The sequence below is a fragment of the Artemia sp. Qi Xiang Cuo genome, chromosome 18 (assembly GCF_049724085.1).
Source record: "Artemia sp. Qi Xiang Cuo chromosome 18, ASM4972408v1, whole genome shotgun sequence".
Lineage (NCBI taxonomy): Eukaryota > Metazoa > Arthropoda > Branchiopoda > Anostraca > Artemiidae > Artemia > Artemia sp. Qi Xiang Cuo.
The window spans coordinates 59,848,881-59,920,969 of NC_142811.1; the positions used below are offsets into that span (position 1 = coordinate 59,848,881).

The 72,089-nt window shown below is 36.6% G+C and overlaps 2 protein-coding genes across 3 annotated transcripts; both read right to left on the reverse strand.

The window, feature by feature from the left end:
* Nucleotides 1-813: 813 nt before the first annotated feature.
* On the reverse strand, nucleotides 814-28,956 carry Bka (FCF1 rRNA-processing protein Bka). Of its 2 annotated transcripts, XM_089103932.1 has the most exons (3): nucleotides 28,853-28,879; nucleotides 9,744-9,857; nucleotides 814-1,424 (listed from the first exon to the last, which is right to left on the reverse strand). In XM_089103932.1, the coding sequence occupies exons 2-3, from the start codon at nucleotides 9,797-9,799 to the stop codon at nucleotides 830-832; spliced, it is 651 nt and encodes a 216-aa protein (XP_088960058.1). In that variant the 5' UTR covers nucleotides 9,800-9,857; nucleotides 28,853-28,879; the 3' UTR covers nucleotides 814-829. The 2 variants fall into 2 exon arrangements, with proteins under 2 accessions (XP_088960058.1, XP_088960059.1); XM_089103933.1 differs by lacking the exon at nucleotides 9,744-9,857 and having other exon boundaries at nucleotides 28,853-28,956.
* Nucleotides 28,957-53,939: 24,983 nt separating this feature from the next.
* On the reverse strand, nucleotides 53,940-55,513 carry LOC148941715 (uncharacterized). The gene is made up of 2 exons (XM_089104236.1): nucleotides 54,955-55,513; nucleotides 53,940-54,583 (listed from the first exon to the last, which is right to left on the reverse strand). The coding sequence occupies exons 1-2, from the start codon at nucleotides 55,511-55,513 to the stop codon at nucleotides 53,940-53,942; spliced, it is 1,203 nt and encodes a 400-aa protein (XP_088960362.1).
* Between the last annotated feature and the right edge of the window lie 16,576 nt (nucleotides 55,514-72,089).

A 72,089-nucleotide genomic window follows, 5' to 3' on the forward strand; every position in this document is an offset into this window, starting at 1 on the left:
GGATGAAAAGCGGGTAAATAATTCAGATTGCTTACTTACCTTTACAGATAGCAAACTTAGCTTTACAATCAGAATTGCATCCTGAATCCAGAAATGACATTCGTTCCTGTTTCGAACTCTTCTCAGAAATACTTTTAATTTTCATGTTATTGATTCGCTGGTTTCGTTTTGCCATTTTGTTGAGCCGCCAATTAATATGTCAGGAAATACTTCGATCGCCGCTCAACAAAATGGCGCTTCTGTAAAACAAAACAAGAGAATTAAAAGTATTTCTGAAAAGAATTTGCGACGGACACGAATTTCATATTTGGATTCAGGATGAAATTCTGATATTAGTTTGTTATCTGAATTGTCTGTTAATATAAACATTTACCGAAAAGCGTTGTCGAACTTAACTTATAAAATTTGCTTATTTACTCATTCAACGTGGTAACACTGACAAAATGGGATATTACCCCTAAAACCGAAATTCAGAAAATCACAGTTTTCATGTGTGAGTAGGCCAAACCTAAATCCTTGATGCCCTTGCAACTACAAGGTTTAAACAAAACAAAAAAGAAAGTTAAATGTTGATCAATTTTTTTGAGGGGGGAGAGGAACAATAAATAAAAAATATTTGAATAATAAGTGCCCAGAAGTTTTGAATATTCAGGATTTTAGGAAATCTCGCCGCTACTCCCACTGTACGTCCTTGATTCCAAAGTTTGCATTTACCTTTTTATTTTAAATATAACTAAACTTAGTTTTTGTATATGAGTAAACCTAAATGCTTGATATCCTTGGAACTATAAGGTCTAAATAAAACAAAGAAAGTTAAAAGTTAACTAATTTATTGTTTAGGATCTCCATAAGCATCAGGCATTCTTTCAACAGTATAACGACGCTGTGAAATGCACATAATAGGAACACCCGGTATCTTCCTTATCCTGAGTTTTAAATCCTTGTCACATGTCGCCACAATAAAACACTTATGCTGATTCACCCTTTGCACAATGCAGTCATCAGCATATGTCCCCTTGTGAAGACAGGGAAGCCGCTCAAACCTTGGATCCTTCACTATCTTCAATGCCACTCGGTATTTAGCTCCCAGTTTCTCCAATTCAGCCAAAACACAATCAGTCAAATATGGAATGCATTTGGCATAGAGACAGTCCATCATTGTTTTGACAATGTCAAGCTTGTTTTTTATGGAGAAATTGATGAAATTTGTATCTATGATAATGTGATAAGGGGGTCCAAGTTGAGTGTTGTACTGGAAAAAGAGGGCAGATGATCCTTGTGGTGTCTCATTGATTTGCAGTTCATTCGGTTTGACCTTTTTCTTTGGAGCCACTCCCTGATTTTCTTTTAGACGAGCATCTTTATTGCTGATCATGCGCTTCATGCTCGCAAACTTCCTAGCTTTCTTTGCACGTGACATTTTTCTAGAAAGAAAGTACAAATTGATCATTCTATGTAGACAAAACATTTGCTTATTATTTATACAGTAAATAATTTACTTATTATTTGTTAATAATGTTTCACATAATAATACCAAATCGAGAATATTTTTAAATGCTTGCTAAGTCATCACCACACGGAATTTGACTCATTGAAAAGCTGACCTTCTCCTCTGTCTCTTAAATTTACTCCCCCAAGCATTTTAACGTGTAAAAATGCTAAGCGTTTAACGTTTAAGTTAAACTTAAACGTTTAAGTTAAATTTACTGATTTCATGGTCAGTAAAAAAAAAAAATGAGAGCCTTATAAATTAGGTTTCTGTTTTCTGCAGGCTACCTAAGGCTCTTCTGCTCCTAATCCTGTTTAGTTTTCAGTAAAACGCTAATGACTAGGATATATCTTATGCCGTTTATGATTTAGGTGTCTGAGTCATGATAATTATTAGTCTAAGGGTAAAAATTTGGTTGTTACACCCTCTCCTCTTCCTAAATCCACACTACTATTTTTTCAAAACTTTATCTACAGCATCTTCAAGTCTAAATCATAATAAGTAATTTACTTCTTACAGAAACCAGGCTAATGCTTCTGTAATCACCACACTCAGTCTTATGACCTTTCTTATAGAGGTATTTGATTAAAGTTTTCCTAAAATCGTCAGGTGCTTCCCCCTTTTTTAAAAACGAACTCATAATATCCAATAATTTTTCCCTAGCTTAACAACCACCATAGTTAAAAAACTCATTTACCATAGCCTACTATCAGCACCTTGGGTCTTTTTTTTTATCCTTTCAAGTACTGTCTCTAATTCTTCCTCACGAAATAAATCTTCCTTCCCTTCCAAAGTTCCTTCCCTTCCATAATTCTTCCTTCCTTCCCTTCCCTTCGCAAACTTGTTCATTCTTTTCTACTTAATTTCCTGTAACTTTTTCTGGTTTAGTATATTCTCGAAATGTTCTGCCCATTTGTCTGTAACTCTTTCCTAAAAACTTATTGTGGCCCCATTCCTATGTTTAGCTGGGACAAGTGCAGATTGAATATTCCTCCTAATTTTTTCTTTTCTTTTTTTTCTATTATGCCATCTGGCTGAAACTTCCAAATGTCACACCTTCTTAATTCATATTTAGTATTTACTCTGCTTTCTTTACACTTCTCTTATTTCAGCATAATCTATAATTCAAATACTATTTGTGCAAACCCCTCCTCTTCTCTCCTTTACACAAATATTCCTAGCTGCATTATTAGCTTTCCTCCATAAGACACCATCTGCTACTTCACAAACTATTTATAGCATATACATACTCTAAATGATCCCTCAGCAAATGCTTGGTCTGGGGACAAGTATGCCCCCTTGCCACTTCCTTCTCCTCCCTACACCTCTGAAAAAGATGGCCTCAAGCTGAAACAATAGTTAATAATGTAGCATATGTGATTGGTATTTCGCCTTTCTTCTCTCTGTAGGCTTTCTTCTTCTTTGGTTTGTCATTTCCATTTTGAAGGGATCAATGTATGGGAAACTGATAGAAGAGGGAACTGAAGTTAATCTTCAAGAAAAACAACTAACTCCATCTAGCAGTGCCAAACAAAACCATAAAATCAATTACAAATAACTAAAACAAAATTCTAGTTGTAGGCTATTCATTTTTTTTACCCTCTCTTTTATACTGGACTGAAGATAAAGAAATTCTTTTAACAAGTGCAATGGTTATAATGACATTAGTTTTATAAATAATCTACATTCTGCTTACATACAAATCCCTAACTATTTTACAATCAATAAAAGAAAGTTTTAAAATAAAACAATCTGCCTAACGTTATAAATTTTTAGATTGAATCCAAATAAGTCCATTAACTGACAATCAGATTTTAGCAAATTAAAATTAACCTAGTTTCGAATTTTTTTTTTTTTCAGTATTGAGTGATGCTACATTTTCTGAGTTAACATGGACAGTGTTGCCACATTTAACAAAGCCACAGAATGCCATTTTAATTCCTACTAAATCAATGCAAGAGACATTTTTTCTCTCTTACCACTCTTATTGTACTTTCTATCCAGCTATGTTGATAAACATGATCTCTTCAGATTTTTGACAATGAGGTTCAGTGTTGCTAAATTTTTCTAACACCGTCATTTTTCAACCCCAACAGATAAATTTACTCTGAGGTCTTAAATAAGTAATATTGCAGACAGATATATATCCAGGAACTAAAAATAAAGCAGTATTTTCCTCCAGAGTCTGGTACACTTTTTAAATCATTCAAAAATGTATACATAATGTTTTTCCTCTATATTTATGATTGAAAATAATTATTTGATAATTGACCTATATTATCTAAAAATTATTGGAAAACTTAAAGACCATTAGTCTCCCTCCTATTGTCTTTTAATGTTCAGTATGAGTCTAGTTAGGCACTCTCTTGATTCATCTATTCTGTCATAGGCCTACATAGCACACACACAAAAACAAAATGCATCTTTTTTCAATTTTATAAGTACAAAGCCACATTGATCAATCCCCCCTTTCTCTGAATAGAAAGCCAAACATCACTTGAAATGGTGAACAAGTGATCAGTAAGAGCAGCAGAATTGGGCCTCCTCCCTGTTGTTTGTATAGTTAAATTTTATGCAATTTTTACTTATGTTTACAAGTAATTTGTCAAGCAGAAACAGGGTCATCAGAATTCTCTGTCAAGCCAACAAATATATTTAGCAAAATAAATAATAAGCAATAAGCAAAACAGAAAAATCTAAAGGAATCTGCTGTCACAACTTCCTGAAATTAGCATTCCTAGACTTACTGCAATCTTCATTTAACAAAATAAATGGTAGTTTTAAGGCATTCGTTCACTTGAAAAGTCACTGAGCAAGGAGGATGAAACTTTCAGTGAAAGGGATGCCAATTTACAAATAAGTACAAGAGGATCAGGATATTTCTTTTATTTATTTTTTTCATGAAGATTCAAAAGAAGGTTTTTTTTCAAAATCTAAAGGGTGATGATTTTTTTTATGAAAATCCAAAAAAGAAAGCATTCTCTAAACCTACGGCGAATTCTCTGATTCTACCTCCCTCCATTTGGAATACCTGTTCAGGGAAGGATTTACAATCAAAACAGGGCCTAAGAAGATATTTTTGAACATCAATTTCTATCCTTTTCCTTTCCAGGAAACATTTAAAAAAAATGGAGAAAATGTTGTGCTGCATGAAGACAACTTCTATAAATGTACTTATTGCTAAAATAAAGGTCTATAGAGGAAGGGTATCTATCTTACTCCCACCCCCCCCCTCACTCTTTTCCTACTTCTGGAGTTTGAATGATTCTAGGGAAATTGCGCAAAACTTTGAACAAAATCCAAATTTGGCTAAGAACCAGGACCAAATCCTGAGACCTATTTTGCCAAGGCCTATTGGCTAGCTCAAGAAAAACAGACTCTTAAGCCAAACTCAAAAAAAAAAAAAAAAATTTTTATTTACGATAGGCATAATCTTTCTTCACAGAACTATTAAGCCTTCATTGTTAGTGAGGTGGAAGCTTTAATATACTTTCCTCTCCCCTAATTTGGGTAAAATTACAGTTTGAAAGCTTTTCACCTGCACAAAAAGCTTTAATCTAGACAAATACCGCTTTCTAGAATGGGTCTACAACTCAAACCACAGCTAGGAAGGTTTTATTAAGCACCTTTCTCATCCCTCCCTCTATCTAGGACACATTTTCATACTACTACTACTACTAACAACTCACCACAGCACCAAGCCACCTGAGGTCAACGAGCTATGCACACTCCTCCTCCATCCCAATCTATTCAAAGCCTCCCTTTTTATACCGTTCCAGGAAGTTCTCATTTCCTTTAAATCTCTCTTTACGACATTCTCCCAACCCAACCGCGGACGACCTGCTTTCTGTTTAGCCCTAGACGGTTGGCCGAAAAGGACAATCTTTGGCAATCTGTCACCCTTCATCCGCACAAAATGCCCTAGCTACCTCAACCTTATTTTCATTGTAGCCCTAGAGAGCGGTAATGAACCAAACTTTTCGTACAACCTGTTGTTTGAAATACGGTCAGTCAGCTGGGTACCCATCTGACAGTAAAACATCTAGCAAATCTTTATTCGCTTTTCGCAGCGCCCATGCTACAGAGCTATATTTGAGCACTATCATCACTGTAGCTTCTAATATTCTAATCTTAGTTTGCAGACTTATCTTCCTATTCTTCCAAGCTTTTTTTTTAACTGTGAAAAAACACCATGAGCCTTGGCTATTCTATTTTTAACATCTTCACTGCTCCCACCATCTTTACTAAAAAATACTACCAAGGTAAGTGAAGCTGTCCATCTGATCAATCTTTTCGTTACCCAACGTCACCTTTTCATCTTCACTTATTCCTAGCCTTAGTGACTTAGTCTTCTTAACATTAATTTTCAAACCTATTCTAGCACCCTGCACTGGCAAAACCTCTAGAAGTTCATTCATTTTGATCACATTTTCATCTAGGATGCCTAAATCATGAGCATAATCTAAGTCCAGGAGACTTTTTTCCTCCCCATTTGATTCCATGGTCTCCCACTGCCATGGGCGCCGGCAAGAGGGGGGGGGGAGGGGGGTCATGCCCCCCTGCAAAATTTGGGACTATAAAGAGATCATAAGGAAACCAAAGGAAAGAGAGCAGAATTGGGAAAAACCATGGAAAACGTTTGTTGCCCCCTTGTTGGCTGCCTGCCAATAGATTTTGACCCATAATAAGGAAAATATAAGTTCTAATTTGTGAATGAGTAACCCTTTCACAAACATTTTTCTACACGATTTGGTTGGAGCAAAAAAAAAAAAAAAAAAAAAAAAAAAAAAAAAAATCAAATTCTTCATAGTTATGAATGGTAAGTAAATAACGATCCTTGTCAATAACGAAAGTATAAGAGCCTAACTATTGATAACATTCAGCTTTTTATGGTGAGCCTAAATTTATATCTGTTTCTTAGTAATTAGTGCAGTTATTAGAACACGAGAAAGTTCGTATATTTATAGAAAACACAAGGAAAACAACTTAATAAGGGATAATTTCGGCAAAAATTTGCCGTCAACTTTTGTTTGCATTGCAAGAGTACCCATGAGCTGATATATGAAGCCACTATAATCAGAAATATTTCCCTTGAACGGAATTTCGGCAATTTCTGTATTTTCGTCCTTAACGGATACGTTTTTTGTGTTTTATTACCATTTTTTTTCCAGGAGTGATTGTATCGACAGGAGTGATAGGAGTGATTGTACCTAGTTGTCACTTTGAAAATGATTTAATTTTTTACAGTTATGAAGTATAAAGGTGTCAAATATACTAGCTTTTGGTATTCAAAACTATATTGAAAATATTGAATTAAAAATTTTTATTTGATTTTCTTTATCTTAGTTTTAATGTTTTACTTTGAACAAACTACTTTGATAATGCGTAGCTTTTATGAACACTGCATCTAAAGGCATTAAATATTTTGGTGTTTGATAACCAAGTTCAAAATTGTCAATATTGTTAAAAAATTTCCATCCAACACTTTGGCATTGCTCAACAGAACTAAATGCTGGGAGTTTATATCTTAGTTTTTGTAAATAGGCTATTGTTTTGTGTGATTTTTTTTTGTGATATGTTTTGTGGGAGTTTATATCTTAGTTTTTGTATGTGTTTTATCATCATTTGGTTATTTTTTTTTCCGGGAGTTTTACAGTTATGAAGTATAAAGGTGTCAAATATATTGATTTTTAGTATTCAAAATTAAATTAAAAACATTTAATAACAGATGTTTATTCGATTTTCATAATCGTAGTTTTAATGTTTTGTTTTGAACAAACTACTTTCATAATGCGCTACTTTTTATAAACACTGAGTCTCAAGGCATTAAATATTTTGGTGTTTGATAACCAAGCTCAAAAATGTCAATATTCTGATCCAATACTTCAGCATTGCTCAACAGAACTGAATGCTGGGAGTTTATATTTTAGTTTTTGTAAGTAGGCTATTGTTTTGATTATTTTTTGTAATTACTTACTTTTTTCATTTTTATATACTTTTACTTTAGTTGACATACTTTTTCCATTGCCTTTAGAAAATTCTTGTCTCTAAGCTTCATTAAATAATGAATAAAAAATTAAGTTTTTTCAACTGAAAGCCAGGAGCAGCATTAAAACTTAAAACAAACAGAAATTATTACGTATATGACGGGGGCTGCCCCCCCCCCTTCTCAGCAGCTCAATCATCACGCTACAGTTTATTGGCACTTTAAAAAAAAAGTTACTTATTCTTCCAATTAAACGACCTTGTGTTTCAGGAGTCGTTTTTAAAATATTGGGACAAAATTTAAACTTTAGCTTAAAGAGAGAGAGATGTTGAGGAGGGGCAACCCCCTCATATACGCAATAATTTCTGTTTGTTTAAAGTATTAATGTTGTTCTTTACTATCAGTTGACAAAACTTGTTTTTTCTTTTTCTTGTTTTTTCGTTTTTTCACTAAAGTCAGGATATCTGGCTCTACCTCCGCGGAAAAATGTCCTTTCCTTCAGAAATACATTTTGGACAACCCAGTCCTGGCGGAAATTTATTTTGGAAAGTTACCCTTGACAAACCCATACGTAAAATTAAACTGGTTAACAGAAAGCAAGACATATAAAGAAATTTTGTATATGAATTCTGGCAAATTCACCCAGTGTAAAATTTCCTCTGAAAGTTTCACCACCTGGAAACTATCCTCTTCACTGAAAATTCTCCCAGCAGAAAATTTGTCCTCCACTCCCCACCCGAAAAATGTATGCATACTTCTCAATAAGAAATAAAACAATGGGCGAATTTTATAACCTTTCCCCAGGGGCTGTAGGGGGTCATTTTATCTCCAAAGACATAGCCTTTCAACTATGCTGAACAAAAAAGCTGTCTCAAAATTTGGACAGGACGATTTTGGGAAAAAGTGGCATGGGAGGGGGCCTAGATTCCCTCCAAGTTTTGTGGTCACTTAAAAAGGGTACTTGAACTTTTCATTTCCGTCAGAATGAGCCGTTTCCCGACGTTCTAGGCCCACTGGGTCTATGCGATCACCCCTAGGGGAAAAAACACAAACTGTTTGATTACCCATCAAAATCCAAACAGAGATCATTGAAATATTGACCGTTTTTACTGCGTTACCAAAATTATTGTATTCATAAAACTTTATAGTTTCGCAAAATGTACCATAATTAAACAAACAGAAAAGGTTTTTCAACTAAAGTAAGGAGCAAGTTTAAAAGTTAAAACAAATATAAATTACTCTGTATATAAGGGGGATTGCCCTTCTCGACACCTTGCTCATTCAAAAAGGATTTTTTAGTGCTTTGAATTTTTTTTCCAATTTTCTTAAAAACTAGGAAAAGCCAAACTTCACAGTAAAGAGTAAAGAGCTAAGGAGGAGACCATACAAAGAATAAATCTGTCATACAAAGAATAATCCCTTCATACAAATAATAATCTGTTCAAATAGGTTTCAAATCTTTTCCTTGCTTTCAGTTGAAAAGCTTTTTTATTTAATTTCTGATTGTTTTCCCAATAATACCCAGTAAATAAATCATACCAAATCATACCCAGTAATAAATCAATAATTATACGTTCATTAGTATCGTCCTACGTTTAAATTTGTAATTTAATTTTGGATAAAATTTGAATATACTTAAAAAATTGGTGATGAACCGTAATTTTGGTGAAAAGTCCTTGCTAATATTACTACTAAAGAATTTTGGTTGGATGAAAAGGAGTATTATTGTTTGTATGAATGGACATTTTGTGAAACTTTTGATGTTCTACGTAAGTGAAGCCATCACAACATCTACAATGGGATTTTCTTATCAATAAATACATTACATACATTTCTTTTAAATACATTGAGGTACTTCATATAAATAGAAAAAGAAGAATATCATCATTCAAAATTGCTGAAAACTAAGTTCATAGCAGTATTTGTCACCCCAAAGAAATTTGAAGGCGGGGCTGATGATGACCTGCCTTGCCCTTCCACCTCTGTGCTGGTAGATATGGGAATGTAACATTTTAGCTGTATAGCGAAACATTTTAATTAATTCCTACTCCCCAACGTTTCCTTTCAACGTTTATCTGAAGCCTCGTGAAGAGTAAGCAAATTGTCCATTAAAATGTACTTTTGTAGGAATCTACCCTACCCCCACCTAAAAAACGTGTCACCCCAACCCCTCATTATAGCTGATACGCAATTACAGATCACCAAACATAGCCTAGTTTCATTAAAAATAAAGAGAATCAACTTGGCTGAATCACAAAGTCATTCAACCTTTCTACAGTCAAATCACAAAGATGATCAATCAGTCTTCCTGGCCATTCAATCATCAAGCATTTAATACTTCGCTACCACTGAGTAGCATAACTTCTTTTGCAACTGGGAAACCTAAAATATAGTTATAGTTAATTTAAATTCTCAGGATTTTAAATTGATTGCAATTTCGTCCTCTTTGGGGTAAAGTTGTAGTTTGGTGCCCTAAACCACATAAACTCTCATCCAACCACCACTGCTATTTCGGCGTCTGCCCCCCTGGAAAACTTTCTGCCGGCACCCTTCCCTTTGCCATTTACCTCTGCACCCGGCATGTTTGTAAGGTTTGAAATAATCTAGGACAGTTGATTATATCTTTCAATAAAACTCAAGTTTGGCTTAGACCAAAACTCAAGCTCAGGGAGTTGTTTGCCAAGACCTACAATACAAGCAAATCAAATAGGGTAAGCTAGACATCTGAAAAAAGATTCTTTCAAAATTAAACCAGGCATAACAACCTGTCTTCACAAAATCTTTAAAGCCCTACAAAGGAGAACTGACAGAGATAAGATCTTCAAAACCCCTTCCCATGTCTTTATTTGGGCTATAGATAAACTACTGATGGTTTAATTACAGGTAAATTGTGACTTTAAGACACAGCCACATTCTGCTGCAGATGCAACCACTTTGGAATGTTGGTAAAATTGACCTAAAGCAGCATTGGTAAAATGATCTAACTACATTTGGGATCCTTCCGAATATCCCTAAGACTTGGTGAGGTCCCAGAGAAATGGAAGAGGACTAGCATTATTCCTATGCAAAGAAAGAAGAAAAGGTGACCCTTTTAAATATAGTAAACATATAAAGCAGCATGGTAACTTATGGAACAAATAGTCAATAACTCTACCCTTGCCCACTTTGAGTGCGATAAAGTTAAAATGATATGGCACAAGCAAGGGATATGGCACAAAGGATATGGCAAAGGGATAGGGCTAATCGATATGGCACAAGCAAGGGAGGATCTGCTAACCCCAGCTTGATATCTACAGATCTACAGTCAAATCACAAAGATGATCAATCAGTCTTCCTGGCCTTTCAATAATCAAGCATTTAATATTTCTAACTGGCCTTCCAAATATACTTTTTTATAATATTTATATATCTGAAAAATGGTTACCACATAACCAGATGAGTCAAGTTAGCACTATAGTCAAAATGCACAGACAAAAAAAGCTAGCTAATATAAGTAAAAAAAAAAAAAATAATCTAAAAGGTCGGAAAAAATGTCAAAAGCAATTAAAACTCACAGATTTACCTCAAAAGCAGTTTCACATTGTATGGTTAAATTGTTTGATTCAATATTCAAGTTTCAACATTCTATTATCAAGTAAATTTTTTAAATGTTTGAAATTGTTTTATTTCTTCCTGCTTTTTTATTTCATCAAATATCAAACATTGCAAAGACCATTTCAAACATTATATCTGGCTCTGATCTATAAATATAGAGGGCTAAATTCATATCTGCCTATATAAGGTGTTTTTTTTTCAAGAAACAAAAACAAATAGTCACTGCTCTTGCAATTTTCGAAAAGCTACCCCCCCCCCCAGCATGCTGAGAACAGATATAGCCAAGGCTATATTCAAGAATTAGCTGATTTTGTGGATTGGCATCAATTTGTTGCTTGTTTCTCTTCAACAGTTGGTTCACAATGTCAAACAAACCCAATTAAAAAAAATAAGAAAATTTTATATTTTGCCTCAGGCTATATCTGGTCTATTGGGAGAGAAGGATGGGATGCAATAGCAAAAATGGTGGTTATTACATTAAAAAAAAATTATTGAATGGGAAAACAGCGACTTTTATCCTATTCAGTAAGTTTACCCATAAATTTACCTTTGTTGCTTAAAAGTAATGTGCAATTTGATACACTTTCATGGAGGCATATTTAACTCTTTTTTTTAATGTTCTTGCTTTAAAGCTATGCATAATCTAGCCCATTTTCTATGAATTTATCAAATAAAAGCAGTTCATCATTCTCCTTATTTGCCCTTAAGTCCCACCTCTGAACTATTGATAATGTTCAAAAATGACAAAACTAAAAGATTTATACAACTACTACTACTAACAACTTACTATAGCACCAAATAGCCTGAGGCCAACACAGCTACACATGCTTCTCCTCTATCCCAATCTTCTCAAAGCCTCCCTCTCTGCACCCTTCCATTAAATTCACATTTCCCAAAATCCTCCCACCCTAACCATGGACAAACAGCTTTCTGTTTAGCCCTAAACAGTTGGCCAAAAACAACAATCTTTGGCAATCTGACATCCTTCATCTGTGAAATATGCCCTAACCATCTCAACCTTTGTCTTATTATAGCCCTAGAAAGTGGGATTGAGCCACAGTTTTCATAGAGCCTATTGTTTGGAAAATGGTCAGTCAGTTGGGTATCAAAAACAATCTGTAGGCGATTTCTCTGGAAAAAATCCAGAAAAATTTCCACCGATTTTTGGAGCACCTGTGCTTCAGGACCATATTTGACCAATGCTCTCAAGCTCTGATTGAGTAGTAGTTCAGGTGTCTTTACCGCTTGCCCTGAGGAATGGAGTGAAATGCAAATATTTGATTAGTTGAATTTTGCAAACGCTACAGAGTATTCCTGAAAGTTGGTTGTGATTCCTGAGGTAGCTTTGGTATTCAAATGCTGTTGGAAGTCGTCGGTGCAGGAGACAGGGGTGTTAGCCGTGCCCAAATTAACGGTGGCTTAGCAAACTGCACGTCCGCATCGACGTGAATAAATAATAGGTGCCAGAATAGGTAAAAGAGATTACATATTTTATTTTATTTGCACTTGCCATGGGGCGAAAAAGGAAGATTGCTAAAACTGTCCAAGTAGGATCCCAGTCTGTTGAGAACAGTTTGTTGAATTCGACCGTTTCATCTGAAGGGAATAACGATGTCGCTTCACTGAAGACCCTGGCGGATGATTTTGATAAGATGCTAACAATACTTACTGAAAATGGTAGAAAACTAGACTCTATAAACGATAGTATAAAAATGTTAGAAAATCGTATGGTATCAGTGGAGAATACACAGTCTGAGCTAAAATCAGAAGTTAATACTACGAGTTCGCGTGTTACACAGCTTGAATCTGATGTTCTAAACTTAAGAAATCAAATGTCAATTATCGCTAGTGCAACGAAAAAGTATGAAACCGGGAATGCAGATCTGTCTCGTCGGCTTATGGCATCTGAATATCGACATACAGAGACGAATATTATCGTTTGGAATGCTCCCTGCGAAAATACCACCCAAGCCAAAACGTTTTTTGGCCAGTTATGGTTGGAGGGTCTAGGTCTGTCCATGGTCCCGAGGTTTCGAGTTGTTGGTAATGTCCGTAAGGAGCAACCGTATTTTAAAGTTGATGTTGGTTCTCGAGATGCGAAGGTCAGTGTGCTTAAGAACGGAAAGAAATTAAAAGGTAAAGTTATTGGACACCATAGAAATGTATCTGTTAGCGATGATGCACCAATATCAGTTCGCGAAGCTCGAAGGAAGTTGAAGGTAAAGAAATCTAGATTAAATGCTATAGGAGTTTCATCATGGGTTTCCAATACAGTTCCACCATATATAGAGATCGACCGTGGTGGTGTGGCGGCAAAATTTGGTTACGATGAGCCTATCCCTGAGTTATGTGACCAATAGATGGTTATATCATTAATGGTTAATTAAGATTTTTTTAATTTTTTTTTTTTTGTTTTGTTATTTTTTTTTTGTTTTTGTGTTTTTTGAAAAAAAATTAAAAGTTTTTATTTTTTGCTCATTTATTTAGTTTTTGTTAGAATTTAGAATGGGTAAGTGGTAGACACAGGTAGAACATTGTGTTTTCTTCAATTATAATTTTCTGGAATTCAGTAATGGAAACAGTAAGCCTGTATTGTGACAGGCTAGTGTTAGTGTCAATTTTTCACTTTTTTTGTATTCGTTTGTTTATTTATACTATTTTGTTAATATGTTTCTTATTATTTTTAGGTTATATTGTGTTTTTTCTGGAGCTTCGATTACGTTGGAAACGGGACCACCGACCCTCCGAGTTATAGTAAGTTATTCAGTTGGTTAGGTTTGGTTGCAACTACCCTCCTTTTCTTTTATATATATATATATATATATTTATAAAAAATGGTAATTTTTCGTAATGATCGTTTGGATTGGCTTGAGAATAATCCATTGAGTGTTTCGGATTTAGGATTAGGGATACTTCACAGGGATTTTGATATGGGGGTAGATGATGTTTTTCCGAAGGTTAATTATAAGTGCCCAGTTGATTTACATACTAGACTGGCACCGGATAAACTTGGCATTTTTCATTTGAATTGTCAGGGGTTAAATAGTACATTGGATTATTTGTCGGAGCTGTGTATGCTATCTGATTTTCATATTCTTGCACTTACTGAAACATGGTTAATGAATAAAAATTCTGGACTATTTGATATTTTAAATTATAATATGTATGTTAAGAACCGTACTCACCATCAGCATGGAGGACTTGCCCTGTATATTAGAACTGATTTGAATGTGAAGGTTAGGGATGATTTGTATGTTAATAAAGAGATGATTTTTGAGTGTTTTGTTACGGAGGTTGATAAGAATGGTGACCCATTTTTTATTGCTGTTTGTTACCGCCCCCTTCAGCTAGTGTAGATTGTTTTTTAGAATTATTAGAGCAACAAATGGACCTTCTAACTCGTAAGAACATGCCGTGTTTTGTGTGTGGAGATTTTAACATTGATTTGAAATTTTTAGCATCTAATTTAAAAGACCGGAATTTTTTGAATTTAATGTTAGGTTATGGGATGCATCCTGCTGTAAATAATATTTGTACTAGAGTGACGGATTCATCTTCATCTCTAATTGATAATGTATTTTTGAATGTTCCCCATGATTCGTCGAGTGTTGTGTTAAATGATGTTTCGGATCACTTTGGTTTGGCTATATTAGTTCCGGGTATATTTAAGAATATTAATATTAATTGTGATGCTCGCCCTAAGCCTAAGAAATTAATAGTTGATTCAAATACTATTTCAAGATTTAAGCTTAGGATAGAACAGTTAGACTTTAAATTTTTACAAGAAGAAGTAGATTTAAATTTGAAGTTTGAGCTTTGGTATGGTAAGATTAAGGATACGTTTTTGGAATGTTGTGAAGTGTCAGGAATACAGAAGAGAAGGGTGTCTCCGAATAAACGTTGGATTACAAAGAGTTTGTTACAGTCAGTTAATAGAAGACGTTTTTTATATAAGTTGTCAACAAGGAGCAATGATCCTCATGATAAAGTAATATATAGAGTTTACAATAGTAGGTTAAATGCTGCACTCCGACTGGCTAAGGTAGAATATTATAAGGTTAAATTTAAAAAAGTTGAGGGTAACCCGAGTAAGACTTGGAAATTAATTAAGTCCGTGACTTGCCCTGGTAGCGTCTTGATCCGTCCAGATAATATGGGAATGAACAATAATGTTGCAGATGAGATGTGTAATCACTTCGCTACTATTGGGCAGCGTGTGTCATCATCGGTGCCAGTATTTGATCAAGATGGAGATTTTCGTCAGTTCCTACCTGAAGATTGTGATGTGTCTGCGTATCTTAAATCTGTAACTATTGATGAGTTATTTGATGTTATAAATAATATGAAAAATGGTGCATCAGGAGGTGATTTTATTTCGTTGAAGGCTTTGAAGTCGATTTTACCTGTTATGTCTAGTAATTTTTTATGACTGATAAATAATTGTTTAAAAGCTGGAATATTTCCTGATTGTCTAAAGTGCGCGAATGTTATCCCGATATTTAAAGGAGGGGATAAGAATTGTTTTAGTGATTATAGACTGATTATAGACCGATTTCTTTACTGCTATTTATTTCTAGAGTGTTTGAAAAGTTGATTCATGGTAGGATGGTAAGTTTTTTCGAAAACAGACAATTTTTTAGTTCTAGTCAGTTTGGGTTTAGGAGTCATCATTCTACAGAGCATGGAGTTTTGTTTTTAACAACTTTTATTAATGATACTTTAGACAAGGGTCTGAAGATAGCTTCGATATATTTGGATATTACTAAAGCAGTTGACTCTGTTGATCATGATATACTAGTTCAAAAGCTATATAGTAGTGGTATACGTGGTGATTTTTTAAATGTGATAGTTAGTTTTCTTAGTGGAAGGACTCAGTGTGTCGTGATGGATGGAGTTACATCTAAAATCGAATATATTTCGATTGGAGTACCCCAGGGTTCCGTTTTGGGCCCTTTGTTGTTTTTGGTTTATATTAATGACCTTTGTAGAGCTTCAAGTAATGTGTCTTGTTCTTTAGACCTTGATACTTACGGTACTAAAGGAATTCTACCATGTTTTGCTGATGATGCCCATTTCACCGTAGCTGCTAGAACTGAAAATGAGTTGATGACTATATTGAAACAAGGTATTTCTTCGATTGAAAAGTGGATGCGAGTAAATAAATTGAAACTGAATCATAATAAGTCGAATTTTTTGATTTATGGTAGAACTACTGGACATTATCCATGGATTAATAGTATAGAAGTAGGGCACCATACTATTGTAAGATCTACTAGTACTAGATACCTTGGTGTTATAATTTATGAAAGCCTTAGTTTTAAAGACCATATTGCATCTGTTAACAGCAAATTGTCTCGTAATATTGGTATTATCCGTAAACTTAGGTATCTTTTTCCGTGTGAAATTCTGAGAATGTTGTATTTTTCTATGGTTCAACCATATCTCATTTACTGTTGTATGGTTTGGTCGAAAACATTCGTAACTCACCTCCATCCATTCTGTGTAACGCAAAACATGGCAATTAGAGTTCTGTATAGTAATCAAATTGACATATCTGTATCGGTGAGGCATCTTTACCGCGAGTATAAAATTCAACCGTTGGCAGGAATATGTGTATTCTATAATGCTCTGTTTATGTTTAAATATTTAGCTTCGGAGTTACCATCATGTTTTTCAGGAATGTTTAGTCTTGCGTCTACTACTCACGATCATTTGACACGATCTTCTCAGTTGGTGCGAAGACCAGCTATGGTCACGTCTAGGTCTAGGTTTTCAATTCGCCATGTTGTTCCGTTAGTTTGGGAGAGTTTGCCTGAGGATTTGAGGAATGTTGGGGGTTTGCAGGATTTTCATAAGTCGCTAAAGAACCATTGTTTTGATGTGTATATTTTGAATGGATTATTCCACGCCACTTAAGTTTTGTTTTTGAGGAGGGTTTAGTTGCAGCTGAATATGATTATAATTATTATAATTTTGTTGGGTGTTGTTTGGAGGTTCGTTGGTTTTCGAGTCCGGTAAGTTGAGCTCTAATTATGCTTTTTTTTTTTTTTTATATTTCTTTTTTTTTTTTTTTTTTTTTTTTTTTTTGGTTTCTTGGTTTTTTGATTTATTAGGTGGGTTTTCTCCCGCACAAGCATTGCTTCAGGGAATCGATGATGTATATATTTTTTTTTTTTTTAAATAAACCCATTGTTACTTGAAAAAAAATGTCATCACTGTAGCTTCAAATATTCAAATCTTGGTTCAAAAACTTATTTTCCTATTCTGCCAAAACTTTTTTAACTGTGAAATATAAAATTATGAATTCTATTTTTGTTTTATCAAAATACATATTCAATTGTAATAAATGACTGGTAATATCAACTTAGCATTGGATTCTGATATAACGTAATGTTTTTATCTTATCTCCAAGCAAAAAAGGAAGAGTCCCTTCAATGTCCTGTAGGAGCTCAAAACCTATCTTATGATGGTACCAATTAGTATATTTAGAAAGAATATTGAAAGATACATCAATTGTGTGTTCATCTTTTAGCTGACAAATTAATAGAAACATCCCTAAATTTACCAAACATGCTAAGCTTACAGCAGTTTCTGTGGGTGCATTGATGACATCTAGGGTAAAATACCTAATACTTGGACAGCTAATCCTCATCCTGACAAATTCAATCATTTAAAAATTGTATTATATCCCTTAGAGATTTGATTTCACTATCATTGGATTTTTATTAACTATTTTAATAAATATGTCACACATTTGAATATTTTTAGACATATATAATGCTAACTATTTTAAATGCAATAATACCTAATACTGAAGCCTAAACAGAAAGGCAAATTTCTAACTTGAGCCTACTCTAGGAAAATACTACCCAGTCTTGTAAATACCACTACTACTACTAATAAAGTTTGAAGTTGTCCTAAGCTTGAAGTTGGAATGCCTCTTGCCTCCCCATATTTTAAAAAAGACATAAAAGTTCTTGAAGATCTGCAGAGACATGCCACGAAAATGATAACTGGCCTGCGGGAGCTTTCCTACCCTGTAAGACCATCAAAGCTGAATCTCCCTACACTTGTTTACAGGAGAAATGGAGGGGATGCCATTTTAGCCTACAAGTTATTGAGGGTTAATACTCTCCCAGCATTATTCCCTACTGTTAGTACCAACTAAAGAACTAGAGATGATAACCTGAAACTTGACAAGCAGTCTACAATATTTAGAGGTACTCAAATCTTTTAATTACAAATTGTCAATAGTTGGAACAAACTATCTAATGAAACAGTTAATGCTGAATCCATTGATGTTTTTAAAAAAAGGTTGGATGCTGAGTGGTCCTCTAGAGAGCATAACTCAATTGGGATGTTACTGATTATGGGACAGCACCTGGTCACTAAAGAACTTTGTCAGTCATCATTCTGGAGCTCTACAAGTAGAAATCCTTAGATTGCTCCTAGCTGCAATTTAAGGTAATAACTACTCACTGCAGCACCAAGCTGCCTAAGCACAAAACAGCTATATGCACTCCTCATCCATTCCAATCTATTTAAAGCCCCACTCTTTAAACCTCCCAATCCCAATCTATTTAAAATTTCACTCTTTAAACCTCCCAAGAAATTTCCATTTGCTTTAAATCTTTCCTTACAACATCCTCCCACCCTATTCAGGGTTAACCTGCTTTTTGTTTGTGTGACAAGGATGATTTTTGGCAGCCTGTCATCTGCAGAATGTGTCTTAGCCATCTCAACCTTAGTCTCATTGTAGCCTTAGAAATCAGGATTAAAAGACATTTTTGTAAAGCTTACTATTTGAGATACAATCAGTCAGTTGGGTACCCAAAATAATCCGTTGGGAATTTCTCTGGAAAACATCTAGCAAATCCTCCTCTGCCTTTGGAATGTTAAACTTAATCAATGTCATCATTGTAGCTTTCAATATTCTAATATTGGTATGCAGACTTATCTTCCTGTTCTTTTAAACTTTTTTTTCAACTTTGAAAAAAATACCCTTGACCTTGGCAATTCTACTGTTAACATCTTCACTGTATCCACAAACTTTACTAATAATACTACCTTGGTAAGTGAAGCTGTCTACTTGATCAATCTGCTTGTTACCCAATATCTCCTATTCATCTTCACTTATTCCCAGTCTTAGCAACTTAGTCTTCTTAAAATTGACTTTCAAATCTATTCTTGTGGCTTGAACTCTCAAAACCTCAAAAAATTCATTCATTTTGTAGGCTAAACATTTTCACCTAGGATGTTCAAATCATCTGGAGAATGTAAGTCTGGGAGAGTTGAGAGTTTTACTCCCCCAATTTAATATGTTCTCTCATTGCTTTTGCGATGCTCCTTAGGACAAAGTCCATCAACATGATCCATATAAATGGGGACAGATTGCAACCCTGCTTAACTCCCAATTTAATATGAAGCCAGCAGCTAACTTTATTCCTTACATTAGCCACAGCAGTGTCAGTCTTGTATATAACACTAATGACTTTAATGTAGGGCAAAGGCACCAATGATTTGACAAAGTGCAATTTTGGAACCACTGTCAAAATTTTCCATCAAAATAGGATAACTCTGCTTAGTGGTGACTTGGAACACCATCTCTTGAAGCCTTTATTATATTTAGACAATGCGAAACATGGACACTATATCCAATACATCCAGATACGAAAAGAATATTCAATTCAATCAGTTTCCTGTTTTTGACACGAAATGAGCTCCTGACAATTTTTTAGCTATGCAATGTTCAAACTGTCAGTACTTGATTATTTTTTGGCAAAAAAAAGTCAGGATCAGCACCAATCTCCATCAAGATACATCTGATCTTCCCTAAAATGCAGCCATATTGGCTTTTTCTTGATAAAATTAAGTTAAATGGTAGCTAATATTATATTGACAAAGTTATGTTCCAAGTATCAAAAATTCTTGTCTGATTTAATTGAATACCAGACCAACTAAAAATGTTCCTTTAGCCAAATTCAAATGCAGATATTGGCTTCTATTATGAGATTCATTTCTTTTGAGATTATCTTGTAGTAACCTTGTCAAAATTTTTACGGACAGCAACAGGCCCTGTCAAAATATTGGTAACTCTGTCAAAACTTCACTGGACATGTAAAACAGATGAGAAACAATTGGTGTTGAATTTAAGGGCACTTTCTCAACAACATTAATTTTTTTCAATTTTAATTTTACTGATTTGATGCTAGATTTTTCCATCATCTGAGGAACTGCTGCTTGGCCTCATGCCATGTTCATATTTTTAAGCATTTGACTTCGTTGATCACAACACCCTAATTCATTTATCACTGAATAAATTTGAAGTACACCCTCTCTTAGTAAATTTTATACATCTTTCAAATAGATCCAAAGCTGTGAAATACAAAATATTCTCTATGAATCCCTCTCTAATTAGCATAGAATTCATACCCCACCCAAAATGCTAATGAAACATGTTAAACTCCTTGGTGTCACAAACTTCTAATAATATTAAGTAGGGCATGCATATTTCAAGAATTCTGGACTTTCCAGACAAAGGATAGTCAAAAGTAAAATTTTTAAAATGGATTAAACTGGTAGATTAACTTTGAAATGGTCAAATGTTGACAACACTTTAACTGTGAACAACAAAGAAATCTTTGCTGGACCATTAAAGATGAGACAAAGTGGCCCATTCAAGGTAGCATTTATAAAGAGACCTATGTCACGCTATTATATCACACAATATGTTATAGAGATCTAGGTCACACAATTACACTCCATATGATTATCCAATTTTGTCCCTATACTTGAGGCAATTTTTTAGTTTTTTGCTTCCACTATCTGAATAGTATTTTATACATTTACCCATTTAAAAAGTTGAAGAGAAACAGCAAAATAAAGTAAAAAGAATAGGCATGTTCAATCCACCAGGATACACCCACAAGTATTCCCCAAGTATTTTGACACATGTCAAACAGGGTTCTGACTTGCATCAAAAACAGGTAACTTTTTTGTTCTGTTGAATAACTTTGGAATAGTTTACGATAACGATAACGATTTTATTTTCAAACACCTTAAAAACAATCATGCCAATCAGCAGCAGTTTTTGTCATAATAAGACACTAAACATATAAAACATTAGAAAATCACAGCCACAGCCATCATCATGCAAAAATATATATTGATTCAAAATATCACAAATTCAAACTAAACAGAGTCAAACAGAGTCAAGTTTAATGACTTGTGATAATGAACTAAAGAAAATAAAATATACAATTATTGACAAGTGGGTTCAGAATTAAAATCTTGACAAACAAGGGAACAAAACTACTTGCATACCGCATATGCTGTGCTGGTACCATCTGAATTTTTGGTGCTGGTTGAGCTACATTTTGCAGGAGCCTTTGGCGTGAAGGGAGCTGCTCAGGGGGGAGGATTCCACAAAGCTGCAGATTTTCCAAAATACTGACACCATATTTAAAACACAATTCATCATGGCATGTTGATGGTTTTAAGCAAAAATTGTTTCAAAAGGGAGCAATAGGGGACTTTGGGAGATTTTGACACTACCAGAAGAGCTTGGTACTGGATCCTTTTCAGGCAGTCCTTCTGGTCCAAAGTCAGGCAATAATGCCAAACAGGACAAGCATATTCTACCAACAGTCTGACAAATGTAAGAAAAATATGCAATAGGTGGGGGGGGGGGGGGGTTGGAACGCCATGCTGAGCAAGGAGTTTTAAAGAAAGGATACCCAGGTTTGCCCATTTGATCATCTTCTGTGTCTGTTTTTCCCACTTCAGGTCATGTGTGAGATATATTCCCAAGAGTTTGATATCCATGATGCCTGAAACATTCTGTGAAGCAGGGGATAAATTGTCCCTTAGAAAAGAGAAAGTTAATATGAGCAATTTTTCACTATCAATGATCATTTTGCCCTCCTCAGCTTGACATGATAAACTTGCCATTATTTTGTCTGCTTCACTTGAAACACTCTTCCCCCAGCTCCAGTACAGATAGATCACCAACAAATTTAAAGTGATCCAACTCATCATTTGCCAACTCATTTACCATAACCAAAAAAAGTAGAGGGCCTAAAACTGTTCCCTTGGGAGCTCCACAGTAAATTGACTGGGGATCAGAATAGGTTGATTTATACTTAGTTTTTTGGCTTCTACCTGAAAGAAAATTTGCAACTATTCTTATCAAATATACATCAACATTAAAATTTGTCAATAGCTTGAGGATAAGGGTTCTGTGGCAGATCAGGTCAATTGCCTTCTTTAGGTCAGTTGTAATGAGGTTGACCCAGTGTTCTGGTTCATCTAGATGCTTTAAAATCTTATCAAGCAAACTAACTAAGTAATGGCTTGCTGAACTCTTGGGAATATTACCGAATTGCTGAAAATAAAAGTTTTCAGCCACTCAGCAATGAAACTTTCATAAATCTTGCTAAAAATCAATGTCATTGTAATAGGCCAAACACCAGCAAAATCACAAGGGGGCTCCTATTTTAGGGATAGGGGTTATGAATCCACTTTTCCAAATTCGCAGATACTGGCCTGACATTGTAATCTTGTTAAATATTAAAGTTAAAAGAGCACTTAAAAATTTAGGAAAAGCCTTAATGAGGTCAACAGGAATATTGAGTGGTGTAATGCTGGTCCTCTTCAGTTTCATAAATTTGAGGCGAACTTGAAATTCTGTGATGATTGGAAAATCCATAAGATTTGGAGATAGATGCAGAAAATCCTCCAAGTTTAGTGGTGGAAGTGACTGAACAATGGCTGCCAGGTGAGTGTTTAGGCAATCTGCAGTTTCTTTTTCCAGCTCATCATAGCCAAAATCCAATCCAGTCTGCATTTTACCTGTCATTTGCTTTTTCCTTTTGTACCACTGTCCAGGCTTAGAATCCAATAAATGAGACACTTCCTTTTGGTAGTAAACCACTGCTGCTTGGCAGGTCATTCCTCTGATTTTATTCTTCAGGTTAGTAGCTTCTTTATGTTTTTTTTTGTTCCTGAAAAGTTGTCTCATTTTCGTGCTTTAATTTCTTTTGTAACGTATGAATGATCTGCTAAAAAACGTTTGCTAACTTTTTCAGGAAAATAGAAATGGTACTTGCCAAGAAGTTTTTCTTGAAAAGTAGTGGCCATTTCATCAGTATTAGCCATAGAAAAAAAACTGTCCCATTTTTCAGTCGTAAGCCAATTACCAAAACCAAACAATCTGCTGTTTGTGATTGGCTGACTTGTAGTTGTTTCTGTAGTGTACATGACCTGGACTTCGCTTATGGGGTGTAGCTCAAGGGTGAAGTGGTATCCTTCCTCCTATTGGGGGGCCTGGGGAGGGTTTCCTGTAGAATTGAGACATGTTAGTAGCTATGCAGTCCAGAGCTGTGCCATGTTTTGTTGTTGGGCAATTAACTAACTGTTTTAGACCTAATCTTGAATCAGTTTAGCTGATACCATAGTTTCTGCACAGACAGTGCAAACATTTAAGAGTGCTCTCTTTGAAACTGAGTTCTATGAAAAACAGCTTCAGTAATATAGTTAGTTATATAATTGTTTCACTGAAGAATATATTTTGTTTTGTGTTTTGCAGTGTTGCTGTTGAGTTGTTATTTTTTGTATTTGTACTGCAACAAGCCTATGGTTTTTTCCTGTGTTGAATAAAATAAATAATAAATAAATACAAGGATAGGGCCTTCACTAAAGATATTTTATCAGCTATCAAATGCTTGCTCATAATTTATAAAACTGAGAAGTAAAGGTATTTAATGACTCAGGTATTTCTTAATTTATTAATCTAAGAGTGAAAGTTGGGTTGATGCTTCCTCTACCCTTCCCAAAGCCACTGTTCTTTTGTTAAAACTTTATCTACAGCCTCTCTAAGTCTTAAAAGTATCATTATGCTAAGTACTTTGTTTCCAAGAAAAACAAAGCTAATGTCTCTATTACTACAACAGACACTCTTGTCACCTTTCTTACAGAGGGTTTTAATTAAAGTTTCCCTATAATTAGCAGGTACTACCCTTTTTCAAAAATCATTTTCATAATCTATAGCAATTTATCTTTAACTTCATAACCAGCATATATAAAAAGTTCATTACCACACTATCAGTGCCTGGGGCCTTATGATTTTTCAACCCTTTTAGTAGGCTACTGTTACTAATTTTCAACACAAAATAAATGTCACTAATTCTTCTTCAACAAATATGCATAGGCTATGCTATCAATAATGCCAAATAAAGCTAATTAAAAAAAAACTAAATTAGCTTAATTTTTTTGCACAACATTGGGCTATATCTAGCCCCATTAGAAGAGGAGGCTAAAGAAAATTCAGGAGTGTAATTTGCTATGGGGCAGGGGGCAACTGCCCCCTCCAGACCCAAGTTTACCCCCCCCCCATACCTCAGCTTGCCCCCCTCCCACCTGAAATTTAGTTTCTGCAAAAAATCTTGTCCAAACTAAGATAAGCTGGATTCAATGTCAGTTTTCTTTAGTATATCTTTACCTTTATGGTAATAGATGACTCATTTAGAGTTGTCACTACCATTTTCGATTGATTTGGGAAAATTGGCTCTAACTTTGCCCCCCCCCCCCGGGATTTTGAAAAAATTATGGCACTGCATATTTGTAAGGGTAAGCTAGCTATTAATTTATTTAGTACCAGCATTAAAAAGCTTGGTAAAGGTAAAAAATAGCAGATCTTCAGAAGGAGACATACCCAGAACAAAAAGAGACATTTCAGATTGTTAATTTTATGCTCATTTTCATTGTTTTGTTCATGTTTTGAGCAATCAATCCCTAGCCCTTGTCTAATGATCTCAAATAGCCTCAGGCTATGTAGAAAAACTAGGCTAATAAATGATGAAAACTGATCCAAAAAGTGGAAAAAAGCAAGAGAATATGATTTACTGATTCTTGCTGCATATTTCAAAGAAAGTATGTGATCATTTTTTGGTTAGTTTGTTTATAGTCTTGGGCTCAATGCAGCCATAAGAGGAGGGCTGTGAATGGATAGTCAGCAATGTAAACAAAGCTATAGAAATAAGAATAAAATTATGGTAAATTTGCAGGTGGCACAATAATTTAGCTAGGATGAAAGAGAATACATCATTTGATGCCTTTTTTTATGCTCTTTCATAATTCCATGATTACTTCTGTTGCAAATTGCATCTTGAGCCCCTAAAAGGACCCCAAAGGTGTTTTATATAAATAATGAAAGAGCATAAAAAAAGCATCAAATGATGTTTTCACTTTCATCACAGCTAAATTATAGAGTCCACTACAAATTTACCATGAAATTTTCCCACCCCCACCACCCCCATGTGCAAATATATACCCTGAACTGGAATATACCCTGAACTGTTGACAGCAAAGTTTCTAATTGCAAAATTCAGTGCTATTTTTGTTGACAGCATTTGAAAATCTTGAAACATAGGAAAACAGTTTATATTTGTGTTGCTTAATTAATGAGGTTTGAATTGTTATAAATAAGTATTTTTTGAATATATTACTCTTGAAAAACTTATTTATAAATTAGTGATTTTTTTTAACAACTTTTCAATAACTTAACCACTGTTGATAACTTCTTTGGGTGGTTACAAAAATGAATACCCTTGGGGCTCCTTCAAGGGCTCAAGATGAAATTTGCAACAGAAGTGATTATTGAATTATGAAAGAGCATAAAAAAAGACAACATGATGCATTCACTTTCATCCTAGTTAAATTATTGTGCCACCTGCAAATTTACAGTAAATTTGGTATATTCGAGATAAAGATATTTATTTTGAAAAATTACTTTCACAAGCCCTGAAGGGCTGAATTTGAATTTCAAAGTCCATATAAAAAAAAAAAAAAAAAAAAAAAATCATAACAAAAGCACAGCAACAAAAAAATTGGCAACCAATGCAAAAAAATAAATAAATAAATAAATATTGGAATACTATATGATTCCTTTGTCACTTATATTAAAAACTGCAAAATGACAACTAGTTAAAAAGATAAAAACTGATAAAACTAAAAAAAACAACAAAAAAACACATTAACAAATGTTTAAAAAACAACATAAAAAGGGGATAAGGAGCAAAAACAAAAAAAATGAGTAAAAAGAAAAACAAGCTGTTTCTTTTGTCATGTAAGAGAAAAGATAAGATTTATGTACAAATTAACAACTTTTTATTATATCAGTAAAAAAAGGGATAAAAGATTTCTTATACCACAAGGTACAAAGAATGAAAGACAAGGTGAGGGTAGGCTGGGACACAGTTTGTGGAGGAGAATTTCTATCAGGTACATGGTATTCAGGGAAAAGGTTTGCAGTATGGGGGTTCGAAAGTGCCAACTTACCAAAATGGAGACACAAATTATTTCTTTGTCTCTTGAGGGTCTCTAGTTTTCAAATATTTAACAAATGCAAATATGGTATCTTGCCCTCTTTAAAAATAATTCTTAGAGCTCTCTTTTAGACATTTTCAATCTTTTGTGTTGCGTCAATTGAGAGGTCAGGGTGTCACAGAGGACAAGCATACTCTAATATGGGATGCACAAAAGAAATGTATACCTGTATTAAATGTGATTTAGGACAACTGAATTTATTTAAAAGTTTAAGAAGGGACAGCAAAGAGTTTACTTGTCGTAGTATATTATTTATATGGACATCCCATTTCAAATTAGAAGAAATTGTAGCGCCAAGGAGTTCAAGAGATGTGACAGAGGTTTCAGGAGGAATAGGAGGAAGAAAAAGGGGAGGGGATTTAAGGAAACTTACTGAGATTATTGCGGATTTAGAAGGGTTAACTATTGCGGATTAACTGTCAAGTCAAGAGAAGAGGCCTCACAGGCAATATCTCGGAGTATGCCCATTGGGTTTCTAAACATGTTTTTATGACATATCTCTAAAACTGTCAAGTCATTGACAAATTTCTACCTATTGTCATAAAGGGTTGAAAGGCTGTTAATCATCAGAGAAAAAAGGAGAGGGCCTAGAATAGTCCGCTGAGGAATGCCATTAAAAATAGGGAGACAATCTGAGAAACAATTTAGATATTTAACTGCTTCAGATCTATTAGAGCAAAAAGAGGCAATGAGCTTAACAAGGAAAGTACTACTGACCTACAAGTAAGGTGAATATACCACTTGATACTTTTTTATGCTCTTTCAAATTATAATAATTGCTTTACACAAGAATTTTATTATAAGCTATTTACAGATCCTCAAAGATGATAACTTTTTCCCTTATTTAAGATACTGCTTAAATACTGTTGTATTTACTTGTTTAAACTGGTTAACTGAATCAACTGTGATGAAATCAAGAACCAAAGAACACATGAGAAATATATAACTTTGACTATATACTTTTAAATAAGGGGGACGGGGTAAGGTACAGTGAAGCTGCAGTTGAAATGTGCTAGCCTACCTAAATTATTTTGCATAGCCTATAATGAGGTAAAAATTGTCATAAAAAAGTGAAAAACAAGAGAAAAAAATAATAGTAAAGAATAGGGTAAATTTTTTGCAGTTCATATTATTGAATTACAAATAAAGTAAACATACCACTTGATGCTTTTTTATGCTCTTTTCAAATATAATAATCATTTTGTTGGAAATGAATTTTACCCCCACCCCTATATATGCCAATTCAGGGTGTATGTTTGCCCATCAGGGGGGGGGGGGGTCGTTTAAACCTGCCTCTCATTTACATCATAAATAAATTTATCCTCACCTTCCCTAATGTGCAAATATATACCCTGAATTGTTATACATAAGGGTGGGGGTAAAATTCATTTCTGATAAAAATGATTAGGCCTATTATATTTGGGAAGAGCATAAAAAAGGCATCAAGTGGTTTGTTTTCTTTATTTGTAAGTCAATTTACCAAGAATAGACCCTTAAAGTCTAAACTGGTGGTGCTGATCTCTCTCTCAAGGCCTTTAAGCCAGAAAGTGTAATGGGGGGATGAAAGCCAACCATCCAGAGTTTTTGCACACCCTCACTGTATACTTTCCCCAGATTTCTCTAGGTACTCATTTTGGTAAATTTTTACCAAATCATATTATTGACTTACAAATAAAGTTAATATACCACTTGATGCCTTTTTTATGCACTTTAAAATTATAATAATCATTCTTGTTGCAAATGAATTTTAGTCCCAAACCCTATACATACCAATTCACGGTATATATTTGCACATTAGGGGGGTGGGGGGAAAGTTTAATCTTACCTCTCATTTATATTGGAAATAAAATTTACCCCCACCCCCTAATGTGCAAATATATACCCTGAATTGGTATAAATAGGGGTGGTGGTAAAATTCATTTCCAACAAAAATTATTGTTATATTTGTAAAGAGCATAAAAAAGGCATCAAGTGGTATAGGCCTATTCACTTTATTTGTAAGTCAATAATATTATTTGGTAGAAATTTACCCCCATTTTCAGCTGGGTCAACTCTGGCTCAACTTACAGAGTCATGTCATTGACCTCATCCCAAACCAAACAATTGGATATTTGGATTTGAACCCTTGCCCTTTAAACAAAGGATTCCAAATCCAGCACACCAACCACTTGGCTAGGACAAAAAAAGGTAGGTATCATCTTTGAGGATCTGTATTGGAATTAAATTTCTAAGTAAAATTATAATATTTGGAATAAGGTCTTAGGTCGGTTTAGTCTCTTTTATTCTAGGCTATGATGTCTCCTTCTGAAGAGCTGCTATTCTCAACCTATACCAAAGGCTCATCAAGTAGTAGTATTGTCTTTTATACAGTCAACTAACAAAGAAAACTTGATATCTACCTAATTTGGGTACGAGAAGAGCTTATTAATGTAGACAATGAACTTGACAAACAATAATAATTTTTTGCTATTTCTTTCACAGAAGATATTGCCACCCAGAACAGGGTTGCCAACTGCAAACCTGAAAAAAGAGTGCAAATTAAGGCCAAAAAAGAGTGCAAGTTGTTAAAAGCGTGTGCAATTCCAAAACTTGCGCGCGCGCGGCTGCCGCCGCGGGCGCAGCCCCTTTCACTGTTCTCACCATTCTTACGCCATAAAAACATATTTACCAGTTATCCTTCAATCGATAAACGTATTATCTTTAAATTTGTATAATTTTATTCAAAATAAAGTTAGGAAGTCAACCTCTAAAAAATAAGTTAGATAGTGATTATCATTCTTTTTTTTAGCTTTAAAGGTAATGCTCTGCTTGAAGTTTGCAGGTGTTCATTTCGATTGCTTAGATCTTTCACTGAACTATAGTTGAATGCATCCAATGTCTAGTTAAAGTTTTATTTACATTTTATCTAAAAGTTTTGAAAGGAATATAAGAGGTTCAAGTAACTAGTCGTGAACTATAGCTGACTTCATTCTAGTCAAGTACCGTACCTTAATACAGCGAAAAAAAATGAAAGCAGAAACAAAACGGAGTTATCATCCTTCAAAACACCACACAAAATTGCGTTTTTATTGCATTTTTATTTGCATTTTTTCAAGTTGTGCCTCAGTGTCACCCATCCAATTCGGAAACCGTTGAAGAAGAGGCACAAGAGTGTCCACATCTCCAGATAAGGCAAAATTTGGACTTAAGCATTTGATATTTACCAACGTTAGGTCATTGTCATCAATCCGTTTGCTCATTTGTGAGCACAATTTCAAAAAAAAATCAGACAGCTCATCTGGATACAGGAATCCTGCTGAGCATTCAATAGGCCAGTGTTTTGCAGCTTCTCGTGAGGCACAGTGCATTTGGTCCCAACTTTATACAATCAAGTGCAAGAAAATGAGCTGGGCTCAACCGAACTTCAAATGGATCTCGTACGCGCCCTATTGCTTCCTATTTGACAAAGCACTTGAGAAGCAACAGATACGTCTGTCGCGAACTTTCCAAAAGCCTGTGAATCCATGCTCCCTCAGCTTGAGACTCTTTGTTTAGTGCATTAATCTTTTGTAAGACAAATGGAAGAAAATACTAAATAACTTTCACAGATGAATCACGCATAAAAGCAAGAATTTTATTAGCCTTTTCTTTGTCTCCTCTATCTCCAACGGAGTCACCTTCTCCATGGTTGGTAAAAAATAAAAGGAGTGGGTCCACTGCTCAAGGATTCGTTCAATGGAAGCTTCAAGAGTGGCTACGACTTAATTTTGGGAAAGCTTAAGGGTTACATGTGTCAGAAATTTTGTTAGATCTTTAGTTCATCATTTATTTTTGGGCTTTATTCCACATACACGAATATGTAACATTCAAAAATCCCAGTTCCATTTGGCAACTTCTTAGCTACTTATGTAGAACAAAGACCAAGGTAACGGCTGGTGCAGCCTCGCACAGGCAAATCTGGCACATATTCTTTTAACAGCGTACCAAGACCTTTTTGATGTCCAGTGTTAACACTGGTTTTGTCAAAGCCAATCGCCATCAAATTTTGCAAAGATATTCCTAGGCTTTCAAAGTGTCCAAGTATTAGACACTTCTGGCAAAAGCACCAGAATATCTTCTTGCACTATATCTTTGGAAGCTCTGTACTTCGCTATAAGGACCAAGACCTTCTGCCAAGATTTATTGGTAGATTCGTCAACTATTAAAGAGATAAATGAGCTTTCTTCAGTTCGCAAGAAAGCATATCTCTTTCTACAGGGGCAATGACGTGTCTAATTATCCCACTAGTTGTAGTTATGCCCTGATTGAAACTTTTACAAAGTTCCGGTTTCCAAAAGCATTTTTCAGGACTGGAATTAAAGTGTCAATTTTTGCAATGGGAGTGTCTTCCAAGACGACACACGACGTAAGCTTCAAGCTGACTTCAATTAAAGACTCAGCATGTTATTTTTGGGAAGGTATTCGTACTGCAGCATTGATGTCCAATGGTTCTAAACTCTGCTCTTGTGAAGCTTTGTTCTAAGATGGCGCGTCACGTTTGCCACACATCCGGTTATGTCTTTATAACACACTTTACAGTAAACTGAGTCCTGGCATCATTCAAAAAACAATCAGAAATTAAATAAAAAAACAAATTTTCTCAACTGAAAGTAAGGAGCAACGTTAAAACTTCAACCAAACAAAAATTACAACGTATATGAAGGGGTGTTGCCTTCTCCTCAACACCTCACTCTTTACGCCAAAGTTTGAATATTGTCCCAATTCTTTAAAAAGACTGCTGAAACACAAGGGTCGTTTAAGTAGACCAATAAGAAGCTTTTTAAAAATACTAAAAAACTTTAGCGTGAAGAGCTAGGTGTTTGGGCGGGGGACCCTCTTCAAATACGTGTTAATTTATTTTCGTTTAAAGTTTTGATGTTGCTCCTTACTTTCAGTTGAAAAAAACTTCCTGTTTTTTTTTAATAGTGTTAAAAACCATGGCTGAAATAGGAAAAAGGGTTGGACAGATAAACTAGGCACCTATTTTCTCCCTGTGCAAGATTACTCTTGTACAAGACTACTTGCTTACTGCATGAGCTCTGGGGAATGTAAAAGGGGTGATTAGCCTATTCTACAATTAGCTTTGCTTAAAATTGAGAATATAAGCACTTCGTAGTTCTGCCAAGCTTTGTTCATAAGCAAAGCTTGTCAAAAACAAAGATGTTTTAAACTCAGTCCTACTTAAAATTCAGCACGCGAAATAGACGTGGATGATTTTAATACCCGGCCAAAGCTTGCCCCATCCCCCAACTAAACTTTAGAGTCTTCAAAAATCTTATCAAACCTATATAGGCCCGCATAATTATAGCATCCACAGAAAAGGATTATTTTTTTTAGTATACCTGTCTTTTTGGTTCTATATTGCTCATTCTTTGGTAAATATTGATCAGTTTATATTATTGACCTATGAATAAAGTGAACATACCACTCGATGACTTTTATTATGTTCGTTCCAAATATACTATTTGCTTTTTCCGTAGATTTACTTTACTCCCAGCCCCTATGGTATATATTTACTCATTAGGGGAGAGGGGCTTGTAAAGTTCATTTCTGACGCAAAGGAATATTAAATTTTGATTCAGGATGCAATTCTGACTATAGAGGTAAGTTTGAATTTTACCCCCATCCCCACCCCAATGTGCAAGTATATACCCTGAATTGGTATATTTGGGTGGGGTGATGTGAATTTGCGCCAAAAACGATTATTATATTCGGAAAAAGCATAAGAAAAGGCATCGAGTGGTGTGTTTACTTTATTCATAGGTCAAAAACGAGAACTGCTCAATATTTGTCAATTTTTCATTGTCATTTTCAATTGGCTCGAATATTTTTGGCCCTGGATTCATTTCCGTGCCGTTTCTGGTGGTGCCGTTTTTTGTGCTATTTGGATGTTAGAAATGGCAAAACTGATTTAAATCACGTATATATGAGCAATAGCTTTCAAATCAGCCATTAAACATCTCTCTAAGAAGCTTCGGAAGCCCACTAGCCCCTAGCTTTTCCACTTGGGACATGGCATCAATAGTGTCATTTTTAGTGTCATTTGGCAGTTGAAGTTGATGGAATTTATGAATAAATCGTAAATATGACAGAATAGCTTTAATGTGAGCTATTAAACATCTGTCTACGATGTTTTTGTAGCCCGCTAGCCCCACCCCTCGAGATATAGCACATAATGTGCCATTTTTTCCGCCATATGGCACTTTCAGATGGTGGAATTTATAAAAAGCACAAATATGTGAGAAACAGCTTTCTAATGAACCATTAAACATCTCTCTATGATATTCTGGTAAACCGCTAGCCCAGGTGGAAAAAAGAACAGAAAAAAAACGGGAGACAGATCAGTGCTACCCATACAAAAAAGTGATTTTTCTTGTTTTTCAAGGTTGGTGACTGTAATTTCCTTGAATTAGGTTTTCGACTATGATGATTTCAATGGTACATTTTTCATTTTGATCCAACACCATTCGCGAGGCGTTTCAGTCTTTTATTTAAATAACCATAAATTTCTCTTCCCAATAAACGTTTATTTTTAATACGAACTGAAACGATAGTTACCATTCCTGAATAAGTGTTAGATGAAAATTTGTTCTAAGTTTTTTTCAAAACGCGTTTTTTAACTTTTGGTTACTATGGGCCGTGGTTCACTCTTTATTAGGTTGCAGCTGCAGCTACAACCATGATAGTAGAATGGGGGGTACCAGCCCCATTGCCCACCCGTGCTGCCACATACAACTTTTTTGCACCCCAAATATGGGCATAGAGTCCCTAGGGAGAAAGATTGCGTAATCGGTCAATGACCTCTTTTTCCAAGGTCGATTTATTTGATGTTTCTATGTGTAATAACTCCGGAACGAAGGTTGCACATGCGCATTGAATTCTAACGGGAACAATGTTATTGATCTAGGACTCGAGGGGAAGTGAATTTCCGAGAACTTGATTGCGTAATCAAAGTGTGTCAACAACAACAACATCGACCTTGACATTCGCTGAGAGCGTGCACTTACAACAACAACAACATCGACCTTGGAACACCTGTGCTGTCGACCTCAATTCACCTATCGTGAATCAATAATTCCCCTTAGAAACAACAAATTAATTCCCCTTTCTTGACAGATCAATCAACCAATGACATCATCTGTCAGACTTTAAAAATTTTCGCCTAGAAACGATTCTGCAGGAATAGATCCAAGTCATTAATGTCTTTGCCTCGGAAACAACTCTTTTGGTCGAACTCCAAAGGATATTAATAGCCAAAGGCCATGGAAACAATTCCCTAAGAAACATCTTAGCGATGAATTGTCTTAGCGCGGGAATCAGGTTTCTTATTAATTTGAAATGCATTAGCGCAGAGATGCCAAAAACAAAAGGAACACGCTGAATTACGTTTAGGGATTATTTGGGCGAAACTGTTTTAGACAGGTTATGGAACTATTTCGGCGAAACAGTTAGAGACATTTTAAAAGATGATTTTTGAAGAGATTTTAGAAGAGAATTTAATGGTGAAACTCTGTGGTCGTTATAATACACAAGTTTCATTTGAACAGTGTTGTGAGGTCCTCTAACCCAACCCCAAAGGGTTCCAATCCTCCTACCCCAACCCGAAGGAAGCCCCTGGTCCTCAAAGGCCCCCCAAGCTCCCAAAGGGCCACCGGCGCCCCCAAAGGCCCACCCAGCCCCCCCCAGCCCCTCCCCGGGCCCCCCCCAGGCCCAGCGCGCACCCAAAGGACCCACGGGGTCCCAAAGCCCCTCCACCGGTCCACAAATGTTCCCCCGGACCCCAACTGCCCCCCCCCCCCGGACCCCCAAAGGTCCTCCCTGTGCCCCAAAGGCCCTCTCCCGGTCCCCAAAGGTCCCCGGACCTCCAAACGCCCTCCCTGGGCCCCAAAGGCCCTCCTCCGGTCCCCAAAAGTCCCCCAGGCCCCCAACTGCCCCCCGGACCTCCAAAGGCCCTCCCTGAGCCCCAAACGCCCTCCTCAGACCCCCAAAGGCCCTCCCCTGGTCCTCAAAGGTCCCCCGGGCTCCCAAAGGCACTCCCCCGGTCCCCAAAGGTCCCCGGACCCCCAAACGCCCTCCCTGGTCCCCCAAAGGCCCTCCCCCGGTCCCCATACATGCACACAAAAACTTACACACAAAAAAAAACTTACACAAACACACATAAAACTTACACACACACACATGAAAACTTACACACACACACACACTAAAAAAAAAACACACACCCCAAAAAAAACACACACACACACACACAAAAACTAACACACACACACACACACAAAAACTTACACATGCACAATAAAAATTACATGAACACAAAAACTTACATTCACACAAAAACTAACAAACAAACACACAAAAAAATAACACAAACACACAAACACACACGAAAAAAAACACACACACGCCAAAACTCACACACACACAAAAACTCACACACACACAAAAACTTACACACACACACAAAAACTAACACACACAAAAAAAATTACACACACACACACATGAAAACTTACACACACACGCCAAAACTTACACACAACCACAAAAACTTACACACACACAAACACACACACACAAACTTACACAGGCACACGAAAACTTACATGCACGCACAAACTTATACACACACACAAACACAAAAAACTAACACACACAAAAACTTACACACACACACACACACAAACTTACACACACACACACACAAAACTTATAACCACACACAAAAGATTAGACACACAAAAACTTACACACACAAAAACTTAGACCCACAATCAAAAACTTACATTCACACAAAAACTTACATTGACACAAAAACTTACGCACACACAAAAACTTACAAACATTCACACGCCAAAACTTACACATACACGCAAAAACTTACACACAAACACGCATGAAAACTTACACACACACGCCAAAACTTACACACACACACGCCAAAACTTACACACACACACACACACACAAAAACTTACACACACACACACAAAAACTTACACATGCACACGAAAACTTACATGCACACAAAAACTTACACACACACACACACATACATGCACACGAAAACTTACATGCACACAAAAACTTACATGCACACAAAAACTTACACACACACACACATACAAAACTAACACACACACAAACACGAAAACTCACACACACACTCCAAAACTTACACACACACACACAAACAAACACACACACACCCACACTCGCACACACAAACTAACACAAACACACACACGCACAAAAACTAACACTCACACACAACAAAACTAACACACACACGCCAAAACTTACACACACACACACACACACACAAACTTACACACACACACACAAAACTTACACCCACACATAAAAGCTTAGACACACAAAAACTTACACGCACACACACACACAAAAAACTTACACCCACACAAAAAAGCTTAGACACACAAAAACTTACACGCACACACAAAAACTTACACCCACACGCAAAAACTTACATGCACACAAAAACTTACATACACGCAAAAACTTACACATACGCACAAAAACTTACACACACAAAAAAACTTACACACACACACACAAAAACTTACACACACACACAAAAACTTACACACACACACACACACACACACAAAACTTACACATGCACACGAAAACTTACATGCACACAAAAACTTACACACACACACACACACACAAAAGTTAGAACAAATACAAAATGTTCCTTTATTACCTCTGCAATACGGCTAAAAATTAATAATTCATACACATTTTCAACTTGCTAAAGGGTAAATTTTTTAAATATGAGCCATTCTATTGCGAAAACACACGAAATTTAGAAAAAAAGCAAAATATTCATTTATTAACTCTGCAATACGGCTAAAATGAAGAATTCATACACATTTTCAACTAGCTAAAGGGTGAATGTTTTAAATATGAGCCATTCTATTGCGAAAACACACAAAATTTAGAAAAAATACAAAATGTTCCTTTATTACCTCTGCAAAACGGATAAAAATGAAGAATTCATACACATTTCAGACAGCATTATTGGGGGGAGGAGGGAGGGGGCAATCTTGAATCTTATATTGTGTGGGGGGGGGGGCAAAACAAATTTTCGTTAGTCCTTAAAAAAAGTATAAAGAGTACTGCGGTTTTGTATTCAAGTCCTCCAAATAGCTTCGCTGCAAGTTAACGTAAGATCAGCAACAAAATTTCATGTTATGAAATCTGTGACAGTTACAGATTTGAGGGTAGAGATTGAACGAGAATACACACAGATGCCAAACGACATACTTCAGTTGGATATCATTAGATTGTGCCAATCAGTTTAGTCAGTGCTATAGCCATTTTGTTCAGAGTAGTTGATTTCCAGATAGAAAATATGTTTTTGAGGAGGTCAGGTTGAGGATGACAACCCCCCCCCCCCAGAGCCCTCAGGGCAAGGGTTGTAAGTTATGTCCTTGGGGCATATAAGGTTTTTATAAAACGCGTTGTCTTAGAAACTTCAAAAAGGGCTCATTCAATTGGAAATCGAAATGGCTAGTGCCCTCTTTAATAGTCGAAAGTGATTGGAAGGCAACTAACACCCCTTCCATGCCCACCATTTCCCCGAAATCATTCAATCAAAATTTTGAGATAGCCTTTTTGTTCCACGCAGTTTAAAGTTCAGGAAATTATACCTTTGAGCAGGACAATCCCCCCACAGTCTTCAGGGCAAGGGTTATAAGTTATACCCAGGGAGCATATAAGTTTTTATTGAAATCTTTGTCCTAGAAACTTGAAAAAGGGCTCATTCGATTGGAAATTCAAATGTCTAGTGCCCTTTTTAATCGTCGAAAGTAATTTGAGGGCAACTAACCCCACCTCTCACGCCCACCTTATCCCCAAACACATCCAATCAAAATTTCTAGGTAGCCATTTTGTTCAGCGTCGTTGATTTCTGGATAGAAATTATAATCTTTAGGAGGACACTCCCCCACAGCCCTTGGGGCAAGGGTTGTAAGTTATACCATGAGGGCATTTAAGGTTTTTATAGAAAGCATTATCGTAGAAACTTCAAAAGCCTCATTCGACAGGAAATTCAAAGGGCTAGTCCCCTTTTTAATAGTCAAAAGCGATTGGAGGGCAATTGACCCCCCTCTCTTGCCCACCTTTCCCCCAAACACATCCAATCAAAATTTTTAAATAGCAATTTTGTTCAACATAGTTGAAAGCTCTGGAAATTACGTCTTTGAGGATGACAATCCTCCCACGGTCCTCAAAGAAAGGGTTGTAAATTATGCCCATAGGGCATATAAGGTTTCTATAGAAACTTCAAAAAGGGCTCATCCGAATGGAAATTGAAATGGCTATTGCCCTTTTTAATAGTCGAAAATGATTGGAAGGCAACTAACACCCCTTCCACGCCCACCATTTCCCCATAAACATCCAATCGCAATTTTGAGATAGCCATTTTTCCACGCAGTTTCAAGTTCAGGAAACTACACCTTTGATTAGAACACACCCCCCACAGTCTTAAGGGCAAGGGTTATAAGTTATGCCCTTGGGGCATATAAGTTTTTATTGAAATATTTGTCGTAGAAACTTGAAGAAGGGCTTGTTTGGGAAAGTTATTTTCGAACCATTATATCTACCAAAGGTTCAATACCTGAGTAAAACTAAGAGGTTTCAATTTCAGGAAAAAATTACATTTTGACAACATTTGACAATTTACCAAATTTAAAGTTTTGTTTAGTTTCAAAATGTTTTCTGTCACTCATCTTCTTTTAATCATTCACAAACAATACTAGAGAAAACCACTTCCCACGGTTTATTGATTTTAAATTATTAAGAAGGCTATTATTTCATTGAAATATACATTTTACATTTTTAATTTTCATGCATTTGATAAGTAACTTGTCCTTTTAGTGTAAATTGCTGCTGAAGGCTTATCGCAAAATCACTGTTTCAAGTTTTTTCATAATTAAAGGATACGAATTAGAACCAGGGGAACATAATTTCATCATATTTTGCTTATTTTCGTTGGAAAACACACTGAAAAGACATATTATTGAACTCACATCAAACATTGCCGGGCTTCCATTATTTTCTATCTTGTCATCTATTTCAGCATATACTGACTTTTAAAGCTTTTCAAAGCTCTTAAATATACTAACCTACAGGGTTATTTATTTACGAAATTGTGCAAACTGTTGATTTAGAAACTAAAATGTTTTCTGTCACTCGTCTTCTTTTAATCATTCACAAACAATACTAAAGAAAACCACTTCCCACGGTTTATTGATTTTAAATTATTAAGAAGGCTATTATTTCATTGAAATATACATTTTACATTTTTAATTTTCATGCTTTTGATAAGTATCTTGTCCTTTTGGTGTAAATTGCAGCTGAAGGCTTATCGCAAAATCACTGTTTCAAGTTTTTTCATAATTAAAGGATACGAACTAGAACCAGGGGAACATAATTTCATCATATTTTGCTTATTTTTGTTGGAAAACACACTGAAAAGACTTATTATTGAACTCACATCAAACATTGCCTGGATTGCATTTGAAGAACCTTCCATTATTTTCTATCTTGTCCTCTATTTCAGCATATACTGACTTTTAAAGCTTTTCAAAGCTCTTAAATATACTAAACTAACGGTTATTTATTTACGAAATTGTGCAAACTGTTGATTTAGAACAATAATTACCTTTCTATATATCAATTAACACTCACTAGAATTGCCACTTTTCACTCGCGGAGAATGGTTTCAAAACAATACTTCTTACATTGCATAGACTAAATGTGTCAAACGAGACATCTTCAATGCAGATTAATTAATTGTTACGTTCGATTTTGTTTTGGACATAGGAGTGCATCAATGGGAAGTGAGAATTTCTGTAAAACTATCAAAGATTGATCAGACAAAAAGTTAGGTGTATGGATAGGCTAGATTAGATTATGTTAGGTTAGGTTAATTTAGAGTAGACTAGCTTAGCCTACGTACGAGAAAGAAAAGTTCTTAGGTGTGGAGCTCCCCCACCGCCTCAACCATCGCTCTTGAAATCCCTTGAATTAGGTTAGAGACAGACAAAAAGTTAGGTGTATGGTTAGGTTAGGTTAGATTATGTTAGGTTAGGTTAATTTAGGTTAGACTAGCTTAGCCTACGTAGCCCCCCTCCCCCACCGCCTCAACCATCGCTCTTGAAATCCCTTGAATTAGGTTAGAGACAGACAAAAAGTTAGGTGTATGGTTAGGTTAGATTAGATTATGTTAGGTTAGGTTAATTTAGGGTAGACTAGCTTAGCCTACATACGAGAAAGAAAAGTTCTTAGGTGTGGAGCTCCCCCACCGCCTCAACCATCGCTCTTGAAATCCCTCGAATTAGGTTAGAGACAGACAAAAAGTTAGGTGTATGGTTAGGTTAGGTTAGATTATGTTAGGTTAGGTTAATTTAGGTTAGACTAGCTTAGCCTACATAGCCCCCCCCTCCCCCACCGCCTCAACCATCGCACTTGAAATCCCTTGAATTAGGTTAGAGACAGACAAAAAGTTAGGTTTATGGTTAGGGTAGGTTAGATTATGTTAGGTTAGTTTAATTAACGGCAGCCACTTTTGTTAAGGTTTTTATTTAATTGTGGGGGGGGGGCTCCCGCCCCCCTCAACAAAAAGTTAGGGGTATGGTTAGGTTAGGTTAGATTATGTTAGGTTAGGTTAATTTAGGTTAGACTAGCTTAGCCTACGTACGGCCCCCCCCCACACCCGGGTGCCACGGGGACTGAAAGCCTACCACGGGTGGAACCCCCACCACCAAGGTTAGGTTACCTAACATTTCAAGGTGACCCCCCAACCCTGGGGCCACGGGACCGAAAGCCTGACACGGGTAGGACCCTCACCACCAAGGTCAGGTTAGGTTAGATTAGGTTAGTTACCTAACATTTCTAGGTTAACTTACATCAGGTTAAGTGGCGCGCCACTTAACCTGATGTAAGTTAACCTAGAAATGTTAGGTAACTTAACCTAATCTAACCTAACCTGACCTTGGTGGTGAGGGTCCTACCCGTGTCAGGCTTTCGGTCCCGTGGCCCCTGGTTGGGGGGGGGGGGTCACCTTGAAATGTTAGGTAACCTAACCTTGGTGTGGGGGGGCCCACCCGTGGTAGGCTTTCAGTCCCCGGGGCCCCCGGGGGTGGGGGCGTACGTAGGCTAAGCTAGTCTAACCTAAATTAACCTAACCTAACATAATCTAACCTAACCTAACCATACACCTAACTTTTTGTTGAGGGGGGCGGGAGCCCCCCCCCCCAAATAAAAAACCTTAACAAAAGATGCTGCCGTTAATTAACCTAACCTAACATAATCTAACCTAACCATACACCTAACTTTTTGTCTGTCTCTAACCTAATTCAAGGGATTTCAAGAGCGATGGTTGAGGCGGTGGGGGAGGCGCGGGGGCTACGTAGGCTAAGCTAGTCTAACCTAAATTAACCTAACCTAACATAATCTAACCTACCCTAACCATACACCTAACTTTTTGTCTGTCTCTAACCTCATTCGAGGGATTTCAAGAGCGATGGTTGAGGCGGTGGGGGAGCTCTACACCTAAGAACTTTTCTTTCTCGTACGTAGGCTAAGCTAGTCTACCCTAAATTAACCTAACCTAACATAATCTAACCTAACCTAACCATACACCTAACTTTGTGTCGGTCTCTCCCCTATTGCACGGGATTTCACGAGCGATTGGTGAGGCGGTGGGGGCGGGGGGGCTACGTAGGCTAAGCTAGTCTAACCTAAATTAACCTAACCTAACATAATCTAACCTAACCTAACCATACACCTAACTTTTTGTCTGTCTCTAACCTATTTCAAGGGATTTCAAGAGCGATGGTTGAGGCGGTGGGGGAGCTCCACACCTAAGAACTTTTCTTTCTCGTACGTAGGCTAAGCTAGTCTACCCTAAATTAGCCTAACATAATCTAATCTAGCCTATCCATACACCTAACTTTTTGTCTGATCAATCTTTGATAGTTTTACAGAAATTCTCACTTCCCATTTATGCTCTACTATGTCCAAAGTAAAATCGAACGTAACAATTAATTAATCTTCATTGAAGATGTCTCGTTTGACACATTTAGTCTATGCAATGTAAGAAGTATTGTTTTGAAACCATTCTCCGCGAGTGAAAAGTGGAAATTCTAGTGAGTGTTAATTGATATATAGAAAGGTAATTATTGTTCTAAATCAACAGTTTGCACAATTTCGTAAATAAATAACCGTTAGGTTAGTATATTTAAGAGCTTTGAAAAGCTTTAAAAGTCAGTATATGCTGAAATAGAGGGAAAGATAGAAAATAATGGAAGGTTCTTCAAATGCAATCCCGGCAATGTTTGATGTGAGTTCAATAATATGTCTTTTCAGTGTGTTTTCCAACAAAAATAAGCAAAATATGATGAAATTATGTTCCCCTGGTTCTAATTCGTATCCTTTAATTATGAAAAAACTTGAAACAGTGATTTTGCGATAAGCCTTCAGCTGCAATTTACACCAAAAGGACAAGATACTTATCAAATGCATGAAAATTAAAAATGTAAAATGTATATTTCAATGAAATAATAGCCTTCTTAATAATTTAAAATCAATAAACCGTGGGAAGTGGTTTTCTTTAGTATTGTTTGTGAATGATTAAAAGAAGATGAGTGACAGAAAACATTTTAGTTTCTAAATCAACAGTTTGCACAATTTCGTAAATAAATAACCGTTAGGTTAGTATATTTAAGAGCTTTGAAAACCTATAAAAGTCAGTATATGCTGAAATAGATGACAAGATAGAAAATAATGGAAGCCCGGCAATGTTTGATGTGAGTTCAATAATATGTCTTTTCAGTGTGGTTTCCAACGAAAATAAGCAAAATATGATGAAATTACGTTCCCATGGTTCTAATTTGTATCCTTTAATTATGAAAAAACTTGAAACAGTGATTTTGCGATAAGCCTTCAGCTGCAATTTACACCAAAAGGACAAGATACTTATCAAATGCATGAAAATTAAAAATGTAAAATGTATATTTCAATGAAATAATAGCCTTCTTAATAATTTAAAATCAATAAACCGTGGGAAGTGGTTTTCTCTAGTATTGTTTGTGAATGATTAAAAGAAGATGAGTGACAGAAAACATTTTGAAACTAAACAAAACTTTAAATTTGGTAAATTGTCAAATGTTGTCAACATGTAATTTTTTCCTGAAATTGAAACCTCTTAGTTTGACTCAGGTATTGAATCTTTGGTAGATATAATGGTTCGAAAATAACTTTACCAAACAAGCCCTTCTTCAAGTTTCTACGACAAAGATTTCAATAAAAACTTATATGCCCCAAGGGCATAACTTATAACCCTTGCCCTTAAGACTGTGGGGGGTGTGTTCTAATCAAAGGTGTAGTTTCCTGAACTTGAAACTGCGTGGAAAAATGGCTATCTCAAAATTGCGATTGGATGTTTATGGGGAAATGATGGGCGTGGAAGGGGTGTTAGTTGCCTTCCAATCATTTTCGACTATTAAAAAGGGCAATAGCCATTTCAATTTCCAATCGGATGAGCCCTTTTTGAAGTTTCTACGACAACGCATTCTATAGAAACCTTATATGCCCTATGGGCATAATTTACAACCCTTTCTTTGAGGACCGTGGGAGGATTGTCATCCTCAAAGACGTAATTTCCAGAGCTTTCAACTATGTTGACCAAATTTCTATTTTAAAATTTTGATTGGATGTGTTTGGGGGAATGGTGGGCAAGAGAGGGGGGTCACTTGCCCTCCAATCGCTTTTGACTATTAAAAAGGGGACTAGCCCTTTGAATTTCCTGTCGAATGAGGCTTTTGAAGTTTCTACGATAATGCTTTCTATAAAAACCTTAAATGCCCTCATGGTATAACTTACAACCCTTGCCCCAAGGGCTGTGGGGAGTGTCCTCCTAAAGATTATAATTTCTATCCGGAAATCAACGACGCTGAACAAAATGGCTACCTAGAAATTTTGATTGGATGTGTTTGGGGAAAAGGTGGGCGTGAGAGGTGGGGTTAGTTGCCCTCAAATTACTTTCGACGATTAAAAAGGGCACTAGACATTTGAATTTCCAATCGAATGAGCCCTTTTTCAAGTTTCTAGGACAAAGATTTCAATAAAAACTTCTATGCCCACAGGGTATAACTTATAACCCTTGCCCTGAAGACTGTGGGGGGAGTGTCCAGATCAAAGGTATAATTTCCCGAACTTTAACTGCGTGGAACAAAATGGCTATCTCAAAATTTTGATTAGATAAGGTTCGGGAACTGGTGGGCGTGGAAGGGGTGTTAGTTGCCTTCCAATCGCTTTCGAATATTAAAAAGGACACTAGCCATTTCGATTTCCAATTGAATGAGCCCTTTTTGAAGTTTCTACGACAACGCGTTCTATAAAAACCATATATACCCCCAGGACATAACTTACAAGCCTTGCCCGGCGGGCTTTGGGGGGGGGGGGTTGTCATCCTCAACCTGACCACCTCAAAAACATATTTTCTATCTGGAAATCAACAACTCTGAACAAAATGGCTATAGCACTGACTAAACTGATTGGCACAATCTAATGATATCCAACTGAAGTATGTCGTTTGGCATCTGTGTGTATTCTCGTTCAATCTCTACCCTCAAATCTGTAACTGTCACAGATTTCATAACATGACATTTTGTTGCTGATCTTACGTTAACTTGCAGCGAAGCTCTTTGGAGGACTTGAATACAAAACCGCAGTACTCTTTATACTTTTTTTAAGGACTAACGAAAATTTGTTTTGCCCCCCCCCCCACACAATATAAGATTCAAGATTGCCCCCTCCCTCCTCCCCCCAATAATGCTGTCTGAAATGTGTATGAATTCTTCATTTTTATACGTTTTGCATAGGTAATAAAGTAATATTTTTCATTTTTTATAAATTTTTTTTTTTTTAGCAATAGAATGGCTAATATTTAAAACATTTACCCTTAGCTAGTTGAAAATGTGTATGAATTCTTCATTTTAGCCGTTTTTCAGAGGTAATAAAGGAAAAATTTGTATTTTTTATAAATTTTGTGTGTTTTAGCAACAGAATGGCTCATATTTAAAACACTTACCCTTAGCTAGTTGAAAATGTGTATGAATTCTTCATTTTTATCCGTTTTGCAGAGGTAATAAAGGAATATTTTGTATTTTTTCTAACTTTTGTGCGTGTGTGTGTGTGTGTAAGTTTTTGTGTGCATGTAAGTTTTCGTATGCATGTGTTAGTTTTTTTTTGTGTGTGTGTGTGAGTGTGTAAGTTTTTGTGTGTGTGTGTAAGTTTTTTTTGTGTGTGTGTGCGTATGTGTAAGTTTTTGTGTGTGTGTAAGTTTTTGTGTGTATGTGTAAGTTTTTGCGTGTATGTAAGTTTTTGTGTGCATGTAAGTTTTTGCGTGTGGGTGTAAGTTTTTGTGTGTGCGTGTAAGTTTTTGTGTGTCTAAGATTTTATGTGTGGGTGTAAGTTTTTTGTGTGTGTTTGCGTGTAAGTTTTTGTGTGTCTAAGCTTTTATGTGTGGGTGTAAGTTTTATGTGTGTGTGTGTAAGTTTGTGTGTGTGTGTGTGTGTGTGTAAGTTTTTGTGTGTTTATGTTTTGGCGTGTGTGTGTAAGTTTTCGTGTGTGTGCGTGTAAGTTTTTGTGCGTGTGTGTGTGTTTGTTTGTTTTTGTGTGTTTGTGTGTGTGTGTGTAAGTTTTTGTGTGTGTGTGTAAGTTTTGGCGTGTGTGTGTGAGTTTTCATGTGTTTGTGTGTGTAAGTTTTGTGTGTGTGTGTGTGTGTAAGTTTTTGTGTGCATGTAAGTTTTTGTGTGCATGTAAGTTTTCGTGTGCATGTGTGTGTGTGTGTGTGTGTAATTTTTTGTGTGAATGTAATTTTTATTGTGATTGTGTAAGTTTTTGTGTGTGTGTGTGTGTGTGTAATTTTTTGTGTGTGTGTGTGTAAGTTTTGGAGTGTGTGTGTGTAAGTTTTTACGTGTGTGTGTAAGTTTTCATGCGTGTGTGTGTTTAAGTTTTTGCGTGTATGTGTTAGTTTTTGTGAGTGTGTGTAAGTTTTTGTGTGTGTGTTAGTTTTTGTGTGCATGTAAAATTTTGTGTGCATGTAAGTTTTTGCGTGTGGGTCTAAGTTTATGTGTGTGTGTGTGTAAGTTTTTGTGTGTCTAAGCTTTTGTGTGTGGATGTAAGTTTTTTGTGTGTGTGTGTGTAAGTTTTTGTGTGTGTGTGTTCTTGTTTAATTTTTAGTGTGTGTAAGTTTTTTTTGTTTGGGTGTGTGTATATAATTTTGTGTGTGCATGTAAGTTTTAGTGTGCATTTGTAAGTTTGTGTGTGTGTGTGTTTGTTTGTGTGTAAGTTTTTGTGTGTGTGTGTAAGTTTTGGTGTGTGTGTGTAAGTTTTCGTGTGTGTGTGTGTGTAAGTGTTTGTGTGTGTGTGTAAGTTTTTGTGCGTGTGTGTAATTTTTTGTGTGTGTGTTAGTTTTTGTGTGTTTGTTAGTATTTGCGTGTGTGTGTGTGTTTTCGTGTGTGTGTGTGTGTTTGTGTGTTTAATTTTTTTTGTTTGTGTTATTGTTTTTTTGCATTTTAGTTTTTGTGTTAATTTTATTTTACTTGTGCTTGTTTTAGTTTTTTTTTTTGTTTGTGTTTTTAAGTTTTTGTGTTTGTGTTTGTGTTTAATTTTTGGGGTGTGTGTGTAATTTTTCGTGTGTGTGTGTGTGTTAGTTTTCGTGTGTGTGTGTAAGTTTTTGTGTGTGTGTGTAAGTTTTTGTGTGTGTGTAAGTTTTTGTGTGCATGTTTGGGGACTGGGGGTGGGCCTTTGGGGGCCCAGGGTGGGCGTTTGGGGGTCCGGGGACCTTTGGGGACCGGGGGAGTGCCTTTGGGAGCCCGGGGGACCTTTGAGGACCAGGGGAGGGCCTTTGGGGGTCGGAGGAGGGCGTTTGGGGCTCAGGGAGGGCCTTTGGAGGTCGGGGGGGCAGTTGGGGGCCTGGGGGACATTTGGGGACCGGAGGAGGGCCTTTGGGGCCCAGGGAGGGCGTTTGGGGGTCTGGGGACCTTTGGGGACCGGGAGAGGGCCTTTGGGGCACAGGGAGGGCCTTTGGGGGTCCGGGGGGGCAATTGGGGTCCTGGGGAACATTTGTGGACCGGTGGAGGGGCTTTGGGACCCCGTTGGTCCTTTGGGAGCTCGATGAGCCTTTGGGGGGCCTGGGGATGGCCTTCGGAGGTCTGGGTGGGCCTTTGGGGGCGCCGGTGGCCCTTTGGGAGCTTGGGGGGCCTTTGAGGACCGGGGGCTTCCTTCGGGGTTGGGGTAGGAGGATTGGAACCCTTTGGGGTTGGGTTAGAGGACCTCACAACACTGTTCAAATGAAACTTGTGTATTATAACGACCACAGAGTTTCACCATTAAATTCTCTTCTAAAATCTCTTCAAAAATCATCTTTTAAAATGTCTCTAACTGTTTCGCCGAAATAGTTCCATAACCTGTCTAAAACAGTTTCGCCCAAATAATCCCTAAACGTAATTCAGCGTGTTCCTTTTGTTTTTGGTATCTCTGCGCTAATGCATTTCAAATTAATAAGAAACCTTATTCCCGCGCTAAGACAATTCATCGCTAAGATGTTTCTTAGGGAATTGTTTCCATGGCCTTTGGCTATTAATATCCTTTGGAGTTCGACCAAAAGAGTTGTTTCCGAGGCAAAGACATTAATGACTTGGATCTATTCCTGGAGAATCGTTTCTAGGCGAAAATTTTTAAAGTCTGACAGATCATGTCATTGGTTGATTGATCTGTCAAGAAAGGGAATTAATTTGTTGTTTCTAAGGGGAATTATTGATTCACGATAGGTGAATTGAGGTCGACAGCACAGGTGTTCCAAGGTCGATGTTGTTGTTGTTGTAAGTGCAGGCTCTCAGCGAATGTCAAGGTCGATGTTGTTGTTGTTGACACACTTTGATTACGCAATCAAGTTCTCGGAAATTCACTTCCCCCTCGAGTCCTAGATCAATAACATTGTTCCCGTTAGAATTCAATGTGCATGTGCAACCTTCGTTCCGGAGTTATTACACATAGAAACATCAAATAAATCGACCTTGGAAAAAGAGGTCATTGACCGATTACGCAATTTTTCTCCCTAGGGACTCTATGCCCATATTTGGGGTGCAAAAAAGTTGTAGGTGGCAGCACGGGTGGGCAATGGGGCTGGTACCCCCCATTCTACTCGTGATATTGGTATATATGGAACCACATTACGCAGGTGTGAGGATAGTAGTTCCACTTATCTGACATCCTATGGTAATTCCCTATTATCGTTACTTGTTAAATATCCAGACCATACTCGAGAAGTTAGAATAATCACATTGAAGTACTGAAACAAAATTGCGTCATAACACATGGAATCCCGGAAATCTTGCCAGCCACTGTATATATAATTAGCAGTAAGTTTATCGCAGATAATTTCTGGCTCTTCACTCTCGGTGCGAACAAACAACTCCTCCCACTTCTTCTTGCATTAGCGCGTACAAACAGCTCCTCTCATTTGATCTGCCATCAGTGGTCCAATTACCCTGGAACGCCTATTTTGGCAGAAACTTTCTCAAAAGCCTTTGAAACTTCGAAACCTACTTTTAATTCCTAAAAACATCTAATAATAACATTCCACTACTAATTACCGATGTTCATATACGTATTGAAATATATTAATTTAAAATTAGTTTCTTAAAAATTTAGTGTTCCAACGTTGAAGCTAGGTTTCTCGTTCAAGAGAAATTTGACTTGTCTACCCGTGAAAAGATCTAATGTCGCTTATGTTTAAACGTTCTCTGGAGCACTCGCACCTCGGTCCGGGTTTTTATAATGGGTGAGATAGGGAAAGATCATACTGCCTATTATATATACAGTGTTGCCAGCCGAGCGGTAGAAACAGGGGCTCAGTTTTTTATTGTTTTAAAAAATAAAGCTGTGAGACAGAGTCAAACTTTAGCGTAAAGAGCGAGGCGTTGAGGAGGGGACAGCCCCTTTCACATACAGAATAATTTCTGTTCGTTTTAAGTTTTAATGTCGCTCCTTACTCTCAGTTAAAAAAATCCTGTTTTTTTAAGTTAATTTCTGAACGTTTTTGAATTAATGCAGCTTTGATTTTGGCTCACCGTACATGAATAATTTAAAACGAAATTCACATATTAATTTTCTTTTTTTGGCTAAATGGCTTTCTTAAAATTTTTTTCTGACGTAACTTGCGAATTAAATTCTGCGAAAAATTTCTCTACTCGTATGTATTTATTATGTATATTAGGGAGTTCAATCCCTAGTCAATACCTCGGTCGTTACGCTTAAGTTCAAATTTTGCTCGAATCAAAAACCCCTAAATCACAAAGGCCGGTTAATTAGAATAGATAACTCTTTTGAAAGTACTAAAAACCTTTAGCGTAAAAAGCGAGGAATTGACTAGGGGAAGAACCCTGTCATATACGTAATAATTTCAGTTCGTTTTAAGTTTTAACGTTGCTCCTTATTTTCAGTTGAAAAAAACTTTTTTCTTTTATTTAATTTCTGATCATTTTTTAAATAATGTTGCGAAATCTGGCGCCCCCTTCATGGAAATGTTCCTTCCCCCAATGAAATATCCTCCATGGAAAGATCCTCCCCCGTAACCCCTACTCTGACCCCGACCCCCCATTAGAAAAAAATTCCTCCTGGAAACACCTGCATACTTCCCAATAGCCAATACTATATGTAAACAATGGTCAAAGTTTATAACTTGCAATCTTTCCCCCGGGAACTGTGGGGAATTAAGTCATCCTCAAAGACATATTAATTAGATTTTAGACTATGCTAAAAAAAGTGGCTATCTAAAAATTTTGATTGGGTGACTTCCAGAAAAAAATGAGCGTGGGAGGGGGCCAAGTTGCCCTCCAATTTTTTTGGTCACTTAAAAAGGGCACTAGAACTTTTAATTTCCGTTCGAACGAGCCCTTTCACGATATTCTAGGACTATTCGATCGATACGACCACACCTGGCAAAAAAAAAACAAAAAAAGCAACAAAAAAAACAACAAAAAAACAAAAAAACAAACAAATAAACACGCATCCGTGATCTTTCTTCTGGCAAAAAATACAAAATTCCACATTTTTGCAGATAAGAGCTTGGAACCTCTACAGCCGGGTTCTTTAATACGCTGAATCTTATGGTGTGATTTTCATTAGAGTTCTATGACTTTTAGGGGTTGTTTCCCCCTTTTTCCGAAAATAATACAAATTTGTCCAGGCGCGTAACTTTTGATGGGAAGGACTAAACCTGATCAAATTCTTATATTTGAAACCAGCATAAAAATCTCATTCTTTTGACGTAGCTATTGATATCAAATCCGTTTTATAGAATTTTAGTTAGTCTTGAGTCAGGTTACTCCAGTTTGTTATTACAAACTGTTTGACATGCCACTCCATTAATTTGTGTGCCAGTGCAGCAAGTCATAAGCTACCTACAGACGTCGAAAAATTCGGTCAAGAACTCTACAATCACATTGGCAGAAGCCCGATAATGGCCGGTGAGTTTATCGAAATGCAGAAGTTCATGAAGCTTGACGAACACAGAATCCTGCGCCATGTCACAACTAGGTTGCTTTCCCAACTTCCAGTTATTATGCGTTATCTTGAAACATGGGGGTTGTTTCAAACTTTTCTTTTGGAGAAAAACCTTTAAAGAAGGAAATAAGCCAGCCGAAGCCACAGCTATGGTCGAAAGATTGTTGTTCCCTACATTCAAAGCTTATTTTGCTTTCTTTGCATATATCCTACCATTTATTGCTGACCTTATACGGCTGTTTCATTCAGAAACAGCAACATTCAGAAAAAAAAAGCAAAAAAAAAAAAAAAAAAAAAAAAACCAAAAAAAAAAAAAACACCCATCCATGATTTTTCTTCTGGTAAAAATTACAAAAATTCCACATTTTTACAGATAAGAGCTTGAAACTTCAGCAGTAGGGTTCTCTGACACGCTGAATCTTATGGTGTGATTTTCATTAGAGTTCTATGACTTTTAGGGGTTGTTTCCCCCTTTTTCCGAAAATAATACAAATTTGTCCAGGCGCGTAATTTTTGATGGGTAGGACTAAACTTGATGAAACTTATATATTTGAAATCAGCATAAAAATCTGATTCTTTTGATGTTTCTATTGGTATCAAAATTCCGTTTTATAGAGTTTCGGTCACTATTGAGCCGGGTCGCTCCTTACTTACAGTTCGTTACCACGAACTGTTTGACAAGCCACTCCATTAATTTGTGTGCCAGTGCAGCAAGTCATAAGCTACCTACAGACGTCAAAAAATTCGGTCAAGAACTCTACAATCACATTGGCAGAAGCCCGATAATGGCCGGTGAGTTTATCGAAATGCAGAAGTTCATGAAGCTTGACGAACACAGAATCCTGTGCCATGTCACAACTAGGTTGCTTTCCCAACTTCCAGTTATTATGCGTTATCTTGAAACATGGGGGTTGTTTCAAACTTTTCTTTTGGAGAAAAACCTTTAAAGAAGGAAATAAGCCAGCCGAAGCCACAGCTATGGTCGAAAGATTGTTGTTCCCTACATTCAAAGCTTATTTTGCTTTCTTTGCATATATCCTACCATTTATTGCTGACCTTATACGGCTGTTTCATTCAGAAACAGCAACATTCAGAAAAACAAAAAAAAGCAACAAAAAAAAAACAAAAAAACAAACAAATAGACACGCATCCGTGATCTTTCTTCTGGCAAAACACGCTGAATCTTATGGTGTGATTTTCATTAGAGTTCTATGACTTTTAGGGGTTGTTTCCCCCTTTTTCCGAAAATAATACAAATTTGTCCAGGCGCGTAATTTTTGATGGGTAGGACTAAACTTGATGAAACTTATATATTTGAAATCAGCATAAAAACCTAATTCTTTTGATGTTTCTATTGGTATCAAAATTCCTTTTTTTAGAGTCTCGGTTACTATTGAGCCGAGTCGCTCCTTACTTACAATCTGTTACCACGAACTGTTTGACAAGCCACTCCATTAATTTGTGTGCCAGTGCAGCAAGTCATAAGCTACCTACAGACGTCGAAAAATTCGGTCAAGAACTCTACAGTAACATTGGCAGAAGCCCGATAATGGCCGGTGAGTTTATCGAAATGCAGAAGTTCATGAAGCTTGACGAACACAGAATCCTGCGCCATGTCACAACTAGGTTGCTTTCCCAACTTCCAGTTATTATGCGTTATCTTGAAACATGGGGGTTGTTTCAAACTTTTCTTTTGGAAAAAAACCTTTAAAGAAGGAAATAAGCCAGCCGAAGCCACAGCTATGGTCGAAAGATTGTTGTTCCCTACACTCAAAGCCTATTTTGCTTTCTTTGCATATATCCTACCATTTATTGCTGACCTTATACGGCTGTTTCATTCAGACGATACCAAAATTTACATTCTCTACAGTCAAGTTCGTGAGCTGTGTAAAGCAATTATCAACTATCTTATGAATCCAAGCTGCGTGGAGACGACAGCATCTTCTTTGATACATCTCTGGGACCCAGGGACCCATATATATGTATATATATATATATATATATATATATATATATATATATATATATATATATATATATATATATATATATATATATATATATATATATATATATATATATATATATATATATATATATATATATATATATATATATATATATATATATATATATATATATATATATATATATATATATATATATATATATATATATATATATATATATATATATATATATATATATATATATATATATATATATATATATATATATATATATATATATATATATATATATATATATATATATATATATATATATATATATATATATATATATATATATATATATATATATATATATTTTGGGGGAGGGGATGGGAGTATTTTTCGTTTTTTCCTCGGGGGAGGGGGATAAACACCTAGAACCTTAAAATCAGCATGAAAAGCCAATAATGCATTAATTGTCGTCAAAATTCCCTTTTTAATTTTAGTTTAAATTTACCTTTTTTGATTTAGTTCCTGTTTGTTTTAAGTTTTAACATTGCCCCATACTTATAGGTTGAATTTTGTCTATTTAACTTACCTTCTAGATACCGGCAACAGTATTTGTTTTTTCAATATTATTAATGAATTACTGACATCGATGACTTAATGAAAAACTACTACTGGTATTTAGCGTTTACATGTGTTCAAACAGTTAGTGGTAACGATGTGTAAGTAAGGAGCGACCCAGCTCAATACTAACTGAAACTCTGAAACCGGAATTTTGATACTAATAGATATATCAAAAGAATTGGCTTATTATTCGGATTTGAAATATATAAGTTTAATTAAGTTCAGTATTACTCTTCAAAGACTATGAGCCTGAGAAAATTTGCTTGATTTTTGGGAAAAAGGAAAAGCACTCACTAAAAATCTAAAAAAAATCTTAACGAAAATAACACCATTAGATTCAGTGTATCAGAGAACACAACTGTAGAGGGTTAAAGCTCCTATCTGCAAAAATGTGGACTCTCCCAGAAGACGTATTTTTTCCATGTGGTTGTCAATTATGCCCCCTTCCACACCCTTTCCCCCCAAAATCGTTTGATCAAAATTTAGAGAAACCGTATCCATTTGGTCAGCATAGTTTAGAGACCCAATAAATTTGTCTTTGAAGTTAATTTGACCTCCCAGAGCCCCTGGGGAAAAGGTCTTGAAAGTATTTAATTTGCCCGTTGTTTACGTACAATATGTATTATTGGGAAGTATGCATACTTTTTTCGGGTAAAGGATTGAATTTTCTGACGGAGGATTTCCCGCAGGGAGAACTTTCCATGGGGAAGGTTTCCGGGGGATGAAATTTTGAGGGGAAATTTTACACTGGGGGGGGGGATTTGTCAGAATTCCTAAACAAAATTCTTTTTATTTATTTTATTTTTCTCTTTGTCGACCCAATCTTACGCGTGGAGATGTTAAGGGTAATTGTCCAAGATAAATTTTTGGCTAGATTGAATTTTCTAGATGATCTTTTCGGGGAGAGCAGGGATTTTTCTGTTGAGGTGGACCCGGATTTCCTGGTATTAAAAAAAATTGAAATAAAATACAAAAAAGTTTTTTTTCATCTGAAAGTACGCCTAAGGAGCAACCTTGTTATCAACGAAAAAATTACATACATGAAGAGGGCTGCCCCCTCTTCAATACCTATTTCTTTACGCTTAAGTTTGAATTTAGTCCCGATTCTGTAAGAATGACTTACCTTACCTTAGACCTTAGATCCTCCAGAGCCAGGAATGGCTCATAGGGTGTCTACGAAGCCTCGCCAGACATCTTGGAACTGAGGTGCAGCCGTGACATCCTCCCACTGTGGTTGAAGAGACAGCTCCGCACTTTTCAGGTCCCTGTCGTACTGCTGTCATAGGGTGTGTCTTTGTCGAGCTTTTTTCCGCCTCCCCTCGGGGCACCACTCATATATTGTTTTTGGGAGTCGATCCTCTGGCATACGAAGGGTGTGACCAAGATACGACCATCTCCAACGCATCAAGAGGTTAGTAACTAATGGCTGACTGGTCCGCCGACGGACTTCTATGTTGGTGACCTTTCCCTGCCACGATATGTTCAGGATCCTTCTATGGCACATGTTCTCAAAAGCTAGGACACGTTTCTCCAGTTGGACGTTTAATTTCCAGCATTCGCTAGCATAGAGGAGGATGGACATCACATTGCTATTTAGGAGTCTTAGCTTTAAGCGCAGAGAGTATTTACTACTGCGCCAAACTGGTTTCAAATTATTAAAATCCGATGTCGCCTGTCCAATTCTCCTCTTAATTTCATTAGCTATTTCACCATCATATTCAATCCAGCTCCCAAGATACTTAAATTCTTTGACCTGGTCAATTGATTTACCTTTGCATTTTAGTATTAGCGGGGAGTCAGATGTGGCCATGCTCTTTGTCTTACTGACATTCACCGCAAGTCCCACTTTCTCGGCCTTTTCATCTATGGCGTCAAGTAGCAATTGCCGTCGCTGTTTCGCCTCTTCGAGAAGAACAACTTCATCTGCGAAGTCCAGATCCGAGATCTACCGGCTGCTAATCTTCACTCCACAGCCTGAAGACTGCCGTAGAATATAATTCATTACAATGACAAACAGGATCAGGGATAGTACACAACCCTGTTTGACTCCAGACATTATCTTGAAGAAACGAGTGTCCCCATTTTCTGTGTGAACGCAGCATTCACTATCTTCATAAAGTGCCATTATCATTTTGACTAGTTTATCAGGTACTCCGTAATAATTTAGAATCTTTCATAAGGAATCTTGGTCGATAGAATCGAACGCCTTTTCTAAATCAATGAAGAGCAGGTACATCTTTATGACCCTTCCATCATCAGCCCTAGAATGAAAATAAGGTCAGAGCAAGACCTACCAGGTCGGAACCCGTGTTGCTCTTCTCTGAGGTGTGAATCTAGGGCTGTTCTTAGGCGTTCTAGTATGACTCTGGTTAGTATTTTCCTAGGCACAGACGTTAGGTTGATGCCCCTCCAGTTGTCACAGACTAGCGCATCGCCTTTCTTGAAGAGTTTTACTAATATACCTTTGGTCCAGTTTTTTGGAACTTTTTCCCTATTCCAGATGGCCACTAGGAGAGCAGTCCAAACGGTTATGCAGGCATGAAGGGACGCCTTCAGCATCTCTACCGTGATCCCATCTACTCCAGGTGCCCGTCCATTTTTCAGCTTTTTCACAGCTGTCGTCACTTCTTCAGTGCTTGGGGGGTCAGCACTTTCGTCAATTTTTAAAAACAGTTTGTCAGGTACTACTTCTGGATCGTCAGGTCTGGGTCTATTTAAGACTTCCTTGAAATGCGAGGCCCATCTCTCTTCAGCTTCCTGTGGATCCGAGATTACGTCCTCATTTTCATCTTTTACAAGGGATGTTCGTATTGTTTTCTTTCCGACTATCTCATTCGTTAGTCGATACACCATTTTCGAGTCTCCTCTCTTAGCAGCTTTTTCTGCAAGTGTTGCTTTTCCTCGATAACTTTTCTTTTGTCTTTCCTTGCACTTCTTTTAACCGCCTTATCCTCTTCTTTGTAACGGAGCTGTAACTGCGCCTTTTGTTCAGGGCTCAACGTGTTTAGGATAAGCGCCCGGGTCTCCTGCTATTACTGATACATTTCCAGGTGTCATCCGATATCCATTTTTCTTTCTTTCTTTTCTTGATGTGATCTGAATTCACGTCCGCTCCTCGAAAGCCCCTCACGTCGAGCAGGCTACTTCTCCAGCGTCTTGATATGAGGAAATGATCGATTTGGTTTTTGTCCGGCCATCGGGGGACACCCACGAGTACTTGTGAATCGTTTTATGTTCGAACATGCTGCCACCTATCACCAAGTCGTTGCTTAGGGCATAGTCAATTAGGAGCTTAATTACTAAAAAACTTGAGCGTGAATAGTCGGGTGTTTAGAGGGGTTAATTCCCCTTGTTATGTTACCGTTTCTATTCTTTGTAATTTTTAATGCTGCTCCTTACTCTCAGGTGAATTTTTTTTTTATTAAACTCCTGGTGTAAGTTCATGTCTGCTTATCGAAGAATATTCATTAATTTGGAGAAATATTTGCACATGTAGTTGTTCTGTATGCGATTATTGCCTTTCTATACTTTATTTTCGTCATCTTTCTGAAAATAAGTGACATAACAGTCTAGTTTTCGGGCTTAGAGAATAAAGCAGCAAAGATATTGTAAAACCTAAAGCAACGGAGTTCCAGAGTATAATTCAGCCTTTTTTTATTCTAAAACAATTTTGAAGTTTCTGCCGCAGTAAGGGTTTTCAGCTATGGCTTCCAATCCCGTGCTTTGGCTCCAAATCCTACTATGTAAAAGGCTTGAATACAAGTCACACTTGAGCCTGAGAATGAAGCTAAAACTAATTTTGTCTCCAAAATTTTCGCAGCGAAATTCCATTTTGATTTTCCCCCAATCTTGAAGACTTGTCACCGAATTTTAAGATTCAAAAGTGGAAGTCCCTTATCGAAATACGCCAGGTTGAGGGTATATCAGCCAATATAGCACAATGCAAATCTGTCACTCGCTGCAACTGTTACGCTGATTGATAAAGATCAGGGTGTCAATCTTAAGTCGAGTCAGCATTTCAAAAATTGTCTTTTTTGTATGGTTACTAGTCAGTTTCCCATTTGAGACGATATTCCGACATTGACTCTGTTTATTTCTTTTCATCCAATGAAAATTTACAAACTGTTTATTGTAAATAATTTTTTTCTTTTATTTTGCAATTTAACTTGAAAATTGTTCCTAGTTAGTTTGTATTGTGCAGAATATTTAATTACTAACAAATTTGACAATATCATACAGCAACTATCAAATAAGAAAACATTTTTAAATTATTGCTATAGAAGTTGAAGATTTGAGAAATTTCCGAATGCCTCTTTCGATATGCGGATGCGAATAGGAGAAGAGTTATTTCTTAGTTAATTTAAAACATAAAACGATGCCAGAGTACTTTTAAACGTCGCAGAAGTGTATGAAACCATTGACAATCTATTTTAACTAGTACGAACAATCCAAAAGGACGATTTGATAGCCCCAGATCTATTAATGTATAATTTTTTTCTTGAAAACGGCTCAATTTTCTTTTAAAAAATTGGCCACCTTACTGTTTTATTTTGCCTGAAAAGTGACCTAGATAGGTCACAAGTTCGAAAAAATTGGTTTAGAGCCCCAATTTTGGAAAAAATTTCATATGAGCGACATCATATTTATGAGCACTTTTCAAGAGCATAAATCAAATCATTTTTTCCCTCCCCCCCCCCGGAGTGGTCGTATAATTTTGTAAAGTATATATGACAAGTTTCGGTATCTGAAGAAGAAGAATACAAAAGTATACATGATTTTGAATTAATTCAAACAGGTACGGTAAAAGTCATAGGAAAATGTCTGCGGTAATAATTGACGAAAATTAAGCGTAACGATATATGTCGCTATAAGATATGCGACAACTAGTATCACGACGAATCCCAAATCAAAATAATGGCAAAAGAAATACACGGGTGGAATTTATGCGGCGGGGATGATAATAACGACTCAAATGAAATATGCAGTTTGACAGAAAGCAACATCAAGAATCACAACGAGTTCCAGGAGAAAACAAATCCAGAAAAACGAATGATTCTTTGATGTATTGATAGGAAGAAGTAATTGAATTCACGCCAGAGCTTCTTAATTCAATTGAAATTGCTGATTTTACACCTCATGACTGAAAACTAAGGAAAAATACGATGATTATACTATTGCATAATTAGAAATTCAAATATATCCAAGCCTGTCGCATGCTGAGTGTCAAGTCCCATGAGAAGCCCGTGCTCCCAGTACCATATATGCTGCAACTGTTACATATAACGAAAGATATTGCGATCATACCACTTTAGAAACGAATTTTATTTGTAAACAATAATATAATTAATAAAAGTCATTCTTTTTACTGTTTTATTGTTTCCCACAAAAGAACTGGTCAGAATGGCAGACATATATGTATGTTCTGGAATTATAATTTATAGTGTATCTAGATCCGTTTCTCAGCCTAGTTAAACCGATTTTAAAAAGACCGCGCAAATTTTCTCTCCACACATAAGCAGTCACATGATTTGTTTTCCAAAATACACCACAAAAATATACCAATAGGGCTGAACCACAATAGTAACCAAAAATCTAAAAATAGAAAAGTTTAAAAAAATTAATAAATAAAAGAATCAGCTTGTTATACTGATTCTAAATATATACAATTAATTAGGTTTAATGTTACTTATCAAAAGTAAGTGGTCACGGGCAAAGTAATATCTAGGAGAAGGGGGTTGGGGGGGGGTGGCTTGACCCCCTGGATCAAAGGGCTGAAGAGCGGAGATCAACACTGCTAGTAGGAACGGTAAACTTCAATGCTATACTTTTTACTTTTACCATTAGTTTTCCTTTCAATGCCACTGAAGGAACCTTGAAATTTCAAATTAGATAGTCAAAGAGGTGGAATGTAGGTTGTATTTTATTTTATTTTTTTTTATTTATTAACAAATGGGTCACAAAAAATACGCAACATACAAATCTCCATATAATGCTGACAAAACAAAACTGCATATAATACCAACAATATCAAAATAGGTCACGACGCATATTAACCTCTTTGGGATGACCTAAAAAAGGAATACTTCAACTACTTATACACCAATACACTTCCTCGGGGAAACAAAAATCTCTGACTCCTCCTCCCCTCCCGCACCCTTACTAAACAATTAATAAACATTCTAAGGATGATACATTTTTTTTAAAGTGAATTTAAAGGAATTCCACAGTCATACTCTATGATTCATCATGCTTCCTTTCATATACCGACAATCCCCTCAATCAACACACAAAAAAATTTGCTTTTAACATTCACAAGCATATACTTACTCCCAGATCAATCACCTAATCCCTGTCTACAATACTAGTTAAAAAAAAAAATACATCGCAAAGAAGCACGAAATTCCTCAAGAACCTTCTTACCTTCTACTTCCGCCGGAAGCCTGTTCCATACTTCAGGACCCATATATCTAATAGAAAATTTACATCCGGTAGTAACTGGAACCGGCGTTCTAACTAATTCAACATTTCTAGTTTCATAGCTATGGTCCCTTTCATTATAAAGTTCCGAAAAACATGCAGGTAACAAATAAGAAAAAAAAATTATACATAAACAAATTTACATAAAATTTAACCAAACCAAAGAATGGTAAAACTTTTAATTGGTGATACCTCGATCTTACCGAATTCTGCGACAAGTCATTGGTCAAAACTCTTACAGCTTTTTTCTGTAACACACGGAGCGGATACAAATGGCTAGTGAATGTTGACGACCAAACTGCAACACAGTACAGCAAATATGGATGAATAAGAGAAAAATATAACATTCTAATAGCCTTTTTGGGGAAAAAATTTTTCAGCTTCCACAGAGTTCCAACATTTTTTGTTAATTTAGTACTTATAAATGCAATATGATCTTTAAAACATAGGCATTCATCTACCATTACACCAAGATACCTTACAATACTTGTCCGTTTTATACTTCCATTTACTAACTCAATTTCTTCAAACCATGGATAGTAATTTACACTTCTGCTATATAACATGAAAATTGTTTTCTTCTGATTAACAAGCAGTTTGTTCACTCGCATCCACCTCTCTATTATCACCATTCCTTGTTTCATGCCATTTTTCAAATTTGCTTCTGTTTTCGCAGCCATTGTAAATTGAGTATCATCAGCAAAACTTGCAAGTATTGCTCGCACCTTGCCGTCAGTGTACCTTGGAGTTGACTGTTGTTTGAGGCATCCATTTAGACCATTAATGTAAGAACAGGAAATCCAGATACAGAATAAGATACACACATCAGATTCCCTTGAGGTTTCTTCTACCAGATATAGTGAAATAACTTAGTTTTAATCTAAGTTTTAGAGTTTAATTTAGATTAAGCTATAAAATTTTGATTCCCTATTTTGATGGATTAATTCAATTTTCAGGCAGTTTAAGGTTTTAAGAATCAAGCAAAACAAGTCTTCAAATAGAAAAAACTCCGATCAACTGACGGCTTGCCACCGCAAAGCATGATTGTGTCCAACTCCGCTGAATTTTATTTAGGCGCGACATCGGGGACTAAATCCAAGAGAATACAATAAAACTACTACAACCCAAATAGCAATTCATTACCCATCTTATAAAAACCTTCTAATAATGTTTACCAATCTTTTGCTTTGTAAGTTATACTACTTACCAACGTTTTGTGTATCTTTGAAATTACATGTTTTACTATTTTTAGTAGATATCCTCTTCCATACCTAGGTACAGGGTCACAGCCAGAGCTTTGTTATTTAAAATTCTCTTATTTCTTTGAGACTACACTGCCTTTCCATGACGATAAATAAAATTTCCAATAGGGATAAGATGCTTTTAACAGACAGTATTTCACAAACAGTGATCAGAAATTCACAAAAATACAAGATATATCGGTCACATATGCAGTGACCGTCATCACTAGTTTTACTACTAGTAAAACCAGGTGAAAGTCCTGTCCTCAACATATACTTCTGACCATTTTCCGATAACTGTCAAAGTAAAAAATTCTGCTGCTGCCCCAACAGCCAAGATTCCAGTCTGCGTTGTCAAAAAAGAGTGGGAAAAGACAGACGCATCATCTTTCCAATCGGTCTGTGATACAATCCCTCACAAGATTAAAATCCCTTTCATTCTTTTACAAATATCTGCAGTTATTTTTCGTGACGATGCTCGTGTGCTTATGTACAGTTATTGTGCTCTTATTTGCCATGCCATTAAATGCGGCATAAAAGCTGCTGTGTCGACAGTGCAAATCAGGCGTGGAACGCGAATTCAAGGTTGGTCCCGGAACTCCGAACTGAAATCTGCGTGTCAGAAATCTAAGTTTTGGTTCCAAGTCTGGCTTGATTGTGACAGACCACGAACAGGCTGGGTTAACTGTGTCCGGAAACACTTAAACCGTGCATTTGCCAAAGCTCTAAACGAGCACAGGAGCGATTGCATAACAAATTTTTCTGAAAGCGTGAACCAAAATCCTAGTGCCCTGTGGACACATGCCCTGCGACCCGAACGTTATGCTACGCCAGATTCCGTTCCTGGTGAAGATCTCCGGGAAGACCATTACCGCCGAAAGTTTGCCCCCCCCCCCTCCAATCTTAGTGCAGAACATGTTGAAAAGCTTAACTGCAGTTACAATGCAATACAAAAAGTGATTTTGTTGTGACACGAAGTATGGTTATCTCTACTTTAATGAAGTTGAAAAAGAAATTCAGTAAGGGTACTGAAGGTATCTGCGGGGCTGCTCTTGATTTTAGTAGTGATCTTCTGATTGACCACCTGAGCTTACTGTACCAAATGATATACTCCTCTGGAACAGTGCCATAATCTTTTTGTGAAGGTAAACTGATCCCCGTGTTAAAGGAGGTAAGCCTCCCCACCTTTGCAGTTCGTATAGACCCATTACTGTGTCGAATGTTTTTTGTAAGTTATTTGAGTTGCTAACATACGATGAAATTCGGTCAAAATGTTACGTTTCTTCGGAAAAATTTGGCTTTCAGAAGGGAGTATGGTGTGGTCATGTCCTGTCACCTCTATGTGCTATAATTTTGGATGCTGATGCAGCTAGTGAATCTCTAGTTCTTGGTAGCCACGATGTGCACCGTGCATTTGATTCGCTCATCCACGAATATGTTTTTTATTCGAAATATAAGAGGGGGGTCAACCCTTCGGTGACAGGAGCGTATCGGGATCTATATGGTAATTTCTTGGTGCGTATTTATGTTCCTGGTATGAGTGATATTTATGTTGCCTTACCGGCTCATGAGGGAGTGAGACAGGGATCTATTGTTTCACCTGATTTTTTCAATAATGCAATAATAGAGCCACAATCACAAATTGAATGTACATCCATAGTTCGCGGTTTGAATCTAAGCCTAGTTTGTTATGCTGATGATGTGTTTATGCCTTGTCGGACCACTGCGCGCCTCGACGAGAATATTAAAATATCAAATAATGAGGACCAATAAATTGGTCTTAGTTTCAATGCAGCTAAGTGGGAAACATTTCTTTTTAATTGGAATGATTCGACTGATGCATTTTTCAGACTTGGTGATATTACCGTTTAGCCAGTGTCTTCGTTAGCGTATTTTGGTCTTCCTGCCGGTGTATCCGTGCAAGCGATCTACTCGCTCTTAGTTAGCCTTCTGCAAATTTGCATTTCGACGTCATATGGCAACATTGTGGCAAACAAACTCCGTTTTAATCGCATGATTTCAGCTAGGTTGTATAACGCAACCGCGCTGCCGCATATTCTGTATATTGCACCTTTCTTGAGAAAGCTTCAGAAATAAGACATTAAGCAAATTCGGTCCTACTCTCGTTAAGCAAAGTATTTGTTTAGACTACCTATGTGGACGCGTAAGTCATATATTAGCCTTCATTATAAAGTAATGGAACCATGTAAGGCCGTTATAAAACACATTGACAATTTTGACACAAGGCTGTCGCACGAGTGGTCGTCCCTCCTGAGGGCAGTAGTGTCGATGTAGTGATTTTAAGTATTTGTTCTGTATTATTTTGTTTTTGTTGTTGTTTTTTCTCTTTTATTTTTTTGTGTATTATGCTGTACTCCGTCTTCTTGCTTTTTTGTATTGACGGGTTAGAAAATAAATAAATAAATAAATCTGTGACCGAAATATCTGGTATATCTGTGAATTTCTATCACTGTTTGTGAAACACTGTCTATTAAAAGGATTTCATCCCTATTTGAACTTTTATTTATTGTTATTTTTTTACTTTTTTAATAAAAATCATCGAGAAGAGGTATTTCTCAACGAAAAGACCAAAAAAGTGGCAAATAAACATGGGGACACAATTGCTCCCGCTAGGTGCAAAACAAGGTATTAACTCACTCAGTCTAATATCTAGGGCATCAATTTTGAGAAATTTAGGGAAAAGGGGCAAGGGTTTGTTTCTTTTTTACACTATTAAAGATACAAAAAAGGGTTTTTAAAAATCTGACAGAAAGAGGCCTTTTTTGTGACCCTTCCCCCGGAAATTGTAGTGGTGTCATTTCACAAAAACCTATTGGTGGCAAATTTACTGTTTTTTCAGTAAAGTTAAAAAAAAATGTTTTTCAATTAAAACACTCCGAGAAAGGCATTTTTCAAAATATAGAGGTTGGGGCAAACAATTGAAATCTTCTTCCTCCTCCCCCCCCCCTGAATTGAGACCCCTGCCCAATTGGCTCCCAGTAAATATCCAGACTAATATTTAAGCAACGGATAATACTTTTTTTCTTTAAAACCGACTAAGCTACGTCATATAGCTTTGCATACCAACGAAATCAAAACAATAATTCAAGTAACTCACATTTTGACCTGTCGCTTTTGTTTTAATATTTGGTGATTTAATTACCTCCAGCATCACATTGAACACAAAACAACAATCCCAAAATATCGTAGACCCATCTGTAAATAGTTTTACCACGGTTCCCATTCCTTTGTATCACCCTGTATCAAGCCCGTATCCAAGGAGGGGGGGAGGTTAGGGAGTTTGAATCCCCCCCCCCGAAATGTGTTTTTTCTGACCTGTACAAACGTAACATAAATAGATATTACAAAAATATTTATGCGTTTTTCTAGTTTTTTTCATTTCCACTCCCCCTCCCTTCGAAAAAAATCCTGGATGCGGCCCTGTCCTGTATAATAATGACCCTTTGTCAAAGCAAATTAAAGCTAAGAAACATGGCTTCATGTTGTTTTTATTGCTAATATTCTAGAATTTGAAGTTTTGTATCTTAATTCCAACTTTCATGTAAAGAAAAACTTTGATTGCCTCGTCTCTAAGAATACTATTTGTCTTTTTAGAAATTTACTTTTTAGAATTATTGGAAAGGAGCAGCCTCAAACTAACTAACTAAATTTTATTAGGGAAAATCTTTCCATGAAGGAAGTTTTCATGGGGAAGGGATATTGCTATGAAGGGGGCGTCGGATTTCCCAGCATTATTTAAAAAAAAGATCAGAAATTAAATATAAAAAAAACAACAAGTTTTCCAACTGAAAATAAGGAGTAACATCAAAACTTGAAACGAACAGAAAATATTACGTGTATGATTGGGTTCAACCTCTAGTCAGTACCTCGCTCTTTAAGCCAAAGATTTTTTAGTACTTTCATAAGTTATTTATTCTAAATAACGGCCTTTGTGATTAATTTCCTTTATTGACTCTTGCTAATAAGAACGTGAATGGACTATATGCCAAATCTACAGGTACAGGAAATGCTGTACAATATACTAGACAGGCTGGATGTCTTGTTTATTATGAAGTAAATAGGCCTATTTGAATCTATTGATTCGAACAACTTATGACTGGCACATGCGCAGCATTGGACATCAAGGTTGGGTAAATTTTGAAAGGACTTTCAAACTCATCCCCCCTCCAAAACAGAGAAGAAATTGAAAATATGAAAACATTTCAAAAATCTGCGTATTTTATGCTATTGAAGAGGGGGGCCTGAATGATCCTCCGCCTGGGTATGATATGATATGATTTATTAACACTAAAAGCCCTACTGGGCCATGGTTAATACACAATACACTTCAAAAATAATAAATGAAAACATCCTTAATATAAACAAAAAAAAATATAACAAAAAATAAATCTAAAGAGAATTATCTCTATGCTCCATGCCCAGTCCAATAAACCTTCCCAAATTATTTATCCCCAGAAAATTTCTATCTCTCAATATATTACCCACCCATTCCTCCCTTTAGAACCACCCCGGACAAATCTCCTCTCTCAAACCTCTTAATTCCTTACATAAACATAAGAAATGCATCAAATGATCATTTTCGTCCCCATACATCGGACAACTAAGCCCCACCTTAAAATACATTTCCTCCCTTATAGCCCCTTAATATTAGCATACAGAGATAGAGAAGGTGACGAGGATATATGACAATTCCATTTCTGGATCTCCTGGCTCTCTAAAATAAACTTAACTTGTTTTGCTACCGCCCCCCTTTCTACCACTAAACCTTTCCCCCCGTCCCACAGCCTCGCTTCTCCACAACTGTCCAAAATATGTATAACTTGGCTACCCCAAGAACCTTTCCTCCTATTTCTCAAAGATTCTTGGTACGCTGTTTTTAGTATCCTCTCCTCTGGGAGGGGTACTAATATGCAAGTGACTAATGATTTTTTCTTATGCAAAAGCTAAATTTTTCAAAATTTGAGGTTCCAAAGCTCTATCAGTATTTTTAAATATTTCGACTTTTGGCTGACTCGAATGCCTGGGATGCATTTCTATTTTACTTTGGAAGTAAAAAACACTGGAAGTAAAAATAAGTTAAGTTTATTTTTTTAGAGAGCCAGGATATCCAGAAATGGAATTGTGATATATCCTCGTCACCTTCTCTATCTCTGTACGCTAGTATTAAGGGCCTATACTACTACTACCATTAACAAAGCACTGAAGCATCAAGCTGCCCTAGACCAACACAGATACTCAAATTCCTCCTCCATCCCAATCTACTTAAAACCTCATTTTTTACCCCTGCCCACGAATTTTCTATGCCCTGTGTACCTGTCTTTGTGGAGGCCTCCTACCCCAGACGAGGACGACCTGCTTTCCGTTTAGCCCTAGATGGTTGGCCGAAAAGAACAATCTTTGGCAATCTGTCATCCTTCATCCGCACAAAGTGCCCTAACCACCTCAACCCTTCTTTCATTATAGCCCTAGAGAGCGGTATTGAACCACATTTTTCGTATAACCTATTGTTTGAAATACGGTCAGTCAGCCGGGTACCCAGAACAATCCTTAAGCAATATCTCTGGAAAACATCTAGCAAATCTTCATCTGCTTTTTGGAGCGCCCTTGCTTCAGGGCCATGTTTGACAACTATCATCACTGTAGCTTCCAAATATTGTAATCTTAGTTTTCAGACTAATTTTCGTATTCTTCCAGACTTTTTTTAACTGTGAAAAAACACCCTGAGCCTTGGCTATTCTACTTTTAACAACTTCACTGCTCCCACTATCTTTACTAATAATACTACCAAGGTAAGCGAAACTGCCCACCTGACCAATCTTTTCATTATCCAACGTCATCTTTTCATCTTCACTTATTCCTAGCCTTAGTGACTTAATCTTCCTAACATTAATTTTCAAACCAATACTAGCTCGTTCAACTCGCAAAACCTCTAAAACTTCATTCATTTTGCTCACACTTTCATCTAGGATGCTTAAATCATCAGCATAATCCAAGTCCAGGAGACTTTTTACTCCCCTTTTGATTCCGTGGTCTCCCATTGCCTTTCCTGTGCTCCTTAAAACAAATTCCATCAAAATAATCCATACAAAGGGGGATAGAACACAACCTTGCTTAACTCCTGATTTAATACAAAACCAGCTGCTAACCTCATTTCCTACCTTAACCGCAGCAGTGTTATTCTCGTACATAGCACTAATCACTTTAATGTATTTGTCTGGTATACCGTACAAGGATAAAACCTTTACTAAAGCTCTTCTATCAACGGAGTCGAACGCTTGCTCATAATCTATAAAAGTGAGGACCAAATGTGTTTGAAAACTCAGGCACTTCTCAATTATTAGCCTAAGAATGAAAATTTGGTCGACACATCCTCTACCTTTTCTAAAACCGCACTGCTCTTCTCTTAAAACTTTGTCTACGGCATCTCTCAGTCTAAAAAGTATCATATTACTAAGTAATTTGCTACCTACAGAGACCAGACAAATGCCTATATAATTACTACACTCACTTTTATCACCTTTCTTATAAAGTGGCTTAATTAAGGTTTTCCTAAAATCGTTAGGTACTTCCCCTTTTTCAAAAATCATATTCATAATCTTTAGTAACTTATTTCTAACCTCGGAGCCACCATATTTAAGAAACTCATTTACCCCCCTATCAAAACCTGGAGCCTTATTGTTTCTTAATCCTTTTAGTGCTGCCGCTAATTTCTCCTCACAGAACAAATCTTCCTTCACGTCCAAGGTATTACAAACTTTTTCATTTTCTTCTATATCTTTTCCTGCAACTCTGTCTCGGTTAAGCAAATTCTCAAAATGTTCGGTGCATCTCTCTTTAGTTTTTTCCTTACCGCTAATTGTGACCCAATTCCTATCTTTAACTGGGACAAGTCCGGATTGACTACTCCCTCTCAATTTGTTAACGTGTCTGTACAATATTTTACTATTATTCCGTCTAGCTGCATCTTCCAGATCCTCGGCAATTTTATCCATGGCCTCCACTTCACACCTCCTTAGTTCATATTTTAATGCTTTCTCCACTTTCTTTACACTCCTTTTGTTTTCATACGATCTATCACTCAGATAATTCTTGTACAAGTCCTTTCTCCTTTCTATTAAACATAAAGCTTTTTCACTAATATTCTTAGCTTCACTTCTAGCTTTCTTCCCTAATACACCTTCCGCAACTTCACAATTTTTTTTCTAAAATTATTCCAACCATCTTCCACATTATCAAATTATAAACTCTCAAGTTTAGTATTCAACTGTTCCTGGAAATTTTCTCTCAAATTCTCATCCTGGAGTCTACCAACATCATAACTTCCCGAGAGGGAAGTTACCCTTCCGATATTTCAACTTTAAATTAACCCTTGACACTACTAGATGGTGATCTTTACTTTTAACATCAATAACAGCACTCCTATATACCCTAGTATCTTGTATTGATCCTGCCAGTCTTCGGTTTACTATAATATAACAAATAAGGTTTGCTGTCTTACCATCACGTGAATACCATGTTAACTTATGAGCCATTTTATGACCAAACACCGTATTGGTTATAACTAGATTGTTATAACTACAAAATTGCAAAAGTCTGTATCCATTACTGTTTTCTTTTCCTATACCAAATTTACCTAGGCTGGGATACCATCTATCCCTATTTCTACAAACCTGGGCGTTAAAATCCCCCAGTAATAACATAATATTTCTACCTGGGACCTTGTCTATTTGCTCCTGTAACTTTAAGTAAAATTCATCTGAGTCACTAGTATCTCGGTCAGTCGGTTCTACAGGGGCGTATACAACTATAAGTGATACCCTAAACTTTCTAGTCATAAAATGAGCCATTAGTACTCTATTATTAATACCTTCTCAGCCTAAACAAGACTTAGCAGCTTCCTTATTCATCATGAGCTCTACCTCCTCTCTACGTAACCAATTCTTCCTGCCTGAGTAAAAAAAAATTCTATATCACCTAATCTCATGCTTCATACCCCTGGGATATGAGTTTCTGAAACTCCTAATAAATCCAGTTCGAATCGTCTGAATTCTTCAGTCAAAATGTCGATACGATAGTCATTTTTTAATGTCGTAACATTCCAAGTTCCAATTTTCATGTTTTTTAAATCATTGAAATTATTTTCACCGCAGGAAAAAAAAATTATCCTGGATACCAGTGCAGGACGGGGATCACATATCTTCTCAAGTCTACACCGAAGTGCTTAATCTGGCTTAGAACTGGACAGCAAGATGCCCCTGGGACCTTCAGCATGAATGGAGGCTTTGTGCAATCCTGGGCCCATCTTGGTCAAAACATGGTTTTCAGCACTTGGCAATGCTCTTCTATCAACAAGAGTCGAAATCCTGCACAGACAGTCTCAAGCCTATTACCTCCGACTCATTTGGAGACAACAGAAAATATTTGGGGAAGATTTGGTCTAAGGCTGGTCCCTATTTTTGTCCGATGCATGGGGACGAAAATGATCATTTAATACATTTCTTATGTTTATGTAAGGGATTAAGAGGTTTGAGAGAGGAGATTTGTCCGGGGTGGTTCGAAAGGGAGGAATGGGTGGGTAATAAAGGTTCGAGATTTTCCAGGCTATTTGACCTTAAGAAAGGAGTGAAGGAGGGCAGCGCCATGTCCCCGAGACTGTTCGGTTTGTATTTGAATGATATGGTGGAGTTACTGGAAAAAATGGGCTCCAAAGCTGTGTCTTGGAAAAATTAATTTTTCGGTGTTATTATTTGCGGATGACACTGCATTGATGGCGAAGTCGGCAAGGGAGCTTCAGATATTACTTGATTTAATTGCGGAATATTTACAAATGAAAAAGTTATAGCTTAACGTTATGAAAACTAAAGTGGTTGTTTTCAGTAAAAGGAAAGAAAAAATAGATAATGTATTTGTATTTGGAGGACAAAAAATAAAAGTAGTTGAAAAGAAAAGTATCTTGGTTATATTTTCCAAAGTAATGGTGGATGGAGTTCTCATATTAAAGAAGTGTTAAGTAGGGGAAGAGCTGCAACATTTTCACTTTTCAGGAATAAAATTAGTGGAATAAAGAATTTGTCTTTGCATAAGAGGTTTTTTTATCTAAGATTATGCCGATCCTCCATTACGGGACAGAGATCTGGGGACATGAGAACGCTGCCCAGTTAGAAAGCGTTCAGCTAGGTTATTTTAAGAGATTTTACGGGTTGCATAGAATGACCCATACCCAGTTTATTAATGGAGACCTTGGACTGTGGTCTCTTAAAAGTTATAGGACAGTCCAAATGATAAAATTTTGGCTAAGGGTTGCACAGTTACCCAGTGATAGGCAACTGAAGGCTGCATATGATGAGTTACTTCAGCTACATAGGAAAAGATCTTGGCCTTTTAAAGTTAAAGAGGTACCAACTAGTCAACGATTACAGTTGGACAAGGAAATCAAACGGGTGCTGGAGGACCAGACGATACAGAAATGGGGTGAGGAGATTAAGAATTCGGAAACTCTAAGGTATTATAAAGAGGTTAAGATAATACATGGTCAGGAATTTTACTTAAAGTTAAATTTACCGTCTAGATACCTTACATATTGGATGCAGCTACGATCTAATTGCCTTCCGATTCGTTCGAGATTGAAAGTTTTTGAGAGGATGAAAAGTGTCCCGGACGGCAGGTTTGCTTGCTTTCTTTGCCAAGAAGAGGAGGAGAATTTGGAGTATTGTCTGAGTCGTTGACGAGGTCTTTTGGGGGTAAGGGAAAATTTATTTGGGAATGATGGAGTGCTGCTTCCTGAAGCCTTGAAAAGTACGTCGTCATACTTTATTTGCCTAGTGGGAAGACATTTTAATGAGTGTTGGGACCTTTGGCGCCTTTTGCTTCAGAAAAATGCCTTTTTATAAATTTAACTTCATTTATGTTGAAAATCTAAGCCCCCAGGAAAGCTTTTATTACGATATCTGAAGAATCCACTAATTAGCGAGTGGTTGAAAAGGACAGTAGAGCGATGACTCATACAGCTTAAATTTAGAGTTTGGAAAGCTTCAAAGGATGCAGGGAGTCTGATTTGATTCGGCCATTCACCGCCTTCGGTCAGAGGCGCGCGTGCAAGCGCGCGTCCTGAAGTGTATTCGTTAAGTGTAAGATTTTTGTCTTTAGTTCCGTTTTGAGTTCTTATACAGCGTGACTTGAATACAGTAATACTTTTTTTATACTATGTACTTTTTTAACTTTTCAGCCTAGGTCGAGTCTAAAGAGATAGTTAGAAATCTTATCGGTAAACCTTGGCATTTAAAAGTGGCCCTGGACCATTCGATCACGCTAGTAGATGCGGAACTGTTGAAGCAACTGCGGAAATCCCACTATTTTGGGCTGACGAGGGATCTCCCCCTCCAGTAAGTGGCATAGCAACCCCTTTGCGCCATTTTGCCTTTAAAAGTGGTGACCCCGTATGTTAAACCTCCAATAAGTGGTGCCAGTGGTACTTACACTCCATTAAGTGGTGCCAGCGGTACTCCCCCCTCCAATAAGTGGTGGCAGCTAGAAAAGGAGCTATCAACAGCACTGATAGCAAAAGAATTTTGCGTTTTCTAAGAGACGGGTGAATTTTGGCCTAGAGAGTGGCTTATATGATTATATATATAGAGAGAAAAAAATACGGAATTAATGAATAAGAAGGTCTTTAATGGGCTGTGTGTCTTGTTAGACAAAAATAAAAAAGAATAACGTGAAATTAATCAGTTGACTTTACAGTGGGGGAATCTCCGTATTTAAAAGTATTACAGGGTTTAAGGACAGATAAGAAAACGTTGAAATTTGGGTCATTATTTGAATGAATTGGCGGACTCAGATATAATCTTCAGTGACGAAGGTTATAAGAGTATTGAGGACGGCAAATTAGGAGAATTTGTCAGTTTTTGCGCACAGTGGACAAGAAAGGTGGGAGGCACCTTTTCTATTGACTAATCTACCCAGGAGGAGATTATATTTGGAATAGGAGTGTCCAGGAAGAATTCGTGATTTGTTTTACAGGGTAGTTTCCCTACTTGAGTTTAGTCCAGCTAATTCACTAGAGGAATATTCACATTGTTTTTCAGTCTCTTCTCTCGGCCAACCCCTGTTAATTCGTTTTTCGGAGATATAATTCACTTGCTTAAAACAGCTTGTTTTAACGTCCCTAATGAAGTCAAGACATTATTGAAAAAACTGTTGAACTTACCGGTTATGGACTAATTGAATAAGAGATAATATAATCAGAAAGAAGTATACGCGGTAAAATGAGAGGGAACGAAATAAACAAGGAAAAAGTAATATGTGAAAAAACAAGACGAGCTCATCCCTCAGAGGCTGTGCCAAATGAAGGGGAGTTGCGGATAGAGATAGTACAGATATGGAAAAAATGAATTCAGAAATTGAATTAAGAGAAATAATGACACATGGAATTTTGAAAGAATGTCGGACAGAGATAAGATTAACTCAAGACCGAAAAAAGGGCGAGTGAAGCCCATAGAATAAAAAGAGAGAGAGATAGAAAAGAAAGGGAGAAAGATATGAGACAACGTATATCAAATATCATAGAGAAAGAGAGGATAGCCAGAGAGGTAGACGAAAGAAAGCACCTATAATATATGAAAAAATTACAGAATTAGATAGATCAAATTGAAAAAGATAGTCAAGCCAGTGAAATACTTCATCAGGCCCGT

Excerpts from the sequence above, each read along its gene's own strand:
- Bka (XM_089103932.1), bottom strand. The coding sequence starts at position 9,799 with ATGATTGAATGGCCAGGAAGACTGATTGATCATCTTTGTGATTTGACT. Across the intron at positions 1,425-9,743 it reads TGTGATTTGACTGTAGAAAG|AAAAATGTCACGTGCAAAGA; the intron begins GTTGAATGACTT and ends CTTTCTTTCTAG.
- LOC148941715 (XM_089104236.1), bottom strand. The coding sequence starts at position 55,513 with ATGGTGTATCGACTAACGAATGAGATAGTCGGAAAGAAAACAATACGA. Across the intron at positions 54,584-54,954 it reads GCAACACGGGTTCCGACCTG|ATGAAGTTGTTCTTCTCGAA; the intron begins GTAGGTCTTGCT and ends TGGACTTCGCAG.